General features: G+C 33.0%; 1 long non-coding RNA gene across 1 annotated transcript; it reads right to left on the bottom strand.

The window, feature by feature from the left end:
• Positions 1-50111: 50111 nt before the first annotated feature.
• LOC143399319 (uncharacterized) lies at positions 50112-66832 on the bottom strand. Its single transcript, XR_013155460.1, has 4 exons — positions 66759-66832; positions 58710-58788; positions 50366-50422; positions 50112-50214 (listed from the first exon to the last, which is right to left on the bottom strand). It is a non-coding gene; the product is annotated as an uncharacterized LOC143399319 (long non-coding RNA).
• Positions 66833-72089: the final 5257 nt, after the last annotated feature.

Below are 72089 nucleotides of genomic sequence, written 5' to 3'. Positions count from 1 at the left end.
TTCTCAACCTTCTGACAATGAAAACACCCTGGAATGGGGAAAATTAGTGTCCAAGAAACAGTGGATGTAAACATTTTTCTTACAAGAGAACAAAGGCAATCTGAATCCTACTTCCTAGGTATAGACTCAGGAAGACACATATATCTCACAGAACTAGATGGATAATATGTGAAGCAAACAAGATACTAGCCTCAGAGTTTCCCAGGCCCCACCCAGCCATGGGAAGGCTTGAACAAATGGCAGTCTCAGGGTATTCTCCACATTTCAGTTTAGTTTGGAAAGCACATAAAAATTGCAATATAATCAATAGTATGGAGTTTGCAAAAAGAATTGCTTTGCCATATTAAATCTCGTGAACTGGAATAAAAGAAGTCATAGCCAACTGTGATGATCAGTCAAGTACAGAAATGAAATGAAGGATGACTATTTCTATAGATGCCTCCACTGTGAAAAGATGAAGATGACTAACAGGACTTATCACCTCCACCCAAGATTTAGCAGAGCACCAGGAAAAAGTGAGGCCCCAAACTGACAAAAATTCAGCCACCTGGGCAGAAATATAGACTCAAAATAGAAACAGAGATTTAAAATAATAACAATAATAAAAATTAAGAACATTCTTTAAACATCTGACATTATAGACTACAGTCTGCTGGATTACCCTCAAAGCAAGGAGATTATCAAGGGAAGAAGACAGCAGTTACTTTTTAGATAAACTATGCTAAATAAATACTGGATTTTAAATATGTTCTACAGATAGGCCATAAGAACATGAAACTTAAGTTACTCAATGGTCTACAGAAATAGATTCTACAGATGACCTCTGACATTTTACTAGACAAATTGAATTATCAAACACATTTCTTAAGTTTCCAAAACACATTTGCAGGTAATAAATTATCTTATGACAAATCTAGATGATTGGCAACATTGGACAAAATACAGCACTCTCATTCTGCCACTACTTAAATAAATATAATGACAATACCATCAGAAGCACCTAGTTTACATTGATCTGAGCAATAATAGGAAGAAAAGAAAGAGTATCACAAAATATATATGTAGGTGTATGTGTGTGTGAGTGTGTGAACACACACACATGTACATGTAAAATCCTGTATTTTCAAATTTTTCTAAAATAACCATAGAGATTATCAATTATGAGAAAATGATTTAAAAGTATGTGTTCTAAACTAAGAGACAAGTCTTTTATTTAATATAATCTTAGAAATTTAACAGCACTTTGTCTGATTAAACATGATTCATACCCAGATCTACACTGTTGCAGTTACCCAAGTAATTCAGGCAAAGAACTTGCTTTAATTCGAATATTTGGGTCATTAACCAAGTACTTAAAGCAACTGTGGCACAATAGGACCCTTAACTCCAAGTTTTTTTCTCTGTAAAATGGAGACACATTTCTACACAAACTCATCTAGCAGAGTGCCTGATACATAATAACCCCACAAAAATACGTTTCTCAAACTGATCACCATTGACCACTTCTACTGGTCTCTGAAAGAACTAACCAATGAGCTATTTCTAGGAAAAAAGACATTGATTCTCTGGTTCTGCAGCAGTCTTCCAGAGGTAAAACAGACCTTCATAAGTGTCATCCAGCATAAGCTGTCCCTGAAAAACCACCTCCCATTCCCAGTGCAATGTTTATATTAATAAATGCAACTGTGTTAGTGTCTAAGAATTCTCCTGATACCTTGCAGCTTTGCTTTTATCTGTGAAAACATTCCTAGAATGAAGTGAGATCACATTCCTTTCCTGCTCTCAACTCCCTAAGTGTGATAACTTGCCATCACATGTAGAATAAAATCCAAGGACTTTACTGTGGCATAGCAAGCTTTTGTGATCTACCTCTGCCTAACTCAACTTCATTTCCTACCACCTTCCCCTCCATCTACCAGGCTTCTTGTTAATCCTTGAACACGAGAAACGTGTCTTTGCACTTAACTGATCCTGCCACAAGGTACATGCTGTCCCGAAACTCATATCTTATTCCCTCACTTCATCCAGATTTCTGCTTAAAGTTTCATACTGTTTTCTCTATCCTCTTAATCTGCTTTTCTACAATAAATCAAATATACATATTTGCTCATTATAAGGGAAATCCCATGAGTGCATACATCTCCAAAGCCTACAGCACTTCTGGTATACAGGGATGCTGGAAAAAAATAGCTGCTGAATTAATTACGTGGGAAGCTTTGATTATTCAAGGGATTACTATTTACAGAGAATGAGGAGTAGGAAGATCAGCAATGGTGATGGTGGCCATGTGAACCTAGAAAACAGAGGTAAAAAGCTAATGATCTGGATCAACCCCAGAATCAGACTTTTACAACTGGAAGATGACTGGAGAAAGAGAAGCAAAAGAAAGAAGGCCAAGTCTCACCTGAGGCCTGAGTAGAAGAAGGAAAAATGATCTTTTTCATCCCACCTGCTTTGTCATCTTCCTCTCTCCCACGTTTCCTCTCCTAATACCTACCTACTTTTGCCATCTCTTTTCCTACTCCTCTTTTGCTTTCACTTCCATAAATTACTTTTTACTTGTGTATTTCCCTCAAAAGAATTTTTTTTCCTTTGAATCAGAAGCTTCAACAGAAGAAAAATTCTCAATTGAGAAACTGCTAAGAATAGACTTGATATTCCTCTAACACCAAGGAGAAAAGCAGCAGCAGCAACAACAGTATCAAGTCCCCATGGTGAAGGCAAGGGACTAAAACAAGAGTCATAAAGCCATTCCTTGTACCTCCTGTGTCAGAAATTATGAGTGTTTTGGGATTTCACCAGCTTAATTTCCTTCTCTTCCTTCCCAAGAATGTATCTTTAAAACATGATCAACATCTTTGACTTTAATCTTCACCTTCCATTTTTAAAAGTCATAACATATCCACTAAAGTATATTTGCTAAAATACTGAGCCTGACATTACCTTTTCTATTATTACTAAGTTGATTCTGGTACTTCACTGATCTTAGCTAAAAGGCTGAGAAACCATCCTGGTGCTTATTCAAGTTAATAAATATAAATTGGAAAGAAATCTCATCAAGTTTATAAATGATTATGTATATATGACTCCCTCACCCCCCACCAAAGGACACTGGACTTGGCATTCAAATAGGCTCTTTGAAGAACAATCTCTGAGACATTAAGCAGCAGCAAACATACTATCTATTAATTTCAGTCAAGTTCCTCCCCAAATTTCCTCCCTCAAGGTCAAATTACTCATTTCTAAATCCCTCCATATGAGATACAGATAGAACATGATGTCTATAATTCAAAATGAGTCCTGGGAACATAAACTATAGAACAAAATTTTAGTAGAATTCATAATGAAGTTTGTGGCTTTCCCATTAGGCTTATAGACCAAAGAAAATAGAAGCAAGAAAATGTAGATTTAATGTTTAAAAATAGCTGCGATATTTATAAGCGACAAGGCAGTAAGACATTAAACTTAATAACCTGTAAGCTATCCAATCTTAAATACTCTTAAATAATTTATTCCATATTTATTAAATTTATTACATTATTTTAGTAACTGTGCTTAAATTAGTTTCAATTTCACACATAAATTCAAGACAGAAGAAACAGGTAAGTTAATTCTACATATTAAAAATCAAAAACCTTGGGCAGATGATCAAATGCATCTCAAGAATGATCCCTTGGACTGCGATTGTGGCTCAGCAGTGGAGCACTTGCCTAGCATGTGTGAGGCACAGGATTCGACACTCAGCACTACATAAAAATAAATGAATAAAATAAAGGTATTGTGTCCATTTACAATTAAAAAAAAATTTTTAAAGAATATTCCCTCATTTGGATCATGCAACTCATATAACTCAAGGATCTGCCTCACCAATCTTTCCAGATCTTATAAACATTCCCAGCCCAGAGAGACTTAGTTGAACTCTGCCATCCACATTTCATTCTACCAAGGCCCCCTCTCCTCTTTTTCAGCATCCATTTCCCAGGGCATTGTCTTCTACCAAGCTCCCCAGGGACCATCCCAGGCCTAAACTCACCTGTCTGAGGCTGGTCTTCATTAGCCAGTGCTCCATTCCATTGACCTACCTCTAAGCTCCATTCACCTGCCACCAAAATAGTATGTTTTATATTCTACTCTTTTGATTTTCTCATCAAATATAACTATTTCTGATAAACAAATTTGATATTTTGGCACAGTATTTTGTTATACCGCCTAGATGATAATTTTTATTATTTATTTATTTATTTTTAGTTGTATGTGGGCACAATACCTTTATTTTATTTATTTTTATGTAGTGCTGAGGATCAAACCCAGTGCCTCACACATGCAAAGCAAGTGCTCTACAACTGAGCCACACCCCCACCCCAGTAATTTGTGTTTTACTACCCAATGGAACATTTTTAACCAAGACATTTTGGCTCATTGGTGGAAATATTTGTGGGAAACCTCATTTTTTGTACTCCCTAAACTATATCATGGAAGAAAATTATTCTCTATATAGACATACAGCCCAGTCATAGGTTAAAGAACTGGATCTCAATAAATAACCACAGTACTCAAGACTCTCAGTGTAGGAAAACGTCTTGGAGTTGATCTAGTTTGTAAGTTCTCTTAGAGCAGAACCCATAACTCATTCATCTTCCATGGAAACTAGCACAATGGCTTGAGTGCAGTAAATACTCAAGAAATAGGTGTAGAATCCATGAATATTTGAACCTCTATCTGATGCATTAATCTCCTTCCAATCTTTCCCTACTGCATCTTTCCAACTCCCCACATTCATACATCCTGTTTCTGTTATTGCATGTAGAGTTAGTAGTAGTGGTTCTAAGAATGAAGGCTGCTAATTCAATGCAAAGGGGTGACTATATGTATTTATCTCTTTTATCTCTTGCCAACCAAAAGCCCTGCCTTCCCTAACAAACATTTAATAGAAAATGTGACAAGTCTACAATATACAGCAATGGTTTATATTCATCTTTTTTAGTATCACAGCGCATTTACCAACAGATAAGTCCAAATTTTACTTAACAGCCTAATCTGGCTTAAAACAAACTGTGTCTCCCTAAAGCATTTCTATTCTGAAAGAACTCATAGCCATTAAAGTTAAATATTTTCAAAACAAAAATCAAGAACAATAGTAAGAGCAGCAAAGCATTCTACTTTATATATGTACTAAATTGGTGTTAACATAATAAAATGCAAAATCACTATGTAATACAATAAACATGGAAAGGTACCCAAGATATGAAGAAAAATGAAAATGATGAACAAATGATGAATATATATACATAACTATATATATATATATATATATATATATATATATAATTTCTCTTTTCCTTTCATGTGCCCTTTGTGTTCAAGCTTGAAACCATGACCTTATTATCTACATACTATAATAAAAATAAAACTGTTTGCCAGTGTGCCTAGATGGAGGCTTAAAAAATAACTAAATAAAATTCTATTTCTCTGTGACTCATAAAAGACCCATTACACAGGACCCAGTTCTTATTTCTCTAAGTTAGAAACTGAACTAAATTCAGCTAACCAAGAGAAAAATATCTAAATAACTCTCAAAAGTAGCATACACAAATATTACATCTTTGTTGAAATCTCAAATCTTACATTATCTAAAGATTTAAATCACCTTTAAAACAGAATTTGTTAAAATTCTAAACTCATATTATGTTTATCTTTTCTGTAAGTGGATATATTATTCCTAGTAACATGTTTGTATCTGATATTACTCATATAAATAAAAGCATACAGCCATTTTAGGGATTAATAGAAAAACAGACATCTGCATGGAACATTTCCCTCATTAGATATTATCATGTTAGCATATTTTTCCTATTTCTGATTTTACTACAAAATAAAATGAGCTGATTTTTACCCCTAAGTTTTTCTAGAATGTATATCGCCAATAACACAAATACTTTAATTGCACATTAGAAGAATCTCATATTCCTCTAAAAATTGTCATAGAAATTAGCCCCAGAGACCTCATCACACAAACAAAAATCAAGATAAGACTGTCAAACTGACATACAAGTTAACACCTATACCAAATATTACTTTAAATATTAATTTAAAATTAAAAGCTTTTTGAAATTCCCAGGTGAGATCACATGGGTCATTAGAACCTTATTTTGACCTTTTCATAAATTAATGTGAAAATGAATTAGACAAAAATAAATTAAAAAATAAAAAGTACACTAATCAGGACTAGGGCTGGGGCTCAGTGGCAGAGTGTTTGCCTAGTATGTGCGAGGCACTGGGTTCAATCCTTCAATGCCTTTATTTCAATAAAATAAAGGCATTCTGTCCATCTACAACTACAAAAAAAATTTAATTTAAAAAAAAGTACACTAATTAACTGACTTAACTAACCAAACTATATACATAAAACAATTCATTTTTTAATTATATTTGGGGCTGGTTAAAGTATAAATTGGCTCTTTTCTAGAAGTGTGCAGTACAACAAGTATCATTGTTGTTGACCAGTAATTCCACTCTTAATAATTATCCTATGAAATAATCAGAAATACAAACAAAATGTTTTAATATGTAAAGATGTATGTTCCAAAAATTTTATTATGACAGAAACTGGGAAAATACAAACATCAAAAAAACTTAGTTTTTTTTAAATAAAGTATATATAGTCTGTGGTACATACACACAATGGATTATTATTCAGCATTAAAAGAGAATAAAATTATGGTATTTGCAGGTAAATGGATGGAGTTATAGAATATCATGCTAAGTGAAGTAAGTCAATCCCAAAAAACAAAAGGTCAAATGTTCTCTCCCTAGGTACATGTATGTCTGCACATGTGATATAACTCTACATCATGTACAACCAGAGAAATGAAAAGTTGTGCTCCATTTGTGTACAATGAATAGAAACACATTCTGCTATCATGTATAACTAATTAGAACAAATTTAAAATTTTTCATTATTTCAAAAAAAACAAATATATGAAGTCATTTAAATCAATAAAAATAGAATATAATGACCTAATAAAATTCTCAGCATGTATCATGTAAAATACACAGCAGCTGGGAAGTAGAAGTAGAATGTTTGCCTAGCTTGCACAAGACTCTGGGTTCAATCCCCAGTACTGCAAAATAAAATATTTTTTTAAAAACCACATAAATATTTAGTGATTATACTTGCCTACAGGTGATATTTATATATTTTCCATATTTTAAGGAGTTAATAGTGCTGTTCAAGAATCTTCCACATCAAACCATTACAATCAAAGTTTTTTGTTAGAGGCCTTTCATTAATGATAGTCATATAATTCAACCCACACATAGTGAAGAAGGGACTGCTCGTTATGAATAGATGACTGCCATCTATTCATGAAGGACCATAGACAGTGTACAGTTCTCCTGCTAATATCCATCAAATTGGTAAAGCATTTATATCAACAATTTGTATTTCCATCTAAGGATGAATTTACTTAACAAAAGCTGAATATCTAATTGGGGACAGTTAGTACAACAAAACTACTTGAAAAAGTAATTTGAACCAAGACTTATTTTAGTATGTGACAGGCATGATTCTAAACCCTTTTCATTTAATCCTTGCAACACTGTAAGGTAGGCATTATTATCCCCATTTTTCAGAGAAAGGAACTGAATGGCAGAGAGTTTTAAGTAACTTATCTAAGTTCACAAAGCTAGTAATTAGTAAAGCTGGAATTTGAGCATAGTATTTCCATATTCAGAACCCCAAATTATATCAATGAAGAAAATTAATAACTCTAACAAGATTGTTCAGGTTACATAAAATAAAATAAAGGATTTGCAAATATTCATCTATAAAACACTAAATAAGTAATTTCTTAAAGGCAATTACTAATCCTTTGATAATTATTTAACAGGTTCCTCATGATGAAGTCAAGAGAAAGGCAGATAAACATTTTAACTATTACTTAACAAGATAATGCCTATATTAACTGTGCTTAGAAATAATAGGTGTTCAGTGAATGACTATGTTATTGAACCAAATTAATCTGATGCTGACTGATGAAAATAAAAATAGAAACAAATGTCTCCCTATCATTTCTCCAAAAGTTATGTAACATACTCCCATTCAAGATATAAAAAAATAAATTTACTAAATGATAATAAAACATATAATAAACATTTTAAACAACTGTTTATCATTAAGTAGAAAATGTGTGGTTTGGGGAGTGATAATTACATATATACAGAGCAAACAAAAATTACAGGGCAATAAATTTAGTCCCTAAGCAAATAAAGACTATATTGATTAGAAATCTAAATAATCAAGAAACTTTCCACTTTAACTTAAAATCCAACAATTAAAAAGAATTGTGTATTGTGCCTGGAACTAAACCCAGAGCTTTAAGAATATTAGGTAAGTGCTCCACCATTGAACTACACCTCCAGCCACAACAATTAAAGATTTTTATTGAATATTACTTCCTTTTAAATGAAGCATTCCAATTATCAAGAATACAAGTAACAATAAATGTTGGTGAGGATGTGGGGGGAAAAGGTACACTCCTACATTGTTGGTGGGGCTGCAAATTGATATAGAAAGCAGTATGGAGATTCCTCAGAAAACATGGAATAGAACCACCATTTGACCTAGTTATCCCACTCCTCAGTCTGTACCCAAAGGACTTAAAATCAGCATACTACAATGATGCAGCCACATCAATGTTTATAGCAGCTCAATTCATAATAGCCAAGCTATATAATCAACTTAGGTGTCCTTCAACAGATGAATGGGTAAATAAACTGTGATTATATATATTACTCAACCATAAAGAAGAATGAAATGATGGCATTTACTGGTAAATGGATGGATCTGAAGACTTCATCCTAAGTGAAATATGCCAAACCCAAAATACCAAAGGACAAATGTTCTCTCTGATATGCAGATGCTAACACACAATAAGTGGAGAGGAAAGAATAGAAGTTTATTGGATTAGACAGAGGGGAATGAAGGGAAGGGAGGGGAGATGGGAAAAAGAAAAGACAGTAGAATAAATTGGACATAGCTTTCCTATGTTCATATATGAATACACAACCAGTTTACCTTCACATCATGTACAGCCAGAAGAATGGGATCTTAATTAGAATAAGTTATACTCCATGTATGCATATCAAAATACACTCTGTCATGTATATCTATAAAGAACAAATAAGTTCTTTAAATGCCCTTTGAAATAAATAAATAAAGCATTCCAGTTGTTTCTAGAAATTTCCTGTTTCAGATCACTTGAATAGCTCTAATTATTTAAGTAATCTATTAAAATGCTGCTGAAATTCCTATGGTTTTGATCCACAAATATATATGAATAATTTTTGTTTAATTTTACCAACATGTAAAACCTACATCACCTGTACCATAAAGAAAATTAAACCAAGTCTCATGAATCTTGTATATTTCCAAAGGTAAAAAGATTTTTGTTGCTAACAAATGCACCAGGGGGTCAACTTTTCATAAATTAATATAGACAAGAGAATTTAAACTGCTATAGATAATTAAGAAGCAAACTGGGGCAAAAAAAATAATACATTTTTGACCTACCAACCAAAATGCAGAAATACTGTATTATCAGAAAAATGCTATAAAATTTGCCATATGTAAAGTAAACCAAAGCTTCTTTCTCAGTATATATATATATATAACTTATTATTTTCTGCCAACATACTGTCAATCTATTTGAGAATAAATTCTCAAAATTTATTTTGAGAATAAATTCTCAAAATATTTATCTAAAAATTCTTACAGCTCAATCTTACCTATATTATAGGTAGTGCCTACCCAAATAAAAATATTAATATATGAGGTTTTGGGGGGAAGCTTCTATTACTATTACCCAGTATTTCTTTAATTATGTATCCACACATATTTTCCTATTCCAAGTTATAAAACCTGGTTTCAACTATTACTAATAATTAAGATAATTTAAGGTACCCTTTTCTATCACTGAACTGAGATTTTAAGGTTTATGGCATACTGTTAAACACACACATACTCACATGCATATATATATGCATATATATACATACACATATATAAACTCAGTATATATGTATGCTTAAATAAATATTTAACATTGCTACAGCATATTCTTAAAGACCAAAACAAAATATATACAAGAACTTAAAAAAAAATACTTTGAGATACAAAGGTGAGAATATCAGGTGGAATAGCAGACATTAGAAATTAACATATCTAATGTCAATATTGCTAGAAAGTAGACCTTATTTAGCCATTTATTCAAATTTAAAACCTAGCACTGCTTGGATAACATAGTCACAAATAATTGAAAAATCAATTAGAACCACTCTGAAGATTATTTGCACATTTCTTTGAGTTTAAATAAGACAATTTTGTACAAATTATTTCAGTATCCCGTATGTATTTTTATAAATAATTATAAATTATAGAACTAAAATTTAAAAAAACATAAGAATACATGAAATTTATATTAATGTTACCTGAGATTATTAACCAAAATAAAATTATAAATAAGATGGAAAAGATTGATAAAATATGGTGAGTTAAACTTCTAACACAAATTTATCTCCTCTAATTTTTCCATAATTATATTTTCAACTTTTATGCAAAACTGTTGACCTTATCACATTTATAACTTTAGATGATTTATTAAAAAAATACATCAAGTTTTAACCAATTCAGTAAGTTGAAAAAATTGCTTTTAAAAAAAGAAAAAGAGGGACTGGGGATATAGCTCAGTTGGTAGAGTGCTTGCCTCACAAGCACAAGGCCCTGGGTTCAGTCCCCAGCACCAAAAAAAAAAAAAAAAAGAAAAAGAGACTCACAGTAGTTCTGAAAATATGTCAATAACTTGGTACAATTACTTGCTCAGGTTCCTCACCTTACTCATTGTTATATTCAGAAAGAAGTATAATGCCTGGAACACCAAAAGACCTGAATAATATCAAACTGAAGTTATATACTGCAGCAGGCTATACCCAAATTACTTTCAAAGACTGTCTTAGTCCATTCTGGCCATTATAACAAAATAACCTTCACTGGAAGGCTTATAAATTGAAGGTGCCAGCAGCGATTTTGTGGCTGGTGATGACCTCCTTCCTGATTTCACCATGGCCATCTTCTCACTGTGTCCTCACCTGGCAGAAGGGCAGAGCAGCTCTCCAGGGTCTCTTTTATAAGGGCACCATGCTCATTACCTAATCATATCCTAAACGCCAAATACCAATACACTGTGGATTAAGTCTCAGCATATAAATTTTAGAGACACACAAATATTCACTCTATAGCAAAGATGATTCCCATCTCGAAAACTTTAGTGGGTGTAAGCCTAGGTGGATTTTTCAGGGATGAATATTAGTATCTTTTCATGTCACAAACCTCAATTATACACAATAAAATTTCTTTTAACAAAATATATACAAAGTTTTGAAAAATACAAAAATTGTGTTTACATACACACAAAAATATATATATACAAATGGACTCAAGGGACTATATGACACCAGTAAAGTTAAAAGTCACATATCTAGATGAAATAAGGATGTGCTAAATGTAGGCCATGTCTTTTAAACACAGACAGCTTAGGTTTCACTAGAAATAGTTCAAAAGAAGGAGGGGTCAACCCTGAAAAACCAAAAAGGGAGATTTTTTGTAATTCTTTTTCATCTGTTTGTTGCCTTTATTGTTTTATCTATGTTAACCAAAATTAGCAGAGTACTAAACTTCTTTAATTTGAATGACACAAATGCAGTCACTGATAGAATGACAGTACAGCATACTTCCTAAAGGAACACTACTGCTATCATTAAGTTAAATATACTGATAGCAGAATGAACAAGTATCTTACTAGATAATTCCCTTTGGAATCCAAAGTTTAGCCTATTAAATATTCCTGTCATTAATATCTGTAATCCTTACTTGTGGTAACTCAGTAAAATAGTTGCTAAACCTCACATGATAAAGAAAAGTAGATTTTACATTAATTCCCCCCTTTCAGTATTACTTAATTCACCTCTTTTAATTTTGAGCACATTTATTTTGTAGGTGAACACCATACAGCCCTGTCCATCAAGCTCACTGGATGTGCCTCATGCCAACTGTAACAAAATGCTATAATTCCACATCATTACATTATGCAATAGCCAAGTTTTAGATTTTACACTGTCTGATTACTACGATCACATTATCTCACCACTCGTGGTTTAGTTACTGTATCAACTATTGGTATTAAATCTTTGGATGCAATGAAAGTTAACAATGCTATTTTTATGTTGTGCCAAAAAATATCATTCAATCTGTTTTCCCTTTTTGATTACAGTTCATTTAAGGGAAAAATGTTGCTGCATGGTTTGACAATGTTTTATGTGTCTTTGGCTGATAGAACACACAAAACGTTTGAATAGGCCCATTTATTTGAGCAGACGTATTAAATAATACTTTAAATGTGAACATGCATGTCATAAATTTTGTAGTCTCTTTAAAGTAGGATAAATCTGGTATTTAAAGTAGTCTTTGTTCAAAGCCATTTTTTTTCTAACAGTCATAAAGGGACTCTGATTTGTGCTGCATGAACAATGCCAGCATCATCATTTTAATGTTATCCATATGGGCTTCTAATAATAGATAAGAGTCTACATTTGTATTATATGTCTTAGAGACATTTTAAATCTAGATAAGGAAAGGCTGATTTCATTGGCCCCATAGTTAAAGGAAAGCAGACCCTAATTAAAAGAATTCTGTTCTGAATTAACTAGTTTGACATGTGCTAATTGACAGTTCCTGTGAAATGGTTCTAATTAAAGTCAATATGTCTTTTTCAATTAAAAGGAAATTAAGAATATACTAATATACATTAACAACTTAATCTGCCTTCAATATCCCATACATCAGCTGCTTTCCTCCTAACGTTATTGGAGAACCATCTGACATGAATCATCTACTGTTTGCTTATGGTATCTCATTATTACTTCACACGAGCACAGCAGTAGTAGATATCCCCTTGAGGAAGAAGATAACCTGCACATGCTTTGATTTTCAGAGCTCTTTCTCTTAGTTCATTAAATATAAACCCACCTTTTTGAATTTAAAAAATGGACATTTCTTAATAAGAATCTTTGCTAACTGAAAACAAAGACAAGTGTTTTCAATTAGTTGGTCTTTTTACTGTAGGCCTTAGAGGTAATTGCATTCTGCTGGAAAAAAGGCTGGACTATGTTTTCATCATTTGACTTGATTCAAAGCAAAGCTTGACTTGAGCAACATATAACACAAACATCACTCAAATAATGTTCCGTTTCCCAAGTGAAACTTTGGGGAAATCCCAGGTGGGAATACTTTGCATTGTATATACAACAGGAAAACAGAAAATAAGATTGCATAAATGTCAGCACTAACAGAAGGCCCATCATATTCAATGAAAACATAGCATTAGTGCTATTTATAGCAACATAATTAAATATTGAAATGTGCATTACCAAAGCTATGGTGTTAGCAATTTTAGTACTAGAGAAAGTAATATTAAACTGAAGCATCAATACTAATGTATGCAGAATTAACGTCACACGGAGAACTGCAAAAAAGATTAAAACTATTTGTTTGTTAGGGGATGCTTATAATTTAGATATTTTAATTATAATAAGATTTTTAAAGAAAGTTTTTATAAGATACTATATGTGGTCTTTTTATCTGATATAGCTAATATTTTGATAGGCACTTTATCATGATCTTTTTCCAGAGTTTAAAATTCAACCATAAAATATAATTAGTTGTATAAATAGGAAATTATTTTACTTTCACCACCAAAACAGGTATCATGCATGTTTAATAGAGATCAAGATAAAAGGCAAACAAGCCACTTTCACTATTCCACTTTTATTCGTTTATATTTTTAAAAAATGAAATTTGCTATCACCTGTAGCTTCTTGTGTGTGGGAGAGAGAAGGCAGCCTCCCAACCAACCAACCCAACATCTCATTGAAAGCAATTTTTTCTCAAATGAACTTTATTGTTCTTTTCTGAGTACGTACAAAAACTTGAATGAAAATCATCTTAAGTGGAACTCTAAAAGTAGCTGAAGTCTAGCAAATTTCCAGAATGAGTAAAAACATATTAATTCATTTTCAATAAAGTACCTCCTTAAAATTACAAATATAATCAGACTCAGTAGTCAAAATGTAATGTTATTTACCAACATTTGGAGCCCCTAGTTTGATTTTCAACCCTAGGATCTTGCTCCTCGAGCTGGCATACACTGGAAATGCTGCAGTAACAGCATGTACTCAGCTTTTTGAGTTGGGAAAGAAGCCAGTGCCGCAACTTTTCTGCCCAATTAAAGAGCATTGTCTATAGCAGGCCTACACAACATAAGGCCTGCAGACTGCACACAGCCATGAAGCAATTGTTCATGACCCACCCACAGATTTGGGAAGAAGAAACAAGTAGAAAGACAGATAATATGGCACCCATGTCAGCAACAAGAGAGGAGGCTGTTCCACAGACTACACCTCTGAGTCTACATGTTAATAATGACAATACCACATATCTAAAAGCAGGATGGCAATCAAAATGAGCTATCAATCCTTCTAACAAAAATATTCACTACTACAGTGCTGCACTAGGATAAAAATGTCCTAAAGAGCAGGAATATTATTGAACTGAAACTAGATGAACCCTGTAGCATTTGCCTGAGCTCTTTTACTCTTTAAGCAAGCAGTTAATAAATATTTATTAATTATTCTCATAGCTTATATTTTCTAATAAAAATTTGTTTTCATCACATTTTCTTGCTCCTGTCATTCAATTACTAGTACGTGATTAAATAACTTATTGTTCAAACTGGGACAGTTTTAAGAATGAACATGGAGGAGAATGATATCATGAAAGATGGTGAAGTAGGAAGCTCCAGGATTAGTCTCTCCAACAAACAACAATTGAGTTGGCAAGAACTGTCAGAATCAACTATTTCATAACCCTGGCTTTTAGCTGAACATAGTGTCCAAGGGGGTACCTGATCTTTATCAAGAAAGAGACTGTAAATTGTGTAGAATTTCAATGTTACACATAGCAACTACTATCCTTAAGCCCTGTTGAATGCAGCCGTGGAACAACACCCTGTAGTCCAAGTATGGCTTGTTTGTGCCAGGGAGAACTACAGAGGCTTTATCCTCCAAAATATGTAGTTCTGTATTTTGATCTATCTGGCAGTTGGCTGAAGGAATGAAACAGAGGCTGGCCATTGATTCAACATTGATGGGCAAAAGCAGATCCCCTGGCATCAGTTAAAAGAAGTTAAAGAAACAGAACATAATTTATTTTTCTTCTCTCATTAGATCCAGACATTTAAGGAAATCCCTGTTGGTTCACTGACTAACTATAGAAATAATGGAATATATATTTCAGCAATCAAACATGAAAAGGAATACACTCTTTGCAAAACGATTAGGAATAGTTACTAAACAAATGAACAACTACAATCTTTATCAAGCACTAACAGCAACTTCGGGTAAGAGGTGAAAACTGATTTCCAGCACTAGTACATTACAATGTTCAAAATTTCCAATTTTCAACAAAACATTACAAAGTACACCAAAAAGTCGGAAAGTGTGACCCATTCCTGGGGAGTGGGGGTAAGAAACTTACACCATTCCCAAGGAAGCCTAGATATTAAACTTACTAGACAAAGACTTTAAATCAAATGCCTTCATCAAATTCAAAAAGTTGAAAGAAATGGTAAATAACTATGAACAAATAAGAATCAGTTCCAAAGGAATAGAAATTTTAAAAAGCAAATTATAAGAGCTGAAAATTATAAGGTCTGACAAAACCTTCACAAGGTATAGTCAACAGCCAATTTGAACAGGCAAAAGAATCTTCAAACTTGTAAACAGAGGGAACAGAGAGAAAATTAGTAAAGAAAAATGAACAGTCTATGAGACCTATGGGTCACCATCAAGCACATCAATATTCACATTATGGAAGTTACAGAAGAAGAAAATCAGAAATGAGCAGAAAAAAATATTTGAAGAAACATTATCCAAACACTTTTCCGAATATGATGGAAGACATAAATCTATACATCAACAAACTCCAAACTTAAATAGAGAGCCACATCAAGATACATTGTTATTAAACTGCCAGAGAAAATCTTGAAAGCTACAAGAGAGAAGGGATTCATCATATTCAAGTCAGCCTCAATAAGATCAACAGACTACTTCTCATCAGAAACTATGGAAGCCAAAAGAAAATAGGATAAAATATTTAAATTATGAAATGAAAAAAGATGCCAACCAGGAATTTGTGTCTTTAAAAAAACCCTCAAAAATGAAAAACCTGAGACATTCCCAGATAAACAAACTTAAGAGAGTTCATTGCTAGTAGACCTGCTCTATAAACCCAAATATATATATATAAAATATATATATTTATATATATATATACTAAAATATATATATATAATTTTAGTGCACTAGTTAAAATAATAATAAAAATAGAAGAGAGATCAGTAGAGTAGGGCAAGAATATTAGAGAGAGGGAGGAAGTATGGAAAGGAAGGTACTGAGAAATGGGATTGATAAAATTACCTTATGTGCATGTTTGAATATGGCATAATGAATTCCACAATTATGTATAATTATAATACACTAATGGAAAAAACGAATGAACATTCTATGTTGCAGTGCAAAGGCTTTTATGGTACATTTATTAATATACTTATATCCTTACCAATTTTTTAAAATATTTTTTTAGTTGTTGATGGACACATACCTTTTTATTTACTTATTTATATGTGATGCTGAGAATTGAACCCAGTGCCTCACAAATGCTAGGCAAGTACTCTACCACTGAGCAACAACCCCAGCTCCCTTACCATTTTTTTTAAACTTATAAAAAGTACACTTTGATGGTGAACATCTACTACTTATAGTTATTTTATTTTTATTTTACATAGATTAAGATATATACTCTATTTATTTAGAGTCATTATATATAGTTGGCTAATTGTTTATACCATTGCATGAGATTTTCTTTATCCCTATCAATATTTTCCCCTTGAAACCTAATTTGTCTAACACAAACTGTCCAATTCAGCTTTTAGTTGTTACTGCTGTTAGCAACTTCCAGAAACAGTTAATTCAATTGTTTTACCTTTGCTTATAGGTTCTCAGTTTTGAGCTATCTCTGACAAATAGAATACACTTACAATTTCTTGTAATCTGTAGTAATTTATTAGTTATTTAAATGACATATCTATTCATTTATACTTAATGTAATTACCAACATATTTTTACCATTGTACTTTCTCTTGGTCTCTTTAAAAATATAACAGTATTTTTATAATTGTTTATCCATTCACATCCAAAGTGAAAACAAACTAAGACTATAAATTTTTAAAAATACTAAACAGAGTCCTTTAGGCTAAAATGAAAGGACGCTAAACAGAAACTTAAAATCATACAAAGGAATAAAAAACACTGTTAAAGGTTATGATATAGGTAAGTATAAAACCAAGTACTAATGTATTTTCAACATATAACTCCTCTTTTTAGTTTCTGTATGATTTAAGATATGAACACAAAAAACAATAAATACAAACCTCTGAAAATGGACACATAAAGCATAAAGATTTAATTTGCGAAAACAACAACATGAAGGGGAGGATGGAGTTAGGAGTAAAATCAATGTACCTTACTGGAGTTCAGCTGGTATCACTTCAAACTAGATTGCTATAAATTTAGTTAATTTTAATCCCTACGGTAAGCTCTAACTAAATAACTATTTATAAGGTTTGGTGGGTTTTCTTTGATCCTTTCAACATCATGTATTTTGCAAATAGTGATATTGGACTTACATGGATTTAATCTACACTCCCCACTGGATTTACAGGTTGTAGCTCTTCCTTTCAATACATTATTCTCTATTATTTCAGTCTCTTCTCTGATGATTGATTTCTATCTGTCCTCATTAAAAAAAAAAAGAAAAAGAAAGAAAGAAAATTGGATGTCTAACTTTAACATTAGCTTACAATTCTCTCAAAGTGAGAAAATAAGATGAAGTACATGAGCAAAATACAAATATAGATCCTCTCCAAAATTCTCATCAAACTGTAAGTCATCAAAGTGCACATTTTTCATAATTAAATTTAAATGTTTACAGAGTTTTCATCAAAAGACAGAAGATCAACATTTATCTTGACCATATAATGCAAGTAAGAATCTGAGATAGGGCTGAGGGTTTAGCTCAGTAGTACAGTATTTGCTAACAGGTGAAAGTTTGATACTCAGCACCAAAAAAAAAAAAAAAAAAAGATAAACAATACAAAGATAATACTTATTGTTTTATTTGGGGGAAAAGTTTTTCCTCAAGTTTTTATCTTTAACCAATAAATGTATATATTCTATACAATTTTGTAGGAAGGTACCATTTATATATACAAATAAGGTTATTAGTGAATATCTAATATTTAAGAAAAAAATTCATTTCTCTTAAAAATGAGAAGTCCACTAAAAACATCACTAGTTATGGCTAAGTTTTGGAAATGAACTCCTTAAATAAATCTTCTGAATTTATTTTAAAACCAGGAAAAGAATGTTTTATGTATACTATAAAGTAAATATAGAATTATTTCTCAAATTTTTGTACAAGATAGATGGCACATAGAAGATACTGCCATCCATCATGAAACTATGTTCGTTTCATGAAGAACATGGAATTCAGAAGAAACTGAATTCCACCATGATGAAAGATTAGAAGGGAAAAAAATGAGTAGATTGCCTCTCCAACACTAAATATCCAACTGTTTCAAATATTATTGCTAGCTATCCCTTGAAGTAAATAAAATCAAAATGAAACAAGAAGAAACTCTCAATTCCTTTATTCATTCATGGGCTATATTTGTCTATTAAATAATAAACAATGCATTTTGTTTAGGTCTTACTTTGCTCAAGCAGACTTGTCTATGAAAAAAAGAAAATGCTGTGTTAATATTAGCAAAGCACATCTTATAAATTCTAGAGTCCAGAGAAAATAGACTTGGCAAGAAGTCTATTGAAGAAATCAGCATATGGCCTAAGGCAAAGCTTAGCCCTGTGGGAGGACCACCCTCCCCACTTTGTCAGAATTGCTTTCATTAAGGACTTCTGTTATTATTCCTTTTCTCTCTACTATATCTCCTTACCTTGAACATTATGAAATAGTTAGACATCCTCTTTGGTATATGCATTATGGAAACTTTATTTTTACTGTTCAATAGATAAACACATTATCTACATTTATTGGTTCATGAGTTGAACACAAAGAAATACAGGTGTTTGTAATCTCTTTCTGGCTTTGCCATACAAAGAATTTCTACCAAACTATTCTTAATTCACCTACTATCACTTTTGTGATATTTTTCTTTTGTTCTTGCTAATTGAATATCATATTTGGTATCTCAAAGTATGACAACTTTTCTCCTAAAACTTATCTCTTTAGAGAATTCAAAGATCCTTGTGTGTATAATAAAAAGAGACAATCACAATATGTAGCTACATGGGTCACTTTCTAAGTGTTTAGTTAGCCTCCTCTTTACTGTGAATACAGAAAACATCTGCATCAAATGGTGACAATTTTCAATAAGAAAATGACTACATACAGAGAAAACAGCATGAGAAGAAAGCCAATGACTGTGAAATATTCTGTTCAAATGAGTATAATGTGGCCCTTTTAAAATTTTTTATAATATATTTGGTAAAGACTCATTTTTTAAAAAATATAATTCTTCCAAATCTTTCAGTAGTAGCTTTATTTTGTCATTCCCATACACTGATGATAGAAACAAAGTTAAGTAAAAGCCTAGCTTTCTGGTTGAGTTTTTATTTAAGAAATGTGAAGGATGTGCATGAAGAATGCTGAAGCAGGAAGTGACTTGGATAGCAATGGAGATATTGTGCTGCATTTGTTTAACTTGCTGTGTGGAAGGCAAAACCTCCCAGTCTCCTCCTTACCATCACAGCTGTGAATAAAACTCTTGCTTGTCTGAAACCAAATATAAGGTTGTGTACTCTTCAACCAGCTGTCAATCTTTCAACTGGCTGGTTTATAGGTTCTGAGAAGACATGCTCCTGTTTAATATGTGACTCAAAACTCCAACTTTGGAAAAAATTCCTCCTCACTGTAGAACAGTGACAACTATAGGACCTGGGAGCATTATCTTGAAGAACCCTGGTTTTGCTTATTAATTGATTATATTGTATTGTCTTTACATAAAAATTCATATTTAAATGTATATACTATACTCAGAGTATATTTAAAGTAATATATGCATAACTCCAGGTTGATGTAACTTTGCTACAGATAACATAATGAATGTGTGAGGAAAAATGATGTAAAATGTCATATCCTGAAATATCAGGAAAAGTCAGTTAAGATTCTCCCTAGCTTTCTCACATTCCCCACATTTCTCATGTTTTCCTTAAACATGTCAGTAAATGCCTTCAATGTGTGGTTTCTTATAATTTGAATCAAGGGTCAATTACAGAACATCTTCCTTTGAAATTTGCTAATCAATACACAGCTTTAAATAGCATGGATGCTATTTTTTGCACTGAATTTTCTAAAGGCTCCTTTTTAAAATATAACTGAAGTAGTGTTGCTATAGTTTGGATCTTAACTGTCCCCCAAAGGCTTATATGTTAAAGATTTGATCTCTCACCCCTGGCATTACTGGGAGGTGGTAGAACCTTTAGGAAATGGGGCAAAGTAGAAAGAATTTAAATCACTGAGGGAGTTCCCTTGAAGAGAATGTAGGAACTGTAGCCTCTTCCTATCTCTCTTTGCTCCCCTGCTGCCATATGCTAAACAGGCTTTATCTGCCTTGTGACTTTGCCAGGATGTACTGCCTTAGTGAAAGTCAGAAAACAAGAGGCCCAAGTGAGCATGGACTGAAAGCTCTGAAACCATGAGCCAGAATAAAACTTTCTTCCTTGTTGGTCTCGAATTTTTTTTTTTTTTTTTTTTTTTTTTTTTTTGTACTGGGTATTGAACCCAGGGGTTCTTAACCACTAAGCGACATCCCAGTCCTTTTTATATTTCATTCTGAGACAGGGCCTCAATAAGTTACTTAGGGCCTTGCTAAGTTGCTGAGGCTAACTTTGAAATTGAGATCCTCCTGCCTCAAACTCCAGAGCCACTGGGATTACAGATGTACAGCACCACACCTGGCAATCTCAAGTATTTTTCACAGGGATAGAAAGATAACCCAAGTATTATGCTTCAAATATTCTTAAAGAGAAAGTCTTATTACCAAAAAATACATGTTTATAAATATATATTTTTATATATAGGACATCAGAATGCATGAATGAGTGTGTGTGTGTGTGCGCACGTGCACGCTCTCGCATGCATGTGCGTGTATGCTAATGTGTGTTAATAATAATATCTTTTGAGAAATCCTGAATTTTCTTGGAACCAATTAACATAGTCTAAATAAAAATTTAATAGCCTTTCCTCTATTGTTTTTCCTCTGGATAAAACATTTTATATAATATGAATGCTAATAAAAGCAAGTAGAAATGAAATTACTATTAGGTTTATAACTTAACCTCAAAAGTAGTTGAAACAATTTCCTCTCACTTTTGCAAAATTCTTGCCTCTGTTCAAAGTTCCAAGTAAATGTTGCATGTCTAAAGGAGAATTTTCTTGAAAGCTGCAGATCTCTTAAAGAAATCTAACGATTTAAATATGACTTGTATACTTCCAAGCTATTTTATTCTATATCAATATGGCCCCTATATTTAAAATTACACAGAGAAAAAGATCTAGTTGAAATTTATTAAATACAAAAGCTCCTCTAAGTGTCATGCCAATATCAGATGCAGTTGTAATGAAACACCTACAGTACAAATAAAAGACAAGTTGGAAGAGGGTACAAGTGAAACAAAGACATAAAACCAATCAGAAATAAATGTAATTGAATAAAGGCTCTTCAAAGATTCAAAAATACTCTGAACTAAGAATCTTCACTAGTATCCACAAATTATACTTAGGTAATTTTTTCTATTTTATTAAAAAGAATGTACATTTTCTATAATGTTGTCTAAAGGGCTTGTGACTTAATTTATTGCCCTTTTAAAAGAAGCAGTGATGAGCTAAGAATGTAGTTCAGTGGTAATTTGTCTAGTCTCTGTGAAACCCTGAGTTTGCAGGGCCCTAGTTCAATCCCCACTACCACAATAAAATGAAAAAGAAAGGAAAGATAGAAGCACTAAGATTGGTTGGCCTAAGTCCCTTGCATAAATTTTTCTTTGATTGAGAGACAAAAGAGGAATATAAGCAACATAGGAGAAAAAAGATGAGAATAGGCTAGAAAACACCTTAAAATAATTACTACAGGATATTAATAATCTGTTCAAATGAATAAAAAGGGAGGAAGATTTGGTAGAAAAATCATAATTTTAGCTTTAAGATGCATCTTGTAAAATTATTTAATAGATGTGATTTGTGTGTGTCTTCCTTCAGCTAATTAATTACAGAAAAGAAAAGACAAATGGGTGACAGAAGTAAATACAGTTGATCTACTTCTGGTAGCATGACAAAGCAAATTGCTCCTGCTCCAAATACACAGACATTCTGGATAAAATACAACCAAAAAAAAAAAAAAAAAATTCATATGTAGTTTTAAAGTACCCAAGCTCCAGAAACAGAGAGAACTCAAGCCAGCACTGCAAGTGTGTAAGCTGACAGTCTGACAACTTAGGGAAGGAAAAAGAAGAAACTGAGCACACAGGTCAGTAACTAAGGGTTTAAGGTCCATATATAGGGACATGATTTGTGTTTGGGGCCTACACAAGCAGAAAATTAGAATGAAATAACTGAGATACCCGAATACAAAGTTCAAATGATCAAAAGAGGCTTATTCCATAAAGTCGTGGGGAGGGAGGTAGTTACAAACAAACACAGTATCTCTGCTCACCAGTCCCAGAGAGCATCAAAGAAGATGGTTCACTGCCAAAGCTCTGGATAGGAAAGTTTCCTGTGAAAGAGCAAAACCTGAAAATAACTTTGGGGTCCAAATTTATATTACCTGTATGGTATGATAATTCCATGCTCCATAAAAAAATAGATCCTGGTAAGGAGTTTTTATTGACTGTGATGGTAGGATCTCCAGGAATTTTTACCAAAAACCAGGTGCCAAACGTGTGAATGGTGTGCTTGCATATACCTAAAGAAAAAAAAAATACAAATTTGGTTCCATAAAAAAAAAGAAAAGAAAAGAAAAATAAATTAAAAACTAATTAAATTATTTACCAAGGGAAATGAGAGACGGAGATAAAAAATAAAGACTACACCTCTCCAAATTTAGCTTAATGTCTACTTTTGACTTTGAAACTATATAAATTTCTGGGCTGGGGGTGCTCAGTGATAGAGTGCTGGCCTAGCATGTGTGAGGCACAGGGTTTGATTCTCAGCACCACATATAAATAAATAAAATAAAGGTATTGTGTCCATCTACAATAAAAAATTTTTTAAAAAAAGAAACTATGGGCTAGGGATGTGGCTCAAGCGGTAACACGCTTGCCTGGCATGCGCAGGACTCTGTGTTCGATCTCAGCACCACATAAAAATAAAATAAAGATGTTGTGTCCACAGAAAAACTAAAAAATAAATATTAAAAAATTCTCTCTCTCTCTCTGTTCTCTCTCTCTTTAAAAAAAAGAAGTTATGTAAATTTCTAACAAAATTATAAAACAAAATTGAATAAATAACTTCCAAAGCTATCCCCAAAATTTGAAAATAAAATGAAATAAAGTGACCTATGTATCAAGTTACTAAGCTTAAACTCAGCAATTATTACAAATGACTGCAGAGTTAGTTTGATTATAAATTCTTAGCAAGGACCAAAACAACTGCAAAGATATTTTGAACTGTTTCCAGTTAATTAGTAATGGCATTGTTAGTAATGGCACTGGTATTGTTACACTGATATCAATATAGAAAGCTTAAATTACTTATTAAGTTTACTAGGAACCAACATTTTCAACATAAGAACACACACACACACACACACACACACACACATCAAGTGAAACATCTATGATCCCACATTGAAATTAGACACTTTTTTAAAAAAATTTATTTGCAAGCCTACTCTGTGAATTTGGATTTCAGGAGGGTTCCCACCATTCCCAGAACTGCAGTATTCACTGTGCCTAAACTGTTCGCACAATGTGGTTTAAGCTGAACACCTACTTTCCTGAGAATCTGGAATTACCTATATGACCAGCCTCCAATAAACATCATGAGCAACGAACCTTGTAGTGAACACTCCTGACAGACATTTCACATGTATTCCTGAGGAAATAAAGTTTGTCCTGTGTGACTCCATGAGAAGCTTCTTAGAGGCTCTGAATGGTTTCCTCCAGACATAGTTCTGTTTGGCTTTTCTAACTGCTACTGCTTTATATCCTTTGCTATAATAAGTCTTGGCTGTGAGTATGACTATATGTGAGTCCATTTAGTGAATTACTACTCAATCTAAGGGTGGTCTTAGGAACTTCAAACATAGTAGGAAACTTTATAGACTAGAAGCTAGTTTCCTTGACAAATTTTTAAAAAAGGAAAATCTACAAAGAAAGTCAGTAAATAAATGTCTGATATTTTCAATCTAATTTTTTAATTTAAATTAAATGTTAATTTTTGTCTCCTCTGAATACAGATGAAATACACTGAAATAAAAATAAAAATTGTTATTTCAAAACCATAAAGCTAAAAATATATTAATTAATAATTAAACTTTCAAATCATTGTATAAGTCTGTACATTTAAATTTTTTAAATCATTTAAACTTAAACTTAAAATAACACTAATACTGTGGGGACATCTTGTATAAACGTAACTTGACTCAAGAAGAACACAGAAAACCTGAATACACTCATGACCATCAAAGAAATTAAATCAACAGTCAAAAATCTATCCACAAGAAAACTGTGGTTGTTTTGTTTGTTTATGTGGTTGTTTATAGACAAGTATTACCTACTCAAAGAAATAGATAACTCCTATTTTGATAACCTCAGGCACTTATCTCTTAAAAAAGAAATAACCCCTATTTTAAGGAAGACATTCCAGATAATAAAACATTGGGAAAGCTATCCAACTCATTTTTTAAGGCTAGTATAATGTTAATATTCAAAATGACCAGCAATTATATAAAATGATAGACCAGTCTTGTTTACAAACATACATGACGGAAAAAATTCTACATGAAATATGAGCAAATTTAATGAGTCAAAGTATGGGTCTATAACATCTACTTGTCTATATATTTGCACATATTTAAATGTATCTATTTAACCACATCATGATCCAGTAAGGTTTCTCCCAGGAACTCAATGATAGATTAACATTTTAAAATCTACTAATGTTCTTAGGGAAATGGCTCAGTAGAAGAGCACTCGCCTAGCATGCATAAGGCCCACAAGGCCCAATAAAAAAAAATCTACAACTGTATACACAATGTATACATGTATTAATTACATGGTACCCTACTAATAGGTATAACTTTAATAATGTACCAGTTAAAAAGAAAATAAAATCTATTAATATAATTTGCCACAATAACATATAAGGGAGAAAAACCTTAAGATCTTTTCACGGGTACAGAAAAAAATTCAACATTCATATATTATCTGTTATAAAGAACCTCACAGCAAGTAAAGAATATAAGAAAACTTCCTTAATTTGATATTTAATGGTAAAACTTTAAAGCATTCTTTTTAAAGTCAGAAACAAAGTAAGAACATTTGTTATTACTGCTTCTATTCAACCCACTAAAGGAAATCTTAACCAATTATAAAAAGTATTATAAGGATTGAAAAAAAATGTCATTTTTTATAGATAATGTAATCACACAGAAGATCCAGAATAATCTACAAGTTGTCAAAATGACAACTCAACAATACTATTGGATATGAGAATGATATGCAAACTGGGTGTAGTGATGTATGCCTATAATCCCAGCAACTCAGGAAGCTAAATCAGGAAGATTGTGAATTCGAGGCCAACCTTAGCAACTTAGTGAGGTCCTAAGCAAATTAGTGAGACCCTGTCTCAAAATAAAAAATAAAAAAGGGCTGGAGATGTAGTTTGGTAGTAAAATGCTTCTGTATTCAATCCCCAGTACCAATAATATAATAATAATATACAAGAAAAATCAATAGCATTATTATTCATAAGCAACATCCAAATAGAAATGTAATAAAATATCTCATTCACAATTTAAAAAAATCATAATGTACCTAAGAATATATTTCACAAAATCTGAATAACACCAATATGGAAGAAATTATAAAAGTTTACCATTAGGCATAAACAGAAACTTAAATGAATAGGAAGATATACCATGTTGGTGGATGAGAAGACTGTTTCATAAAATTGTATATTCTCAACCAGCCTAGGTGTCCATCAGTGGATTAATGGGTAAAATTAATGTGGCATATATATGCAATGGAGTTTTATTCAGCCATAAAGAAAAAGGAAATTATGTCATTTGCAGGAAAATATATGAAACTGGAGACAATTACATTAAGCAAAATAAGCCAAATTCATAAAAGTCAAGTATCATATGTTTTCTCTCATATGTGGAAGATAGAGAGGAAAAAGGAAAAGAAAGGTGGAGGATGGGATCTCATGAAAATAAAAGGGAGAACAGCACAAGAAAGGGACCAAGGGCTAGGAGGAGGGGAAGAAGGGAAAAGTGCTAGGGACTGACACTGGCCAAATTACATTGTTACATTGTGTGCATGTACAAATACGTAACAGCAAATCCCATCATCATGGACCCAATAAAAAATGTGGAAAGAAGAAAATGAACAATGTAGGAAGACTTATCCTAATATCCATCATCTCATTATGAGTGTTGATAATTTAGATGATATAATATGGGCACAAAAATGAACAAATCAGCCATGCAGAATACCAAAACATACCCATGTATGTATGGCAATTTGGTATATGAGAAAGTTGATAATACAAACTGCTGGGAGCCATCAACCAAGTAGGTATGACAATTTCCTTGCCAGCATACCCCCATGTTTCTTTAGTGGAAGGACTCATGGAAATAGGACATTTTGCAGCGACATTGCATGTAAAGTGACCTTGCTCAAGGACCAGGGCGGATCCGTGTTTAGGGTGTTCCCGGTTTAGCATAATCTGAGATTAGGGCGTTCCCCGTTTAGAATAGGGCGTATCCTGCTGCCTGAGTTCCCCTTGAGTTCTCATGGGATTCAGAATATATTTGGGAGACAGAAGCCCGTGAGGTGGTGGATTTGGGCAGAGAACGTGAATTTCCCCAGAATGTGTTTGTAGACTGCCGGTGTGAGTTCGGGAATAAAGAATTGCTGTTTGAATCTACAAGCTGTGTGGTGGCTTGTGATTTTGTGCCCAGCCAGAGACTGCAGCAACAAACCATTGAGGAAAAGATGAGTTATTTAAAAATGAAATGGAGAAAATAAGGTAGACATAAAGGAAAAAAAAGACCATTAAATTATCTTAAATAAAAGACAATTTTAAACAAACAAGAAAAAAAAAACTCACTCAATGTAAGTAGCCAAGTCACAGAAAAGGAAATCCAAATGTCCAATAAACGCATGCAAGGTTGCTCTGCTCATTCTCACTAAATAATAGTAAAATGCAAATTGAAACAAAATAACATTTTTACACTATAGTCTAATAATATTAAGAACCAGCAAATATATAAGGAAGGAAATGTATGACTACTAACTAAAGCATTTGTTTCAGTTAATTAAATTGGCATTGTTACTTTGGGAATGATTTGGCTTTGTCCTTCAAGGTTGATAATGATCATAACCAACAAACACATACCTAAATAAACTTTTGGTACAAAGGAACAACATAAAAATGCATTAAAAATACAGCATTATTTTAACATTTAAAAACTTTATTAATTAATAAATAATAAATAAATACATTTATTCGTTGATTTATGGAAAGAAACTAAATGTCCATAAATCAATGAATAAATAAATTACAGTATATGAGGAAAGGATACTACACATGTCATTGTAAATAAATCTCACAAGTATAATGCTGAGTGAAAAAACAAACTCCAGAATACATTCAGTTTGATAGAATATATATGAAGTTGAAGAAACTACAAACAACTTTCTACAATGATAAAAATGTTCAGTATCTGCATTGTCCATTACAGTAGCCTCTAGCTCTGTGGGGTGTTGAACACTTGCAGTGTAGCTAGTGTACCTAAGAAACTGAATTGTTTTATTTTAATTAATTTAAATATAAATAGCTATATTTGGCTAGCAGATATCATATTGGCAAAGCAGGAGACAACTGTAAGTCTATCTTGTAGATAAAAATCAAAATAATCAAATAAAAATACTGAAAGTAGGGGGTTGGGGAGATAGTTCAGTGATAGAGCACTTGCCTAGCATGCACAAGGCCCTGGGTTCAATCCTCAGGACTGCCCACCCCCCCCCCAAAAAAAAAAAAAAACCCTGAAAATAGCACTGGACAAGTCAGAGAAGTTTTTACTAACTTTATAGTACCAGTTTATATTAACTTTCTGTGTTCTATTTATCTAAGTTTCCTTGTATGTATAGGCTAAACTAGAGAATCTCTGAGTTCACTGACAATTTAAGTTCAGAACTTTCAATCAAGTTTCATTTCTTCCTTCAAATATATACTTAATAATTTATTTATAATAATCATTCCTTTGCATAAAATCTTCACACTGGAAATCCAAATTCCCTTACTGCTGTCTGGAGTCTCTAGTTGTCCACAGACAAAACAGGAAAAGAAAGAAGAGAGTAAATTATATGATCAGTCAGTAAATGATCCATGGCTCTCAGAGAAGCTCATTTTTCAAAGAGAGAGGCTTTTTTACTAGGTAGCTGTGACTTTTAGTGGGTCTTATCATCAACATTTAAAATCCTAAAGCTATTTTCTTGTGAATATCCCCAGACCCTCAATAGAAAATTGATTATATAAATTGCATACTTGTTCATATGAATGTTTTTGACTCACAAAAACCCAAAGCTTATGCATAGTTCCGATGTATATTTATGAATTTTATAAAATATTGAAGATCTTAATAAGAAAGAAAGACAAACTCAACTGTTCCAAATTATAACACTTGCCAGATAGCTCAGTTCATTCAGTGTTCTGTCCAAGTTATTATGTAGCCAAAGAATGCAAAAGAATTGGGTCTCTGTGTGCTACTCAATCACACAACTTTTAATTACATCACTTAGTGTGTGACAGAAATATCCAGATCAGAGTAGAGAAGACTGATTATTTATGATCTTTTCTGACTGACCTGCATACTGTTACTAAATGGGGAAACTTTAGGGTTATTTTGAATGATGGTAAATGGCAGGAAATGACAAATAATTATCTCTTACTCTTTAATGTATGGCAAAATTATTGAGACATTCCTGACCTTTATCACCTTTCATAAAGTATACATAGAATTTAAATTAGCAATAATTTTCTGTGTCACCTTGAGTGGGCCACAGGGTGCTTAGAATAAACATTGTTTTTAAGTGTATCCTGAGGGTGTGTCTAGATGAGATAAGCATTTGAATCAGTAGACTCAGTAAAGTACATGGTCCTCCCCAGTGATTGGGCATCATTCAATCCACTGAGGGCCTGAATAGATCAAGAGGGAAAAGAAGAAGGAATTTGTCACATTTGCTTCCTCCCTGACTATCTGACCTCCTAGGACACATATTTTGTGCCATTTGACTGGGATTTATACCTTCACCACCATATTTCTCAAGCCTTCTGACTAGGAGTAGAATTACACCACCAGCTTTCCTAGTTCCCCATGTTGCAGGCAGCAGATCATGGAACTTCTCAGTCAAATCCTCAGAATAAATATCTTCATAGATAAATAGATATTAAGTACATGGATGCATAGGTAGATGACAGAAGGACAAACAGACAGATCCTGTGTTTCTCTGGAGAATGCTGACAAATACAGTGAACAAATGTTTCCTGTCGTTAGCTAATTTCCCAATTTAAATGGGGAACTATTCTCCTTGAACATCCGTATAAAAATATGGGAGGAAATTCAGCTTGGAAAGTACAAGGAAATAGAATACCCTTTATTCAAAAGGGAGGAAAATTTTTATGCTTCCTATTTACAAGAGTTGACCCTCGTGGAAACCTAATGGAGACCATCATTAGGAATTGATAGATAGTTGTTCACTGTATTTGTCAGCATTCTCCAGAGAAAAAGAACCAATAGGATCTGTCTGTCTGTCCTTCTATCTGTCATCTACGTATACATCTATGTACTTAATATCTATTTATCTATGAAGACATTTATTGTGAGGATTTGACTGAGAAGTTCCACAATTTGCTGCCTGCAACATGGGGAACTAGGAAAGTTGGTGGTGTAATTCTACTCCTAGTCAGAAGGCTTGAGAAATATGGTGGTGAAGTTATAAATCCCAGTTAATGGATAGGATTACAGTGTATTTCAGAATATAATTACAATGTAGTTTAAAAAATACTCAAAGTCAGCATAACAAGATCAGATGTGAAATGCAGGGCTACTTAAAGGAACACTTGTTTTAAGTCCAGTGATTGAAAGGGGAAAGAGAAAAAACATAGATGTTAAATATAGAAGTTAAGTTTCCCTAATCTAAAAACCCAAAATCTAAAATATTCCCAAATCCCAAACATTTTTAGTACAAATAAGATGCCACAAGTGGAAAATTCCACACCTGGCCTCATGTGACAGGTTAATAAAAAACACAGGCACACCAAAAATGTATGAAATTGCTTCACACTATCTGCATAAAGTAAATAAAAACATACATGAATTTCAGGTTTAGACTTGAGTCCCATTATCAAGATATTTCATTAGGTATATGTAAATATTCCAAATATTTTTTTAAAAATGAAAATCCCAAACATTTCTTGTTCCAAGCATTTTATTCAAGGAATACTCAATGTGTATTTCAGCTAGTATTTCTAGTAACACCCAGCACTGAATATTCTGCACCAAATACTAACCAGGCAATAAAATGTTACTCTTTGACAAATCTAAATTGAAAACACCTAAGCAGAAAGGAGGGCTACACCATCCTAGTTACTAGTTAGTTATAAAATTTCAGAATATCATTTAAAATTTTCTAAAATTTTTAAAGGGAAAAAAAGGGCACATACCAAGTATCAAGATTTAGAATAGCCTTAATAGAAACAATGAAATACAAATAAATTAGAGTAGAATGCCTCCAAAATCGTATTTAAAATTTTAAAATTCATGTTTTCCATACAAAAATAAATTACAAATCAAGTTGAATTTGAAAAAATAAAAATATATAACTCAACAACTTACATTTTTCTTCCTCCAGTTTCCAATGCACAAAGGATTTTTACCTCCAGCATCCATTTAAAATTGAAATTAATTTAGGGAGATCTACAGTGATAAAGTCAGTCTGACAAGCTTCCTCTGTAAGCCTAGAAAAAGCTGAATGTGTATAACCTTTGACATTATTTGTAATTTACTTGTCTTTCAGAAATCAATAAGAACTTTATAAAGTAATCAAAATATATTTTGGGGGAGATACAAGGGAATTGAACTCATAGGTGCTTAATCACTGAGCCACATTCCCAGCCCTTTTTAAAAATATTTTATTTAAAGACAGGGTCTTGCTGAGATGCTTAGGGCCTCACTAAATTGCTGAGGCTGGCTTTGAATTCACAATCCTCCTGCCTTAGCCTCCCAATCTGCTTGGATCACAGGCATGCACCAGCATACCCAGCTAAAATATCGTTTTTGTTTAGTTGTCAAGGGACTTCTATTTTATTTATTTTGGTTATATGTGGTGCTGATGCTGAGAATTAAACTCAGTGCCTTATACATGCTAACCAAATGCTCCACCCCAGCCCTAAAATATCATTTTGATTCCACTTAAGATAAACATTTTAGTTGTGGCAATTCTTGCTGATGTATTGAATTAAATACTCTGGAAAGCAGATATAATATGCAACAGAGTAATTAGGAATAAAAAATGCCAAGCAATTAATGTTGAAGAACTTTAAGGTTAGATTTGGGCTTTGCTTATGAAAAATAAAAAAGGAAATATGGTTATGTCATGACACTAAAAATTCTTGTTTTGAAATTTTTGTTTTGTTTTGTTTTTCATTTCTTGGCAGGGTATGGTGGTACACACTTATAATCCCAGAAACTTGGGAGGCTGAGGCAGAAGGATCAAAGATTTGAAGCCAGCTTCAGCAATGTAGTGAGGCCCTAAGCAAACTAGCGAGACCCTGTCTCAAAATAAAAACTAAAAGGGGCTAGGGAGGTGGATCAGTGGGAAAGTGTCCCTGGATTCAATCCCTAGTACCAAACAAAAGGAAGATTATTTTTTTCATTTCTTACAATCTATGCAGTTCAAACAACTATTATGAATGGTCCATGTAACAAAGTAAAACTGATAAATTTAAAGTGAAACTAGTGGATGCCCTTCAGAGCTTAGTTCAAAAAATGAGCAGCTTTCTCCAGTTGATAAGACTTTCCCTGAAAGAAAACTACAACCAAGTAAAAAACACACCTGTGATATTTTATGCTAGCCCTTCATGATTCTAACAAAAACTTGTTTTAATTTATTTGATTAGATACTTCACTTTCACACTTTCTCTGGTGTTGGTTTAATTTTTGTATGTTTCTTTGCTTGTTTCAGGTTTGATTGTGCAAATCCCAATATTTCAATGTACATTCATATTAGATATTTAAGAGCAAAAAATTAACTATATAATTGCAGAATCTTCTTAAAGATCTCATCAGAAGGAGAAACAAATTTGAAAAAGATGGAATAAGTATTTTCTTACAGATTTAGAATGTTACTGATAATAATAATCAGAAACTGATCAGCCATACGCTCAAGCCATAAAATTTAAATGTCATGACTAATCAAGTTTATTTAGATTCTTCTTTTCAGAAGAAATGAGTGAAATAAGAAAACCCATCTTAACAAGCCTTTTATTCCATATTCTGGGGGGAAATCCAAGGTAAAGCAGGAAGAATGAGACTGTGAGTCAACTCATAATTTAAAATCTTGAGGGAATTTCAGTGGGTGGAGGTGGGTAGGAAACACTCATAATATGGTATTTTTTAAATTATTATCAAAGGACTTCCACAATATATCACAGACATAAAATAAGCTTTGATATTTGAGCTTGTTTTACTCAGCTTTTTCACTACTGTGACCAAAAAGATGTGACAAGAACAATCTTAAGGAGGAAAAGTTTTTTTGGGGGGCTCATGGTTTCAGAGGTCTCAGTTCACAGAGAGCCAGCTCCATTCCTCAAGGCTCCAGGAGAGGCAGAACACATGGCAGAAGTGTGTGGCAGAGGAAAGCAGCTGGTAACATGCCACCAAGATGCAGAGATAGAGCTCTGTTTAACAAGGACAAAATAAAAACCTCAAATACATGCCCCAAGGGATCCTCCTCCTCCAGTCACATTCTACCTGTGTACAGTTACCACCAATCAGGTTAAGGCTTTCATAATCCAACCATTCATGAACCTTCTTGCATTGTCTCACATGTGAGAATACCTCCCATCTGAACCATAGAAGGGCTCATGAGAACAAGACTTTTAAAAAACTGCTTTTATGATAAAGATTAGACCCAGTGGTAAGTGAACCTAGTATATCTAAATCTGAGGTTGTATGTAAACAGCAACCAACAGCACTAAACTGTTCTTACCCAATGTCGTTAAATTGATAGTCTTAAATTGGATAGTGTATTGGAATACTATGATCCCAGTTTTATATTTGTAAGTACCCTTATAGTTTCAAAGCATTTTCACATTGATGATTTCATTAAATCCTGTCAATAACTCTTAGAGAATAAGATTCCTATTTTAATTATGAAAAAGCAGAATCTTAAGGAAATTAAGGGATTTTCCAAAGATCATGTAACTTCAAATATGGAATAAGAACCCAGATTTTCTAGCTCTAAGACAATATATTTGTCTTCATCCATACTTGGTTATCTTTAGAATGAGAAGAATTATGTCTATGTGAAATCTTTGTTCACTCTTCAAATATTTAATGAGTACCAATTACATGATAGACAAGATTAAATGACATGCATTTGGAAAGTACTTTGGACAGTATAAAGAAACAAAATTATTGTTCACAAATAGAGGGTGAGAGCAGTAAATAAACTTGAGTTTAAAGAAGATTGCTTCAAATTTGATGGTTTTACCCTCAGGATTATGCTTCTTCAAACTCTATAAAATATATATCTGAGAGGTCATTATGGTACAAACTGATGTTGAAATCTACTAGCATAGATTTCACATAGATTAACATAGTCTGTCAGACTATTAAAAATGTTTATTTAAACAAAAAGTCACTAAAGATAAATGACTTTTATTCCAGGAATTAAGATCTAAAGTTAGCACAATGGGACTGAGGATGTAGCTCAGTAGTAAAGGGTTTATCTACCTTGTAGATAAATTTGATCCCAGCACTCCAAAAAATAAAAGTAAAAATTAAAGTCTATACATAAGATATATTTGCATAGAGTCAAAAAAATCTTGAGGCAATGGTATACTAAAGAAGGACACACTCTCATAAACAGTTATTCTTTGATTGAGAACCAGATTAACTTATTGGCTTATACTTCATATTGTATTTTAAAAAGCTACATATCTTTAAGCACTAGAAACACACTCAGCAGAGGACCCAAAAAGGACCTGAGACTGATAGGAATCCCAGATTCATATCTCACAATCATTCCAGAGCACACACTCATTGAGTAGAATATTTTAATTTCTCTTTATTTCTTTTTGGCCATATATATATATATTTAAAGAAATGTATGATGATGATGTGACTCCATTCTGTTTATCATGCAAATAGAAAATATGAAATATATATCCCCAATAATATTCACACATGCAAGGAAATAAAGATATACTCAAAAAACTGCCCAAACCTTCCTAATGCTAAGAAGCCCCTTAATACTAATTATGCACTGTACACTTAGGTAATAACTTGTAGATATATATATTCCATTAAAAAGTACTGCATGGTTTCGATGTGATATGTCCCCCAAAAGCTCACTTTTAAGACAATTCAAGAAGGTTCAGAGGAGAAATGATTGGGTTATAAGAGTCTTAATCCCCTGCTAGCGATTCACTGAATGGTAACTGAAGTGACAGGGTGTGGCTGGAGGAGGTGGGACTTGGGTTGTGGCTTTGAGATATATATTTGTATCTGGCAAGCAGAGACTTCTCTCTGCTTTCTGATTGTCATGTGAGCTGCCTCCCTCCACCACACTCTTCCACCATGGTGTTCTGCCTCACCTCCAGCCCTGAGGAATGAAGCAGGCCTTCTATGGACTAAGACCACTAAAAAACGTGAGCCCTCAAATAAACTTTTCCTCCTCTACAATTGTTCTGGTTAGGTCTTTAAGTCACAGCAGTGAAAAAGCTAACTAAAACAGGTTCTTTAGAGGAAGTACCTCAAAAACAATGCTATCTATTTGGAATACATATGAAAAGCCTCATCTCTGTTGCTATTGCCCAGTATTTCTTAGTCTTTAACATGAAGCAAAGTGTGCAATACATATACAATATCCATTTCCTAATTGTCATGAATGTGTGATCTTTTATAGGAAGGGACTCTGCAACAACTGCTACTATACATTTTGTTCATTATAACACTTAAAACATAATATGCTGTGTTTGAAAAATTAGACAAAATAACACTTAAGTCTAAACTACTAGGAAGAATTTCTGGACTATTATTCATCTATGATGGCTCAGTATAAACTGAAATTTCTCCTAGTAAAGGTTTTTTAAAATCCTTTCTATTTGTGGAAAGACAAATTGAGCATTACTCTATCTAGAGTCTCAACGTTAAGTATCATAGATTTTTTTTTTTTTAGAGAGAATTTTTTAGTATTTATTTTTTAGTTTTCAGCGGACACAACATCTTTGTTTGTATGTACGTGGTGCTGAGGATGGAACCCGGGCCGCACGCATGCGAGGCGAGCGCGCTACCACTTGAGCCACATCCCCAGCCCAGTATCATAGATTTTTAAAGAAACAATTATATCTTCACTATTATTAATTATCTCAAATATACATAACCTGGTAAATATCATATAAATAATAAAAATTAGATAGAAAATATAGTCTACCCATTAAAAGAGGAAAAAAATATATATATCATTATAGTTTCCACATGCTCAAAACTTACTAAGGATTGTTTAATATTTTAGCTTTTAATAGTCAAGAAGAATTGCTTACTTTTGTATCTTTTAAGCTTGGAAATAGAATTATTTTGGTTACTTTCCACTTTTCTGTTCATGAACACTTCGATCTTTGCCTCTTTCTAAATATCAAACTCTGGAAAATGCTAAGAATTCCACAGTCCCATTTCACATACTGATAGCACCACTCAATTATTCAAAGAAATGTTCTGTAAAAGTACACTAATTGTTGATATTTTAATAAGATTCAAACAGAAGAAATTTTTTGTATTGATTTTATTGGATTAATATTCTCCTTATTCATTCAATAAGAAATATATAGGTTATACTGAATGAAGAGTGCCTTAACCTAGATTAGAAAGTATTTAATCTAGCACCAGATTCTCAGACTATAAACTTCAAGGAAATTTCAAGAATGATAACAGATGTGATGAAAATTCTAACAAATTCAAATGAATTATCATCTCCTGCCCAAAACAAAGAAAATGGCTCATTAGAGAAAATGGTGAATGATGGTCATAGTTGAAACACCAGAATAACATAGTACTTCACTCTGTAGCAATATAAAATAAAGCTTCTACGTATTCCAAAGTGGGGCGGGGGGAGCTGTGATTTTCACATTTATTTGACCAAAAGAAATTAAGCATTTGTAAATATTTTTCAAGTTTTTCTTTAAGAACTTTTAAATGGGAAAAAGAAGTAAATATCTGCCCAAATGTTTTAAATACATTACTCAAAAGTCACCATCTTCAAATTGTCTAACATAGCTTAAAAGGAAGTCAGTAAATAAAGGAAATGGAACTTACTCTGTTTAATGAAAAAACAAACAGAAAAGAACTCTATTTTGCCAACAGGTATAATACCTCATATTGCAGCAGTATTCACGATATCAAGAAATTCAAGAAAAAGAAATTAAGGCAAATGCCCAAATTTCAAGGAATTTTTGTCTTTTAGGGTTTACTGGAGAAAGTAAATAAATACCACCTGTGAAGTAAGATATTCTCAGAAATTTTTGTTTGCAATACAAAGTGAGTTTGATTGTTCTAGAAGGAAGAGAGAAATCAGACTTCATGAAGCACATTGGAAAGTCCCATCCTTCCCATATACTACCCTCATTAGTATAGACAAAATAATGAAAGCCAAGATCTCACTGGTAGTAATCCAAACTGCATGCCTTGGTTCCACTTCTAGGAAGTAAACAAAATTTCCTAATGTAATATTTTTATGTTTCTATTTAACTGGGTGCTTTCTTTTTTTTTTTTTTTTTGAGAATTTTAATATTTATTTTTTAGTTTTAGGCGGACACAACATCTTTGTTTGTATGTGGTGCTGAGGATCGAACCTGGTCTGCATGCATGCCAGGCAAGCACGCTACTGCTTGAGCCACATCCCCAGCCCCTAACTGGGTGCTTTCTTTGTAATTTCTACCATCCCAAAGAAGTGTATTTATAGGTAAAGGGCTAATGACTTCTACTTTGTATTTGGGAATAATTCTTTTTCCATCTTTCATCATCCCTCACCTCACCTTTTTCTATTCTAAAAATTTCTTGTACCTATATCTTTACTAAAAATATATTACAAATCCAGAGAGGAAAAATATACCAAACTTGACCAAAATAGAAGTTGCAACTGTAATTGTACACCACAAAAAAGAGAAAACAAACTAGTAAGCTGATGAATTTAACAGTCAAGTAACTAAAGCGGGCCCTTCAAGCCAAGTTTTAATGTAGAGAAGGTAAATATATCATTTACTTTGTTTTTTCGCCTCCTAAAACGAATTCCTACTGTAGGCAAGAATAACAGCAGTAAGTCTAAAGAAAGATAAGAAATCTTGAATAAACTGTGTGCAGTGGCACATGCCTGTAATCCCAGAAACTCCAGAGGCTGAGGCAGAAGGATTGCAAGTTCAAAGTCAGTCTCAGCAACTTAGTGAACCCCTAAGCAACTTAGCAAGACTCTATCTCAAAATAAAAAATAAAAAGGGCTGTGAATATTGCTCAGTGGTTAAGTATCCCAGGGTTCAATCCCCAGGACTGCCCCCCCTCCAAAAAAAGAAAGAAATCTTCAACAAACCTAATTTTACCTTTTTTCTCCATAATGCACTGCAAATCTTAACAGACAATACCATAACAAATCCTACTAAATAAGCTCCTTAATGAAAATACCTCAGGAGACCGTTTAAAGACTATCTCTGGTGACTTAGGTAGAACAAGGACATGTTGCTTCTTTAGAAAGCTAACATTGGATACAAAACTTTGCCAATTTTTAATCTTCTTTGTTATTTTAACATTCTTATTCTTTTTCTAAAAATGTATTTTGCAATCAATTTTGCAAGAATTTATTATAACAAATTTAATTTTGGGACCTCTGTCCCTAAAAAGAAAAGTTGTTCTATATTCATTGTATATACATGAATTTATTTGATTCTTTCCCTTACATCCTTAGTTTTTATATAAAAATCCTTGCATTTTTATAAGTTTCAGACACCAACACAGAGAGAAAGAGAAGAAGAGGATTTTGTAACAGAACTCTGCCTGAGCCAATTCTCAGTAGTCTGTTGGCAGAAGGCCTTTGTATGAACTATTTCCAAGACCTTGGTCTGAAAGGCAGCCAAAAGCTCCACCAAAGAACAGGCCCAGAATGGCTTATTACCTTTCACCTTTGACCCTTGCCCAGCTGTCTCATACTTTGTGAACTCGAAATCTTGAGAGAGAATGCTTAGCCATCCTGTTTGCCAACAGTCTATTTAATCCACAGGAACAGCTTGGCAAGACATATCCAGGTCACCTGACCTTGAGTTGTCACAGAAACCAAGAGCTTCAGACTCTTCTTGTGGTTCAGCCAGAACTGTAACATTTTGACTGGTTGAAATCAATGTTGGATTATACAGCAAGCATCAGTCATTTAATTCACTTTCACATTGTGCACTTCACCAAAGCATTAATACACAAATGTGAAAGCAATTATGCTTAAACTAGAAGTGGTCTAAGTCAAGGCTTGCATATAACCACGCCCCCCAATAAAAGCATTAGTTTTGACCTGAATATTAAAAGTTAATTTAAATTGTCATAATGCTTTATATCTTGCTAAGTATATCAGTATACAAAAGAAAGCCCAGGAATCTTTTAGTTATTCATATGTTTTTAAAACTGTAATCTTTGGTTTAGTCAGACTTTACGTTAAGCATTTATCTGAAGAAATTACTTTATTAAATCCATTATCATGTTTCAACTAATCCTTCAAGGCTGCTGCTTTGATCATTTTGGTGAATCTTTTAAAATAGATTAATTAATTGATTTTCACACATTAGTAATGAGAACAAATATAGACAGGTTTCTTTTTTAAATGGTGAAAATTTACCTTAAGAGTAAATAAAATAATGTCATTTATTATTTAAAGGATTTGTTTTCAGGAGTTATTTTCTGAATTTCTTTACAGTACCCAAAACATAACAATATTTACCAAAATTATGTATGCAGACAATCTATCAAGAATGTCTATTTTTTGAAACAAGTATTACATAAATGAGTTTTAAGTAAAAAAAAAAAACTGTATCACTGTGTTTATATACACATTCACCACTAAGAAAAAATTAATTACCTTGAAACTTCATAGCCAGGAAACCATTTGATAAATGATAAATACAAATTTTAAGTTGGGAAAAGAGTTTCCTTTTTAATCTAAGAATAAAAATAGTCATTATGGATAGTGATGATGATAGGTAACATCTGTTGAATATGCTAGACACTATTGGAAGTGCTTCCCATGGATTAGCAGATTTAATCTTCACAATCACCTGAAGAGGCATAGTCTCATTTTACAGAAGAGGGAAGTGAGGCTAAAAGAGTTTAAGTCACACCTCTAATAAGACAAAAATGGAGTCTGACTTTAAGTATTGTATCTTTATTGGCTCTCAAAACATACCCTAAGAAAACAACTTACCAAGTATACAAGTGAAATATACAAGGATATCACTTAGAATAATGCACCCTTTATAGTTTATAAAGCACCCTTAAAAACACTAACTTAAGTTTTACAGTTAACTCTGTGAGATAATTTTGTCATGCCTCTTATACAGACAAAAAAGCTAAATTTAAGTAAAGGTTACCTGACTTATCCAAGGTCACTTGGCTAATAAGTAATACTACAAAGATGCCCATTCAGATCTTCTAACATAATGCCTTCTGTTTTTCCTACTATAATGAGTCTCTTTATTTTATACTCAGATCTTTCTTGAGATGAAATATTACTCACTCAACAATTTGAATGAAGAATTTCAAATAAGATTGATAAATAACAAAATAAAGACTTCTTTTAATTTAACATTAAAAGAAGACAATATAATAGGGAATTAATTTAGTGAAAATAAATCCCATATTCCATATTTTAAAATCATGTAATTCTTAGTATCAATATTTCCATTTTTGAGGAAAAAGGAGAAGGAATAGTATAAGGGAAGAACAATGAAATGAATCTAACCAAAGTTTCCTTTATACATATATGAATATACCACAGTGAATCTTACCATCATGTATATCTGCAAGACATTAACCAAAAATAAGTAAATAAAATAGCAGAAAGATCAGTAGAGTAGAAGTAAGGGAAGGGAACAGAGGGAGGAAGTGGGGAGAGAAAAGGAAAATAGTATGGACTGAACTTGAGCAAATTATATTCTATGTTTTTTCTTCTCTTTTTTTTTACTTCTAAATGGACTTTTATTTTATTTATTTATGTGGTTCTGAGAATGGAACCTAGTGCTTCATGCGTGCTAGGCAAGTGCTCTACGACTACAACCTCAGCCCCTCTATGTTTTTTGACTATGTAAAAATAAATCCTAATGTTATATATAACTAAAAAGAAACAAAAATTAAAATAAAACTTACTGATTAAAAAACTTCCATTTTCAGGAGGAAGGATAGCATCTTCAACAAATGGTGCTGGGAAAATTGGAAATCCATATGCAACAAAATGAAACTGAATCCCTTTCTCTCGCCATGCACAAAAGTTAACTCAAAATGGATCAAGGAGCTTGATATCAAATCAGAGACCCTGCACCTGATAGAAGAAAAAGTTGGCTCCGATCTACATATTGTGGGGTCAGGCTCCAAATTCCTTAATAGGACGCCCATAGCCCAAGAGTTAATAACAAGAATAAACAAATGGGACTTACTTAAACTAAAAAGTTTTTTCTCAGCAAGAGAAACAATAAGAGAAGTAAATAGGGAGCCTACATCCTGGGAACAAATCTTTACTCCCCACACTTCAGATAGAGCCCTAATTTCCAGAATATACAAAGAACTCAAAAAATTAAACAATAAGATAACAAATAACCCAATCAACAAATGGGCCAAGGACCTGAACAGACACTTCTCAGAAGAGGACATACAATCAATCAATAAATACATGAAAAAATGCTCACCATCTCTAGCAGTCAGAGAAATGCAAATCAAAACCACCCTAAGATACCATCTCACTCCAGTAAGACTGGCAGCCATTAGGAAGTCAAACAACAATAAGTGCTGGCGAGGTTGTGGGGAAAAGGGTACACTTGTACATTGCTGGTGGGACTGCAAATTGGTGCGGCCAGTATGGAAAGCAGTATGGAGATTCCTGGGAAAGCTGGGAATGGAACCACCATTTGACCCAGCTATCACCCTCCTCGGACTATTCCCTGAGGACCTTAAAAGAGCATACTATAGGGATACTGCCACATCAATGATCATAGCAGCACAATTCACAATAGCTAGACTGTGGAACCAACCTAGATGCCCTTCAATAGATGAATGGATAAAAAAAATGTGGCATCTATACACAATGGAGTATTATGCAGCACTAAAAAATGACAAAATCATGGAATTTGCAGGGAAATGGATGGCATTAGAGCAGATTATGCTAAGTGAAGCTAGCCAATCCTTAAAAAACAAATGCCAAATGTCTTCTTTGATTTAAGGAGAGCAACTAAGAACTGAACAGGGGGAAAGAGCATGAGGAAAAGATTAACATTAAACTGAGACGAATGAAGGGAGGGAAAGGGAGAGGGAAGGGAAATTGCATGGAAATGGAAGGAAAACCACATCGTTATACGAAATCACATATATGAGGTTGTGAGGGGAAAGGGGGGGAGGGAGAGAACGGAACAACAACAGATGAGGTAGAGAGGGAAGATGGGAGGGGAGAGGAGTGGGGATAGTAGGGGATAGGAAAGACAGCAGAATACAACAGTCACTAATATGGCATTATGTAAACATTATGAATGTATAACTGATGTGATTCTGCAATTTGTATTTGGGGTAAAAATGGAAAGGCATAACTCACATGAATCAAATGTATGAAAGATGAAAAAAAAATTTCCATTTTCAGAGAGATTCTTAGAGAAAAGAGACCAGGGAGAGGGGAAAAAAGAGGGATAAGAAAGAATAATGGGAGGATGGATATGTTCAAAATATGTTATATGCATTTCCCACTATGCCACAATGAAACCTATTATTCTGCATAATTAATATGCACTAATAGAAAGAAACTTTTATTTTCCTTAGTGTTCATAAATACATTCTTAATTCCAATAATGAAAAAAAAAAAAAAAAAGAGAGCTGAGGACCTTACACCCAAAGGATTCTCCTATGGCCCTGTAAGGCTGAGAAGTGGATTATCTAGGAAATAATAGGATCCAACTGGTATAAAAGTTATATCAAGACTGACTTAAAAACTTTTCTATTGGCCTACCTCCTCTGAGCATTTTTTTAATAAACAGAGAGTGAGAGAGAGAGAGAGAGAGATTTTTTTTTAATATTTATTTTTTAGTTCTCGGCGGACACAACATCTTTTATTTTGTAAGTGGTGCTGAGGATGGAACCCAGGCTGCACGCATGCCAGGCGAGCGCGCTACCGCTTGAGCCACATCCCCAGCCCTCTGAGCATTTTTTTAATAATTATTTTTTAGTTGTAGTTGGACACAATACTTTTATTTATTTATTTTTTTTGTGGTGCTGAGGATCGAACCCAGGACCTCTCACGTGCTAGGCAAGCCCTCTACTGCTGACCCACAACCCCTACCCCTCCTCTGAGCACTTTTAAGGTGGCTTCATCACCACTTTGATTATCAGCAAGATGAAGCTAGGCATCTTACATGAAAGATCATCTCCCAAGTGGGATTCTCCAAATTCTTGGTTCTCTGTTTTCACTACTCATCCAAAACCCAATAACTGTCTGTTTCAGAAAACACAGATTTTAAAACAGACATCTATAGGAGTTGGATGGTATACAATTTCAGGAAGCAATATCTTTTCCAAAAGGCTGAATATGACATCTGCAGAGCAAAACATATGTTAAGGAAAGTTAACTCATGTGTTCCTAGAGCAAGAGATTTTAGAAAGCCATCCTGAAACTGAGAGACCCAATAGAAAGAGAATGAAGGAATAAGTTCTTATATTTGTTCATCTGTAAGAGAGAGTCTCTCTTTGGCCATTTCTGTGGTATGACCTTAGCCATTATAAAAGCATAACTAAAGAAAAATACCAAAGAGAAGAGGAGGGGAAAATCAAATTAAAAATGTGAAAATAGGGTTGGGGAATTTAGCTCAGCTGAAAAAGTACTTGCCTGGCATGCATAAGGCCATGGGTTCAATTCCCAGCACCATCAAAAAAAAAAAAAAAAAAAAAAAAAGGAAAGAAAATAAATGATAGGAAAAATTTTAATGCTTATTCTTTAAAAATAATTTAAAATAAAAATTAAAAAATAAACAGAATTCCTAAATGAATTTCCCATAATAAATTAAGGGAGAAATTTAAACAATTACCATACAACATGACAACATGAAACTCTAAAATGGTGTTAAAACACATTGCATAAATGTTTTGTTGTTGTTGTTATTTATTCTAATTTGTTATATATGATAGCAGAATGCATTACAATTCATATTATACATATAGAGCACAATTTTTCATATCTCTAGTTGCACACAAAAGAGAGTTACAACATTTGTGTCTTCATACATGTACTTAGGGTAGTGATGTCTATCTCATTCCACTGTCTTTCCTACCCTTGTGCCCTTCCCCCCATCTTCTTTGCCTTTTCTAGAGTTCATCTATTCCTCTCATGCTGGCCCCAACAACCTCATTATGAATCAACATCTTTATTAGAGAAAACATTCAGTATTTGGTTTTTGGGGATTAACTAACTTCACTTATTAGCATTGTATTCCCCAACTCCATCCATTTACCTACAAATGCCATCATTTTATTCTCTTTTAATGCTGAATAGTATTCCATTGTGTATATATATCACATTTTCTTTATGCATTCATCTACTAAGGGCATCTAGTTGGTTCCACAGTTTAACTATTGTGAATTGTGCTGCTATAAACATTGATGTGGCTGTGTCCCTGTAGTATGCTGTTTTTAAGTGCTTTGGGTATAGGCCAAGGAGTGGGACAGCTGGGTCAAATGGTGGTTCCATTCCCAGTTTTCCAAGAAATCTTCATACTGCTTTCCATATTGGCTGTATCAATTTGCAGTCCCACCAGCAATCTATGAGTATGCCTTTTCCCCACACACTTGCCAACACTTATTGTTGTTTGTATTCTTAATAGCCATCATTCTGACTGGAGTGAGATTAAATGATTTGCATTTCTCTAATTGCTAGAGAAGTTGAACATTTTTCATACATTTATTGATTGATTGTATATCATTTTCAAGAAGTGTCTATTCAGTTCCTTGGGCCATTTATTGATTGGGTAATTTGCTTTTTTGGTGTTAAGATTTTTGAGTTCTTTGTATTTCCTAGAGATTAGTGCTCTGATGTGCGTGTGGTAAAAACTTGCTCCCAAAATGTAGGTTCTCTATTCACCTGATTGTTTCTTTTGCTGAGGTTTGAATCCATCCCATTTATTGATTCTTGATTTTAATTCTTGCACTATAAGAGTCTTATTAAGGAAGTCAAGGCCTAATCTGACACGATGAAGATTTGGACCTTTTTCTTCTATTAGGCATAGGGTATCTGGTTTAGTTCCTAGGTCCTGGATCCACTTTGAGTTTTGTGCATGGTGAGACACAGGAGTTCAATTTCATTTTGTTATATATGAATTTCTAGTTTTCCCAGCACCATTTGTTGAAGAGGCTATCCTTTCTCCAATATATGTTTTTGGTGCCTTCATCCAATATGAGATAACTATCTATGTGGGTTTGTCTCTGTGTCTTCTTTCTGTACCACTGGTCTATCAGTCTATTTTGGTGTCAATACCATGCTGTTTTTGTTACTATTGCTCTGTAGTATAGTTTAAGCTCTGGTATAATGATACAACCTGCTCCACTCCTCTTGCTAAGGATTGTTTTAGCTATTCTGGGTCTCTATTTTTCCAGATGAATTTTATGACTGCTTTTTCTATATCTATGAGGACTGTCATTGGGATTTTTATTGGAATTGCATCAAATCTGTATAGTGCTTTTGGTAGAGACAGAGGAAAAATAAAGCAACTTCTTTACAGGCAGGTCAGTAGTATATTATTCCCAATAGACCTATGGGAATTAGCTCATGAGTTTTTTTTTATACACCTGCGATGTGTAATTAAAAAGCAGATCTGGTGGTGCATGCCTGTAATCTCAGCTACTTCAGAGGCTGAGGTGGGAGAATCACAAGTTCAAGGCTAGCCTGGACAAAAAGACAAGACCCTCAAAAAAATTTTTAAATCCAATCTCTAAGTTCCTAGGATATATTTGACTATAAATACTTTCAGGAATGTCAATTACTTAATAAATTTCTAAGCCATCAGTTTATTCTGAATGTTTTAAAATTATCACTGATATCATTCCAATAATTATATATTAAAGTTGTCACTGTATTATAAATATACAACAATGTCTGTTTGGTGATCAGAGGGTATATGTGTCATAGAGAAAATGAAGAATTATCATTGTTGGATACCCTCTTGGAACAAAAAAAATGGTAAGATCTTGCAAAAGAGTGCTAAGGTCAATTCTCCATAAAGATATTTCTGGATTCTTTTTTTTTCCTTTGTATTTCAAGGTCTGTAGCTCATCCTGAAAATACTACTTGGAAAGCCCATCATTCTTAGGTTTAAATAAACAGGCTCAAGAGGCTGTCGTGAAATCTTGATTGCCAGAATCTATTTACTTTTCTGACATTCCAACACTAAAATTGCTTTGAATTCTTCAGTGTTTCCTCCATGATGCAAATAGATAGAGGTAGTTTTAACATTACTCTTGACACTTAACTCAAAAGTGACCTTTTATGGTTTTAGTAGAGTTGTGCTAAAATGTAAAACAAGAACATATTCTAGAAATGTGCATGCTGAGATAAAGAAGTACTTTTGCTTTCAAAAGAATTTAGATACACACACAAAACAGACATTTTTTGCCCTCTGGAAAATACAATAAAATTGTTGTAATACAATTGGAATTGAGAGATTTAGGGATAAAAAGCTTGGGAATACCAAGAAGACAGTCACTCTTTTATTGTGCAAGTTCGAGAGTGCTTACGATGACACGCATATTGCAGGCTTAATAGAAGAAAATGGATTTTCACTTTAACAGCTTACAAATGAATGCTTCAAAACACTTGCTAATATTAGCTCTCACTGCCTTTCTTCAGCTTGTTTCCCCAGCCCCTGATATAGTGTCCACCAATGTCCCCACCCTCCACCTGCAGGATCTGTCCCACCTTTGTATCTGAGTTCATTTTGACTGAGGTAAGAAATACCTAAACTACTTCAGTGCACACTGGTGCTCTTACTATTTAGTCAATCACCACACTGAGGTTGGGGAGCATGGGAGCTGAGATGATAAATGCTGATCAGCTGGATTCTAAACTGCTTTCTGAGCCTTACTCCTCTCGTGTGCTAAACAGGGCTACCATAAAGCTTCTAAGGTTTCCTTACCTGTTATATATCTCAATCAGGATAAATAAGGTCTCATTACCTTTTTTCCCCTTATGAATAACCACGTTAACCCATGATCTTTTAGTCTCCTTCAATATAAATTATTACTCTAATCCTAATAATTCTGGCTTTAAACCTGGTAGTTATGCCTCCTCTTTAAAGACATTAATTGACTGCTTCCTATATGACTGCTCTCTTAAACTGGAATCACCAACTCAGTTTTTTATTGCTATGACTAGTACACCTATAGGATCCTTGCTACTTTAACTTATGCTATGATTTGGATACAAAATATCTCTCAGAATCTCCTGTGCAGGAATATTCAGAGGTAAATGATTAGATTATAAGAGCCATGACCTGTTTGGTCCATCCTAGTTTGAATGGACTGACTGGTTGGTAACTATACGAAGATGGGCCATAGCTGGAGGAGGTGGGTCATTAGGAGTGTGCCCCAGAAGGGTATATCTTCTCTATGGTACCTTCCCCCCAAGATGTGCTATCTCACCTTGACCAGCAATGGACAGGTAATACATAGATGAAGAACTCTGAACCATGAGCAAATTTGAGCATCAAATAAACTTTTTCTCTTCTAGGTATTCTCACCAGGCATTTTTATCATAGTGATTCAAAGCAGACTAAAACATCTTGAATCCACTGTACAAGAATTTTTACTGTAAGTATAATTAAAGACAATTAAAAACATGAACAACAACATTTTCCTTCAAACCTTCCTCTACTCTTATATTTAAACAGCAAGGCAAACATCTGTACCCTAGAAATAAAATCCCTGTGTCATCCTTGTGTGAGCTACCTAGTCAGAAAGCCTCACCACAAGCAAGGCCAAGACTATGACAGGGAGGGCAAGATACTCCTTCTGTGCACATTTAAAAGGGTCCCCCCCCAAAAAAACAGATATTACAATAAATATTTTAATGCACAACTGTGAACAATCAAAATTAATGCAGAAAAATCTAAGATGAATAAAACATTAAAATTTGAAGTAGTCAGTATTACTAATTATTCCTTTTGCTTCAGGTTCCAACAAGGCAAAGCAATGTTAGTGATTCTTTCTTTACATAAAATTTTGGTATTTTGTTTATTGTGGCTTTTGTGCCTGAAGCCATCACTTTGCTCACCTCACCCTAGTTTTTTCCCTGCTAACAATTATGAGGAAAAAACATACTATATAGTAATGCTCATGAACACAAAAAAGCGATTTAAGAAAATTTCTGCAGTTGGAACATAAAATTCAGTATAAATTAGTTAGTATAAAATAAAATTTGTGAAAGTATGTTATTATTTGTTAGTACTTCCAAATTTTGAAATTGTAAACTATTTTCTTGGGTTTCTATTTTCTGTAATGGAAGTTTAGGTTATTTAGACTTTGACTTTATTAACATTTGGGTCTAGATAATTCTTTGGGGAGCAGACCTATACATCTACCCACTAGATACTAGTATATCCCGATCTAACAATGAAAAATGCCTCTAGAAATTACCAATGTCTCCTGGTAGGAAAATTTACCCCACCCCACCCCCCAGTGATTAAAGTCATCCCTTTTACTAAAAACTGAAAATTCAGGCATTTTTCAAAAATTTATTTTAATTTAGTCATTGATAGACCTTTATTTTATTATTTTTTTTATTTATATGTGGTGCTGAGAATAAAACCCAGTGCCACATGCTAGCCAAGTACACTACCACAAAGCCCCAGCCCCAGCCCCAATGCAGGCATTTTTAAATATAATTACTAAAAGTGGTGAGCTCACAAGATAATGAGGAACTGTTAGTCAAATTCTGGGTATGGGCTGGAGATATAGCTCAATTGGCAGAGTGCTTTCTTTGCATGTACAATGCCTTGGGTTCAATCCCCAGCACCACTAAATAAATAGATCAATCCATCAATCAATCGATCGGTTGTTAGATCGATCTGGGCAAAGTTAAAAAAATAAAAATAAAAACAGTGTTTACCTCTCTGATGAGCATAACATTAGACATCTGAGCCAATTTTGCTTTCAGGACATTTTCCAGTAAGCATATATAAACTTTAATTCTGAAACACGAAGGCAAGGGATTTAGAAATTGAGGCTCACCTAACATGAGGTGTCTAATAAAAAAGGCCCTCTCCACATTAAGTTAGACCCCAAAATGGAACTAAAATGAAACATATCCTCCCTGTTCCTCACCACACCCCCGGGACGTTAGCAAAGATTGCTTAGACACTAAGAGAAACAGGAGAGGAAAGGAAAAGAAAAAAAGAAGGGAAAAATCTTCTGTCTTGAAAAATCTTCAGCTACAGGCTGGCCTTCCTGGGATTTGCTCTCATCACTTTGATTGATAAGGGACTTAAAGCTATGATTTTGATAAATGATCCTAGGTTCCTTAGCAAAAGCAAATTCAAATTCTTACAAAAAGAAAGTATCTTCATTCTAAGTCTCCAAGACTCTTCAATAAGTTTTCAAGAGGAATGAGAAAGATAACCATGCAGACAAGGAAACAAAGCACCATGGGCAAAAACCTGCAAAAAAATAGGACAACTGACAGCAACCTAATAAGACTTCAGATATTAGAATTACAAGATACAGAATATAAAACTATGCTTACTATACTTTTAAAAGGCATGCTTGAATATCTGCAGGGATAGAAAACTATAAAAATTATAAAAGTAATTTGAAAAAAAAGCCTAATTAAATTTCTAAAATTGAAAAATTCAGTTACTGAAATTTAAAATTCAATGCATTGTTTTAGCAGCATATCAAAGCCAGAAAAGTAGAGGATTCATGGATTGGAAGATAGATAAGAAGAATTATTCAGAAACTATCTAGGAATTAGTATGCAGAGAAGGCTGAGAAAATCTCATATGTGTTTACTCTCAGTTCCAGAATGACCAAAGAAAAAATATAGGCAGAAGCAATCCCGTATTCATTAATGGCAACTTACAAACTTTAAATATCTTGAAAATCAAGATACATCTCAAAATTGGTGTTTGTTTTAGGACTAATATTCTCCAGGCAGCAATAATCATGTGTTGTGCTATTCATGTTGTCCTGACTTCACCTTTGTGCACTGTGAACAATAAAAAATTTTTAATTACTAATTAAATATCATTAAAAATTCTACATTAGCATTGAGAAGCTATAGTTTTAGTCCATTTAGTGTTGGTACAACAGAATACCACAGATTTGGTCATTTATAAAGAAGGAAATTTATTTCTTACAGTTCTGGAGACTGGGAAGTCCAAGGTCAGGAGCCTGCATCTGGTTAGGACTTCTTGCTATGTCACCCCATGGCAAAAGTGGAAGGGGAAGAGAGGCAGGAGAGAAAGCAAGAAGGGGTTAAACTTGATTTTTATAATAAGTCTTAGTTTCTCAATAACTAACCTACTCCAAGGTAACAACATTAATACTTTCATGAGTGCAGAACTGTGATGCCCTACCATCTCTTATGAACCAACATGAACTTTGGGTGCACACTCAAACCACAGTAGTTTTTGGGATATGTATTGTACTTCAGAAAAGTTTTTTAAAGGTGTATATAAAAGGGCACACAGTCTGATATTCGTGAGGCAAATGCTCACAACTGAAAGTATAGCAATAATTGAGTGGTTATTAGATTCTTGTAAAACAACTAAATATTTACAGGAAAAGAGAAAACTATAAGCATGTGATATTGTGCATTATTTCTTATAGAGATAAAAAATATAAAAGATTATGTTCAAGCAATGCCATTGAGAAAACATTTACCATTTCCTTTGGGAAAATGACAAATATCAAAGCAACCAAAGTCAGTGTGATCATTTCATATATCACATAGTACTATTATTGTGCTGGGATAGCTTAAGGTCGTGAGTTTGATTCCCAGCACTGGAAGGGAAAAAAATAACACAATACTATTAATAAGACTTTTATGCTATTTTTAGTGGTATATAACAGTGCATCTTACAATTCAAATTTGAAAAAAAAATGGTATTTAAAGAGAAAATTTCCAGAACTGATTAAAGACACCAATACACACATTCAAGAAGCTCCAAACTCCCAAGCACTATAAATTAAAGAAAATCCCTGCCCAACTACCATTATGAGCCTATTTTAAAACAAAAATAAAATTGTTAAAAGCAAGCAGAGGAGTCTGGGATTGTGGCTTAGTGGCAGCGGTACTGGATTTGATCCTCAGCACCACATAAAAAATAAATAAATTTAAGTTATTTGCAATTAAAAATCAACAATTAAAATTAAAAATCTACAAGGCTGAAATTAATTTTTTTAAGCAAATGGGGCTGGGGTTGTAGCTCAGTAGTAGACAGCTCACCTGGCTTGTATGAGGGCACTGGGTTCAATCCTCAGCACCACATAAAAATAAATAAATTAAATAAAGTTATTGTGCCCATCTATGACTAAAAGAAAAAAAAATTTTAAAGCAAACAGCACACACACAAAAAAAAAGCAAGTAGAGAGGTTATATTTTTTAAAAAAAGACAAATTATGTTCAAAAGAATGGAGTAGAAACTTCTTTGTGTGTGTGTATGTGTGGCGGGGAGCGGGTGGAATGGGGTGAGGGTGGGGTGCCGGGGATTGAACCCAGTGCCTTATGCATGCAAGGCAAGCACTCTCCCAACTGAACTATATCCCCAACACCAAAAGTTCAATTATTGCTGAGATGGGTATTCTCCCATGATTGGCTCATATTCAACATAATCCTTATCAAAATTTAGAAGGTTTTGGCAGAAATTGACAAGATGATACTAAAATCTATATAGCATTGTGAAATACCTATAATGCCAAAACAATTTTGAAAAAAAAAATAACAAAGCTGAAAACTTACATTTTCCAGTTTCAAAACTTTACATAAAGCAATAGTTATCAAAACAATGTACTAGATAAAAAAAAAGATAAAAGATAAAAGATAAACAGATCATTGAAATAAAACTGAGAGCCCAGAAATATTCCTTGCATTAAGAAATAAATGCTTATATGAAAGGTCAACAAAGGTGCCAAAGAAATTCAATGGGGAAGGGACAGGCATTTATATTATATATAAAATTTATATATACACGCACACACACACACACACACACACACATACACACACACATATATGTGTGTGTACATATATATATATATTTTTAGTTGTAGATAAAAATAAATAAAGATATTATGTGTCTATGTTTTGCTACAATCAAACCCAGTGCCTCACACATGCAAGTCAAGCACTTTACCACTGAGCTACAGCCCCAGCCCAGGATGGTTTTTTAACAAATTATTCAAGGAAAATTGGATATCAACATGCCAGAAGATGAATTGAGATCTTTATCTCACACAACAGACAAAAATTAACATAGAATGAATCACAGACTTAAGTGTATGAAGCAATTAAAATTCTAAAACAAAACAAAGTTGAAAAAAATTTCTTAAATGTGACACTGAAAACATGATTCATTTATGTGTGTGTGTATGAATATGTGGGTAGTATTGGATATTTGAACCCAGTATTTCACACATGCTAGGCAAGAGCCTTGCCACTGAGGTACATCTTCCATATTAGAAATTTTTTGATAAATTAAAGACTGTACATTCATTTTACTTTCAATTGCTTGAATAGACAGAATTAAAGAAAATGTAATTGTTCTAAAGGAATTTTTCTGCCATTCAGTTACATGAAGAATTCCTATTAAGACAAAACAGAACAGGACACATTTGAAAGTAGAGTTGACCCCTTGATTCGGTTTTACAACCGAAAAGATTCAAGATTCTGGTTACTATGGATCCTTTTCTCTACTCAAAAAGAGATTCACCCTATTAATTGTTAGAATGTCCCACATTTTTAAGTTTGCATCATCATGGCCTCATAACAAATTAGGCATTTAAGGAAAACTACATTTTTTTCCTTTAGAGAAAACATTTTTAAATGTGCAGTTTCTCAATAATGGCTTTTTAAATACTAAAAAAAGAAAACAACTGTTTTTACAGCCTAGACTCAGGCAACTGCTAAAGCAGTATCAATAGAAGTTTTATGCCCGTTGGAAAATCATTCTAAAGATTTTTTAATCTGAAAAATGACACCATCACTGTGGATTCCATTCTGAATTTCAAAGGCAGGCATCACAAAGTGTTGTTAAAACATTAGCAACATTTTGTTTTTTGAAAAGACATTTTTGTTTGCCTGAAAGACAGAGTTGATTGTATCTTATTACTGTTCAAGAATCTGATACTCACAAAATGTAAGAGTTACAGCAATGTGCCAAATATCAACCAGGAAAAATGAACCTGATTCATAATTCTCATCGATAAAGTCTAGTCAGTCAAAAAAGTGATTCGTAACCATAAATGTTGCCAGGAATTGAATGAAGAATGGGCCACAGTAAAATCCTTAGCTTATTTATTTTGATATTCTTATTTCATTATTTGACTTTTATTGCCATTTTTGATCACTGTTTCTGAGCAGCACAAATTAAATCACATATATTTATTTAAAAGTTTTCAACTATTAAATAGGCTAAAGAATGTATACATTGGATGACCAGCATATGTAATGTCTTCCTACAAAATTAAGTCTTAAGTATTTTTAGCTTGAAAAAAATGAAAATGTCATTCCTTCTAATCCCAAAACTCTCTCCCTATTTTACTTATTTAGTGAATATTCTGTTCAGCATAGTTCATTCTATTTCAGTATGTTGTATGAAGTTCTTTCTATATCTCCTAAAACAAGACATTTAATAGAAACCAATTGATATCAGAAAACTTAAGCTTCCTTTAAATATCTTCATTGTATAGTATTTCCTAAATTAAAATTATAATCTGATAGTGAAAGAACATACAACCTCTAATTAATATAAATTATTTATAAAAATTAAATAATAAACAGACAAATTATAACACCAACTTAAATCTTAGCATATTACTAAAGGGGTAATATGAGTGTTTTTCAAATGTTAAACTACTGAACCATGTCAGAATTTATCATTATAGTAATACTAGTCATAATATAATACTTTGACTGGGATTACAGAGCATACAAATTACAAATTTAGATAAATGAAACTTTAAATGTGATAACAAAAGGACCCTCTTTAGTTTTCCTCTGCATAATTTTTAAACAGAAATATTCGTTTCCAACTTTAGACTGATTATAACACCAGAGCACATATGGATCTCCTTAAGGAAAATAACAGAGTTAAAATTTATTGGACTCATTATTGAAATCTAATATTTGTTTTAAAAAATCAGCTTTCTAAATTTTATAAGTAAATTTCCAATAACAAATTTTTGATGGTTCACGATAACAAAATTCTGGATATACACTACACATTTTGAGAAACTAATATGATTATGGTGAAACTTTGAGAAAGATCCCCTTTTATACACTGAATGCTCCCTGCAAAGCACAGTAGCACTCCACCTTGGAATTCACTTTACCACCATTATCACATTAATAACCAGTATCACCTTTTCCTTTCTGGAAAGACTAACCATTTATTCAACAAGTTCTTATCAAGCATCAACTCTACACCATGCATTATGTTAAAAATTTGGAATATAAATATGCATTATATATGGAGCATTTGTACTTGCCCTTAAGAAGTCCACAATCTAGTAAGAAAGATGCACACAAATAAGAGCAATAAAATACAGGTTCTAGAGTAGAATCATAGACTGGAAAGGCTCAGACACAAAGTATGATCACTAAGAAAGATTTCAAGGAGCTAAAAAAGCTGAATCTAGAATAAAAAGTTGGTACTTGCCAATGAAGCAAAAAAGAAAGTCCATAATGGTCAGAAAGAAAATATGCTGAGGACAAAATACCAAAAAAAAAAAGCTTACCATGATAACATGACTACAAGCTGATTCCATTTAATTGAGATTTTAACATGTAAGGAGTACCTATGATGTCTGGGTGGGTAACAGGAAAAGTTGTTGGAGCTGCCTGAAGCAGTCTTCAATTATCCAATAACAGGAGACCTTGTATATACATTAAAAATAATAATACTTATATTTTAAAAACAAAGAAACCACTGAAGGATTTTAAATATAAAAATCACAGAACCATAAGTTTCCATAATGTCTAAACAATTTATGGATTTGATTTTCCTCAACAATGTCAAACTATCATTTCGCATTTCATAATGTATCCATTAGACAACTAATACCACCATTTTAGAAGACCTGTTTTATATTTATATGTAAATAATGTTCCAGAACCAAGGTCTCGACTTCTAGCAAACGTATGAATTAAACAGTAATTCCACTACCTGAAAAGTAGAGCCAACACTCAAGATGCACTACCTGAAAAGTAAAGCCGACACTCAAGATGTACCACATAAATTCTTCAAGGAATACCACCAATATTCTACTTAAAGAATACATGTGACATATGTATATATATATATATATATAGATATATATATATATATATACACACACACATAACAATAAGTTTAGTACCTAATATACTAAAAGATTGTCAAAAGTTATATCTATGTAAAATCACAAAAGCAAATGTATTGGCCAGATACATTTTGATGTACCACAATCAAAACTTTTATACACTATCATTATGAACTAGCCAGACTAGACTTTGAGAATGAAGCAGCCCCATCTATAGTTTTATACATGAAAGCTTTGTGCAGTTTAGTGGACTGTAGGTATAGCAAAATGGTAGAGAACTTGCTGAGCATGGACAAGGCCCTGAGTTTGAACCCCTGCACAGGGAGGAAAAGATTCTTGAAGCATTATACAGCACTTGAAATTTAAAGTAGAAGTTCAGAGGTTAGTATCCAGAATCCTGGGTTAGCCACTGACCTTATGTAATCAAACTCTTAAGTTTCCTCATATAGAATCCTGGGATTATTATTTCTCCCTAATATGACTACTATGAAGACAGAATGAGATATGGAAAGTATAAACATGAAGCTGAGCAAATTTTATTCAATAATAGCATTTTATTGTCATAACTACAAAAGAATTATTCTATTTATGAACTTAAACTTATACATTAATTTTTTATTTGCTTGCATTGTAATACTAAAGACATTTCCAAAGCCTAGCTCTACTGAAAAGGTTTGGAGTAGACACTGTGAAAATAATAATAACAGTACTGAGAAATATCATCTGAAACTAATGTTTTCAAGGAGTAAGATTATGAAAAATGCATCAAGTTATATTTAATAGTTATCTGTAAAGCACAGAAAAGGAGAGTTCTATTTTACTACAGAGATACTGGGAGTCTTTTTGAGGAAAAGAAAGTTGTACAATAACAACCTTTTCTCCAAATTAAAAAAAAATTCAAATCTCTTCTCCATGCTACTCTTTTTTCACTTCATGGCCTATTCATAACATTTCATATAGAAGCTTGGGCTGGCCATATTCATGTAAGCTTATGTATGGTTACAATAAAGCAGGAATGGGAGAATAGAAGTCCATATCTAGTATTTTTTTACTTTAGTGAGCATCTGTTTTACCAGTCTTTAACCTTGATATTTATTTATACTCTTAAAGAAAAAAAGTTAAAGGATAATAACAATAAAAAAGAAGAAACAATCATTAGGGAAAATAGCACAGAGGTTCCTAAAGAACTACTGTAAACTCAGAAATCCCTCTTCTGGGTATATTCACAAAGAATATGAAATCACCACCTTATGAATATATCTTCACTCCCCATTCCCATATGCATTATATTGACAAGATCCAGAAATAAGGGTCCATCAACAGACAAATGGACAAAGAAAATGTGTGATATATAAAGATATAGATACACATATACACACACATAAATATATACACACATGTGTATACTTATATATGTACACACATTTACATATGGCTATACATGTGTGTGCATAGGCACATGTATGTATGTGTGTATATGTACATATATGTATATATGTGCACATATATATACATGTATATATGTATATACACACACACACACACACACACACACATAAAGAGAGACTATCATTCAGCCTTAAAAAGGAGATTCTGCCATTTGTCACAAAATGAATGAATGGATCTGAAACATATTATACTAATAAAATAAGTCAGACATAGGAAAACAATAATGCATGATCTCACGTATATGTAGAATCTTTTATAGAAAGCTCAAATATACAGAGAATAAAACTATGGTTATAGGGAGGAATTGGAAGATGTAAGTCAAAGGATACAATGTAGCAGGATGAAAAATTCCAGATATCTAATACACAACATGAGACTACAGTTAATAAAAGTACATTGTATTTAGGATTTTTAAATAAGGAGATTTTAGCTGCTCTTACAACAAAAAGTAATTATGTGAGATGATAAATATACTAATTTGCCTCCCTGTAGAAACTATTTTGCTACCTGTATGATATTCCTTAATAATATTCCTTAAAATCATGGTGTTAATCTTAAATATACACAATAAAATTTATTCTCTGAAAAAAACAAAAGAACACTAGTAAAGCAAGACTATTAAAAAAAAACTTATTTTGATGATCTGACAATGAAGATGAATCAAGTGAAAAAAGGTAGAATAAAAAGGGCCAAAGCAACATTAATACCTGTATCAAGTTAGTTAAATATACTTATATACATAATTATATACATACATTCACATTCACATATATACATATTTCATGGTTAGGTAAGATTGTGTCAAATCACAAATGTGATTAGTAGAGCAAAATGAAATTATAATTATTAAATATGCATTAAATTATATTGGCCTAAACTGAAGATTGCTATGTAAATATACTACTGATTCTTGTAATAATAGTAAACATATGTGGTCATTCACTATACCTCTGGCAAAGCAGTCTGAGACAAGCATAAACAATGACTGCCAGTTGAAAGACCAAATAATCTACTTGAAAATGGAAGAGGGTTGGGGTTATGGCTCAGCAGTAGAGCACTTGCCTAGCATGTGTGAGGCCCTGGGTTCAATCCTCAGCACCATATAATTATAAATAAAATAAAGGTATTGTGTCCAACTGAAACAAAAAAATATTTTTTAAAAAAGAAAATAGAAGAACTTTTACATTGATATTGCACTTATCCAGGAATTTCAGAAATAAATAATACATTTTAAAATAAATATACCATATATGTATTTTAATGTATGTATTAAACATTCATTCAAATAAGAGTTTTGGATTATTAGTTAGCTAGCATGCCATATGGAAGTAAAAACAGATGTGAGAGGAACTAATCAAACTGCTCTTAGCTTGGTGTGGTGGCACATGCCTATAGTCCCAGCTACCTGGGAGGCTGAAGCAGGAAGATAGTTGGAGCCCAGGAGTTTGAAGCCAGCCTGGACAACACAGCAAGATCCAGGATCAGGGGGAAAAAAAAAAAAAAAAAAACTGCTTTTAAGTACATTCAGAAACAACAATGATTACTTCCAATCTTTTTCTGTGTCTGGGTTATTTCTGTGCTATTTTAGATTCAAGTAATGAAGCATCATAGTACAACATTCCGATAATATCTCATAAAACAAAGTTTAACTTAAATTATTGTTTTATAACACTACAAACACAAAATAACATTAATCTGGATCTTTCATATATGAAGATGATACTGACTCACCATAAATAGGGATGAGCTTCAAGTTGTTTCTCCTTAGTGAAGACAGACTTGCTCATCTAGCCAATTTTGCCAAAGCTCCCTGGTGAACAATAGCTTATATCAGCAAGATGAGTATTCACAACGGTCACAGAAAATTACAAAATAAAATAATCAATATAAAAATAAAACTGTCTTCCTTGAACAACCACTATATTCTGATAGAGCAAAAAAAACTGACAAATGTATAAATACTTTTAAATACTTATATGAAATTATATATGTATTTACTCTGACACGTTTATTTTATTCTATATATCACTACTATACAAATAATAAGAGCCTAACCTCTACCCCTAACTAAAAATATTCTCAGCAGTCTTAACAAAAATATTGCTTCTGACATGTAAAATCAGAAGTGTGTAATGATAATGCTCAAAACATGAAAGCATGCCAACTTTACATCCCTCATCACCAGTAGCAATATCTGAGGAAATTACAGAATATTTTTGTTAATGCTAGCAATATTCTCAATAGCATTAAATGCAGCATGACTAGAGCCAAAATTACTTTGACATTTCCCAGAATTCTGAAAAATACTCCCACTTTTTATGAAGAAAAAATGCTTTGGTTACTAACTACAGTGTTCATTCTTATTAATACAGAAGTTTTATAATATAATATTTCTACTGCTTCTTGATGTGGAATTTTATCAATTTCTAGTTGAATTTCTTCCTTAAGAGTGAGGAGCTTATTGCATATTACTGGAGCACATTTTAAATAAGTGAAATTAATGTTATGTGCCTTTTTATTATTTAAGAGAATAAGAAATTAGACTAAAAACTTAAGAATCAATAAGAAGCCATTAACAACTAGATACAACTAAACAACATCACAATGCTAAATGCCCAAAATGAGTAAAGCATTCTTTAAGGATTCTATAAACCAATATAAAAATAATAAGGCATAATACAAAAAGTATTGATATTATTAAAACATTTTTTCTTTCAGTTCTCTGTGGCTATTTACAAAACAAACAACTAAATTCTCACCCATCTCCCCTATTAGAGCAGAAAAGATGAAGTGGGAAAGTAACGGCCTCATATCAGGGCAAGGCTGCACCCACAGAGCTGAAGCTCTGGGGCTCCTCTTGCAGGTAGATTTCAGGAAATTTCAACACAACTACTGAAAACATATGCTACAGGGCCTGGGGTTGTGGCTCCATGGTAGAGTGCTTGCCTAGCACATGTGAGGCACTGGGTTCGATCCTCAGCACCCATAAAACCAAATAAACAAAATAAAGGCATTGTGATCATCTACAACCTAAAAAAAAATTTTTTTTAAAAAAGAAAACATATGCTACAACCTGCAATGCAGATTCACTGCCACCTGTAACAATAAACTCTGTTAACTTTAAAGCACTGTACACAATGCCCTTTTGAGGGGCCATTCAGGTATATTTTCTTTAACAGTTCTCCATTATATTCCTTACCACTATCCCGCACAAACTCACTAAAACTGGGAATCCTCCACTAGGCCACAAACTCCAAAAGTTCCTCTTCATTTTGGTTTCCAATTTCTACAATATCTAGCACAGCATTTAAAAAATAGTTTGGTGTCCAGCGTAATGGTGCCTGCCTGTAAAATTAAAACAAGAATGGGGGCTGAGGATGAAGCTCAGTGGGAGAACACTCCCAGGTTCAATCCCAAGTACCACATATAATAATAACAACAAAAACACCAAGAGTTTAGTAAGAGAGGAAAAGGTAAAAACTGACCACAATAAAACCCTGTTATCAATTCTATGACAAGTTTTATAGAAAGTGCTACGACTAAGAAGAAGGAAAACTAGGCTTAGAATAAAACTTCAGAGAGGAAATATCATTTGCAATGAGTACTAAAGAATGAATAGCTGCTAGAAAGAGGGACACAAAGATAAAGGACATTCTTAATGGAGAGAAGGGGTGAAAATTATGGAGGTGCAAAAAGGTATACAATATTCTGAGATTGTCAAGTAGCTTTGGGAACACTAAAGATGAGAAGAAAAAGGCATGAGGAAGATCACAGAAATGATAAAAAGCTGGACTTCTACCCTTACTAAAGGAGTTAAGCCAAGAGAGTGATATAATTATTTAAAAGACCTTGGCAGCAGTACAAAAGGAGGTGGGTAGGGGACAAGGCAAAGGACTCAATCATATAAGACAAAGCTGGCTTGACTAGATGGTATAGGGAAATATGGTGATTCAACTCATCACTAGACTCTCAGGTGTGTTATCCATTGAGTCTTGAACTCAGATATAGACTCAGAGAACAATACAGAATTTAACTTATTTTAGAAAACTATATGACATAATATGATTGAAAAAGATGGCAGGAACTTGACTGGGATTTTATCAAATGCCAAAATGTTAATAATAACTAACTCTGAGTATTAGAGTTATGGGTCATGTTTTTCTTGTTATTGATATATTCCAAATATTCTACAGAATAAAATTAAAATAAACCCTTCTTGAAGTTTAATAGCTAAAATCAGCACTAAATATTTAAAATGGTCTAACAACACTTTCTCCCTTCATAACCACAACTCACCATACATAAAATAACTATTCCTGAATCAAGACTTTAACTCATATTGCCTTCCTCTGCAACATTTTCTTGCCCCAAATGTCTATGGAAATCCAAACTTCATCATACCATTAGCTACTGTTAACTTTAAACTCTGTTATCTTATACAGTCCCATATATTTTGATATCTAATCATATTTAATTTATCCAAAACTATCCCCAATAGTTCTACAAATTGTTCTTCCTACAATTTTTTTATAAAAACAAAGCAAGCCCCAAAGCAATCCTATTCCAAAACAAATAGTCACACATGACTCATTTATGGACATATGTTCATACCAATGTTTTGATAAACTTCAAACTTATGTGTATAACCACTACTAAAGAGTTTTCAAATATACTATCTCAGAAAAATTGCCTGTAGGTATGCACTAAATTGTATCCCCCAAAGAGAACGTCCAGTCCTAATCTCTAGTTCCTATGAATGTGACCCTATTTGGAAATAGGGTCTTTGCAAATGATCAAATTAAGATGAAATCATTAGGGTGGGCCTTAATCCAATATTACTGGTGTCCTTATAAACAGGGAAATTTGGACACAAAGACAAACATGCACACAAAAAGGACACCAAGTAAACATGAAGACAGAGATCAGTATGGTACATCTCCAAGCCAAGAAACAAGAAAGAGGGGCTGGAGTTGTAGCTCAGGGGTAGAGAACTTGCCTCACATATGTGAGGCCCTGGGTTCAATCCCCAGCACCACATAAAAATAAATGAGCAAATAAAATAAAGATTTAAAAAAAAAAAAAACAGGAAAGACTTCCAGCAAATATCCAGAAGATAGGAGAGGCATGGAATAGATCCTACCCTACAGCCCTCAAAAGGAAGCAACCAGATGACACCTAAATATTGGACTCCATTCCCCAGAACTTGACAACAAACCATTCTGTTTTTTTAAGCCACCCAGTTTTGTAATACTTTGTTATAGCAGCCCAAGCAAAATAATACACCTACTAAGGGAAACCATGATTTTTACCCCTTGAGAGTAACTAAAATCAAAAATATTCTAAAGGTTACAAATCATAAATTAAAAAATTTCTTGCTATTTATTTTTCAATCTGGTAGCAAATACACTATTTAATAGCCAAGTCAACCTAATGCCAAAATAAATTTACAGTGTAAACATAAGTCTTTCTTCATTCAATGTAGCACAATTGGAACAGATATCATCATTTAAATTAACATTGGAGGGCTGGGGATGTGGCTCAAGCGGTAGCGCGCTCGCCTGGCATGCATGCGGCCCGGGTTTGATCCTCAGCACCACATACAAACAAAGATGTTGTGTACATCAATAACTAAAATAAAAAAAAAAGACCCTGAATTTGATTAACAACAACAAACCCCCCAAACCAACTTCCTGAACTGAATCTCTTTAAAAAAAAAAATTAACATTGGAGAATGTAATCATCCTATTGACTGGTATATAATAATACCAGGAGGGCTGGGATTGTGGCTCAGTGATAGAGCATATGCCTAGCACTCATGAGGCACTGGGTTCAATCCTCACCACCACACAAAAATGAAAAATAAATAAAATAAAACTATTTTTAAAAGAGTTTAGTTTGAAAAACGAATACCAGGAGGTTATTTAATTTTTCCTTTTTGTTTCTTAACAGAGTTGCTTCATGTGTTTTATATACCTGTGAGGATATAATTTGAACCATAATCAAAAGATAGCATAATGAATTACTTGACAAGAAACAATGGCATTGGCATATAACAGGAAAGGGCTATAGAGTAACACATATTTCAATGAAATCCTTGATCTGTCATTTACTAACTATATGACTCTAGCAAATTAAACATGTTTAAGCCTTGAACTCTTTATCAGTAAGATAGGAATTTTACATTTTACATGAATGGATTAAATTAAATAATATATAAAATTTACTTAGCATATAATGATGCTAATAGAATTTTGCTGTTTACAGAACAGAAAATTTTATAACTTAAGGAGCTTTATATACTTCTCTTGGATAGGAAAAATAATTAGGCAAGGTTATATAAGAGCAAAAGTCTTGAACATACATACTATATATAAAAATATTGCCTTCAGCTAATTCCTTATTATAAAATTCAGGACTTTTCAAATTTTAAAATTATTTGTCACAACTTGCTGTGGTTTGAAACTGGAATGTCCCTCAAAAAGCTCATGTGCTTAAATCTTTGTCCCAGGTGCAGAAAGTTCAGAGTTGGGGCTTCCTGAGCTAAGCAGCCTTCCTCCACCATGTCTTTCTGCCGTGATGTTTTTCTACTTTGGAGCCAGCCAATCATGGACTGAAAGCTTTAAAACCATGAGCCAAAATAAACTTTTCCTCCTCTAGGTTATTCCTAGTTATTTTGGTCACAGCAACACAAAGCTGACCAACATACAACTCAAAACACATTTGAACTTAATTTCTGAACTGCAATACAAATAGGATCTTGGTGATTTGGGGCTCTGTCAATAGACATCAGTTGGCTTTCAAAGTTCCACAATATCACTCTCTTCTTCCCTCTGATCACTAAGCATTAACCAGTTCAAAAAACTACCCGGATAACCCTAGTAGTATGGTTAAATCCACTGTAACCATCTTCCAAGTATCACTAAATGTGTGTGCCTCTTTATAAATATAAATCTTTTAAAATATATATCTCCAAAATTAACTAGAACTAGGGGAATAGCTCAATGGTACAGTACACAAGTCCCAGGTTTCTATCCCTTGCACTGCAGATAACAACAACAAGTTGAAAAAGAGCTTATTTTGGAATTCAAATACTTATTTTGAGAAATATGTAAGTAATACAAAACCCAATATATCACTAAAATCCAAAGGACCTGGTACCTCATGCAAACACTCTACACCACATACAAATTTTACTTCTACTGCTAGTTATCATACATACAAACTGAAACGTATATCTATATCTTCATATTTTAAAACAGAAGAGGTTATTGCACAATTAATCCCAGAAAGACCGCAATTATTATAGAGAAAAAAATAGTAATTTTGTCAACCTTTTCATCCAAAACAGTTATCTGCATTGCCAGATAATGAATATCAACAACCCATTTCTTGTGAGACAGCTAAATGGTAATTATTCTTAGCATCATTTAATAAATCATTGGTGAGCTATAAGAATATGTTCAATGCTATAATAAATTCAATAGCAGCATCCAAGCTAATGTGTGATCAAGATCAAATACAGGGGTTTTAAAAAATCTTTATAAAAACATGTTTTACCTTTATATTTAGTGTGGTTGTAACTTGAACTCAGCTAGGCTTTGTTAGTTGAGTTTTAGAAAAAGGAACTTGGTGTGATGGTACAGGCCTATAATCCCAGCTACTTGGGAAGCTAAGGCAGGAAGATCAAAAGGCAGAGGCCAGCCTTGGCAAACTAGTGAAACCCTGTCTCAAGATAAAAAAAAAATAAAATAAAAAGGGCTGGAGATGTAGTGGTAGAGCACCCCTGGATTTAATCCTTACTATGAAAAAAGAAAAAGAAGAAAATGAACTTGCTTCTTAGTAAATTAAGTAAAATAAATGCCTCTTTTCAGAGAATACTGTTATGTAACAATTTTTTATTTGCTGAATAAATAAAAGATCCATTTACAACTAAAAAAATATAAGAAGGTACAGTTAAAAATAAATTAACATATTTAATTTAAACAAAATAGAGTATTGAGAAAAAAATCTTAAGATCTTATTTTAAAGAATTGATCTGAAATTTTAAAATGCCATACTCTATTTATTCAAGATCAATATTAAGAACATTTTAATTTTGGCAACCCCAAACTATAATTCCAAGATTTCTTTCAAAAGGTGAATAGCAAGAGAAAGTAAAATATATTTTCTTTTTCTTTTAAAGTCCCACTATAGTAATATTAATATAAAATCACACGAGGTATTATATTAAGAAAATATAATCTGTTACATTTTTGGTAAAGGATCATATCAATTATTATCTTCCTGAGGGCAAGGACTATATCTTTAACTATGCCACATGCCTGAAGTATTAAAAAAACTCAATAAATATGTGTTGACTATATCTTAAAAACACTAGACAAAATTTACATAACATTCCTAAGAATAAAATACTGGGAAAATCCTAAATATCTGAGAATTCAAGATAGGACACAAAGAAATTTTTACAACATGCAAATTTATAGTTAACTGAAAAAAATTCCACCCTTTTTTGCCCATAGACAACTCTGAAATTAAGCTACAAATTGTGTACTGGCCATGTCAATGGAAAATATACAGCCAATGCTGCTAGCTTTTAAATAATTTCAACTTGTACTAAAATGAAAACACTGAGAACAGTATACGTATTTAAGTTGCTATATGAAAAAAAGCCCATATTATTCAGTTTTATCTACCTAGTAGAGTAGAATAATATGGGGTAATTTAACCAGTATAGAAAATTATTTACATTACAGATGTTCTCCATAAATTACAATTAGACCAAAAACAGTCTTTTAAAATATTCTCATACATGTGCTTCTCCAAAAAGAAAGCCTTCTTAGACAGAAATTAAATAAATCATATTTTGTAAGGGTGACTAAAGTAATACCTAAATAAAAGGGGTACTGAACACTTGTATCTGATTACAGATCTCTCCTTACGCTAATATGATAGTGAAATTTTCCTACTAGAAGATGCTAAACCCATAAGATAATTTGACTTAAAATAGTCAGACAAATGTGCTATCTGGTTTACTTATTAAATACAACTATTTTGGGAAAATTTATAGCATTGTCAAAATTGCTATTAGTAGTTTCATCCACCTAAAGAATATGATTACTGGTGTTATAAGTTTCCAGTATGTATTTACAAAAGAAAGCTAATAATTTCCTCAACCAACTATTTGATTTTGAAGCAACAAATTTGGGGAAAAAATGATTTTACAATAGGATATATAACTCCAACCTCCAGTTTTACAACTATTTTTTCATAGATGCATGGCACTGTGTAAATGTTGATTCAAGCTTAATCATCTCAACTAAGAATGAATTAAATTTGTTAGAGTAAAAACCTGAAAAAGAAAGCACATGCATATAATTCTAAGTTTTAGAATGGGTTTTTTCTCCAAAGGGATTTTTAAAATGTATTTCCACATTATTCTATTTGTGCTATTTTCACTTTAGGACTGGCAAGTTGGTCATGAAACAGAAACAAGAAACAAACTCATTTTCACATAAAAAGCCATTTGTGATGTGAACATAGCATAAACTACACCAAAGAGGAGAAAATAATTCCTTAAAGTCCTGACTGCAAAATATATTGAAAATAGGTACATGTACATGAAAAGAGACAATTATGTTTGTGCCTGTCTCTATTTTCCTGCTCTGATTAGATTGAAGAGGGCAAAAAGTTAACTGTAGGGTAAAGAGCTTAGTGAACGTCTCATTATATCCAAACTATCACTGTTTCCAGGAAAGTCCAAAAAATATAGAAGGGACTCACAGGCTCTAGAAGACACACTGTCTTATCGATGTGTGAGGAGCTTCCAGACTGATGTAGCTTCACTGGTTTTCCCTATAAGGAAAAAAAAAAAAAAAGTCAAAGGGGAAAGTCTCTCTCTCTCTCTCTCTCTCTCTCTCTCTCTCTCTCTCTCTCTCTCTCTCTCCCTCTCTCTCTCTTTCTCTCTCTCTCTCTCTCTCTTTTCTTGCTCTTCTTCCTAACCTCTCTCTCTCTCTCCCTCAGAACAACCCCCCAAAATGATAGGCAAAGTGAAGAGAGGATGCCTGAATCGATGTCAGGAGAACTGGGTTTTATTCCCTGCTCCCTGACTTACTATATGGTCTTTTGACATTATTTAACCTCTCTAGACCTCTCTTTCAGATTATTTTCATTTTTTCACACATGGAAAACAAGACATAATATAATATTTTTTAAATGATGGTTAGAAAGACATCAGAGACCAGTAAGGGACAACAAAGACAGTACAACATAAAACATGCCCAGTTACAGGTAATTAGACTAAAAGGGTTATAACAACAGTTACAGCTCAAACATTTTAAAATTCTCTTATTTAAAAGTAGAGGCCACTTAGGTCAAATTTGTAGATCATGTAAAAAAAAAAAGTACCTAAAAGAATAATTACCATCAAATTTAAGAAGCCATAGGGGAATATATTCCAGAAAGTATATTCAATCACACATTCAATTGCACTGGTAATACTGGTAATACTGTATTTCTCAAACTGGATTTATGATAATGTAAGTGCTTATATTTCTTTATTTATAATTACTTTTCATCTGAAATACTTTTAATCATTTTTTAATATAACCACCAAAACATCTTTAACCAAAAACTAAAATAAATGAAAATATTCCTCTGGAATTTGAAAGGTCAATGGAAAGAGTTTTGTGTGGTTTCAAACATTTTCCTGCTAAACTTTAAAGATAAATATGGGGGCTGAGAATATAACTCAGCAATAAAATATGTGCTTAGAGTATGCAAGACCCTGGGTTCAATCCTCACACCAAATATTTTAAAAGGTAACTATGACTATGTGCCCCAAATATAAGAAGGAAAGTGAAATATGCTGTAGCTATTTTCAATTTTCCAACTTAGTAAAATAAAAACTATACAAATGGCACAAAAAAATGACCTGTATGATTAGTAGCATGATATACCTATCCAAGAGCACTAAGAGAGATACCAAATAATTTGTAGTCTAAACATACGCTTAAGAAAAATATATTGAAGAGTGACATCTGAAAATCCTGTGTACAAACATGAATTTGGTTGGTTGATTTTATTGAGACAATAATAACTGTAATAACTTACCTAAATTAAGCAAAGACCTTTCTCAACCCCTACATGGATCTTACATGTAAAAACAGTGACTCTGGTATCTCTGAAATTTTCCAAAAAGGAAGTATAGGTCATTCAACAAAATATATTTACTGTATACTACCATAATAGCTATTTAATTGTTATCATTATGATGCAGATATATAATGGAAACAGATGTTCCTTTTTCCATTCAGCAAAGCACAGGAAAAGCACAAACTTGCTGATAATGCATGGACTACTACCATAGCACAATAGAGGCAAAAAAAAAAAAAAGACATTAGCACATGACAATATTAGTTTTTACTACACAACTAATTGCACAAAAAGTATAACTTGAGATCATTAAATCAATATAATTTTCAGCACTACAGAAGGGAAACAAATAGATTTGTATAACCAGCCTATTTCACATCTGCAGTTAGGGAAATACTTCTAAAAGACTAAGTACATGCAAAATTCTACCACTGCTTTCAGAACACAAGGAAAAGACTGTTGTTCTGTTTTCTTTGCTTGGGTAACATAAATTAGAAGGCAGCCTCTACAGAAAAAAAATTAAGTATCAGTATAAATTGGTAGACTCTTTCTGGACGATAATTTGGCAATTGTTATAAAGAATCTTCAGAAACAGTCTATTCCGGGGCTGAGGCTGTAGCTCAGCGGTAAAGTGCTTGCTTGTATGTGTGAGGCACTGGGTTCAATCCTCAGCACCACATAAAAATAAATAAAGATACTGCGTGTTCATCTACAACTAAATAATTTTTTTTAAAAAAAATCTATTCCTTCAATCCAAGCAATTCCTTTTCTAGTAACACATTGTAAGGAAATAATCATAGGAATAGGAATGATCGAAGATTTAAAATGTTCTTCATCACAGCTTTATTTATACTAGTGGAAAATTAGAAATCTAATTTCTTCAAAAGTAGAGCAATGATTCATTAAAGTATATATTTTAAAACATTATACAGTTGGGGCTCGAGATATGGCTTAGTGGTAGAGTGCTTGCCAGTGTGCATGAGGTCCTGAGTTTGAGCCCCAGCACTGAAAAAAAAAAAAAAAAAAAGGAAGGAAAGAAAGAAAACACTATACAGACTATATAAATTACTTTAATGATAATTAAAATCATATTACATTAAATGCTCAGAGGGAAGATTTAGGAAAATACTCAAAATGTCATTTGTAATTTTTACAAATTCTCTATTAAGAGCAGATACTCTTTTTTAATTAGAAAAAGTTATTTTTTCAGACAATTATATTTCTATGCTTTGATACTCTTAGTCATTGTCCAAAGTTTCAAAAAATTCAAATAACATTATAAAAACATATAGGTAAACTTACATAAAGTTGTATTGACACATTATTTGATTCTGAAATCTGGCATAGAAAGGAAAAACAGTTTTTTTTTCCTTTGTCAAGCATGATCCTTACAAATTGGGAAACATTTTTATGGACTAAACATTATAAATTCTTACTTATATCTATTGACATGTTTTATTATATGTTATTAATTCCAGAAATTTTTTAAATTAAAAATATTTCTAAAACAAATTGCTCTCCCCAGCATATCAATTAAAAAAGTTTGCCATAGCTTTCCTAGGACTCTTTCTGATTCTATTTTTACAAGAAGGAGCTGATTTGTCTTAGGCTATTACTGTCTATTACTTGTAGAAGTCTTGAGGAAAGGTGGGAAGCAGCAAATTCTGGCAATCTGCCTAAAGAGAAATCAATGAAACAAATTAATCCTTTGCTAGCTGCAATGACACAGTAATCCATCATTCAGGGCTGCTTTTATATACCAAATCAGAGAGCAGAGGAAAGAGCCCTAGGGGACATCACAGACAACAACCTACACCAACACTGGGAAAATACTGAAGAATCAGTTTATTTAAAGAGGATAGATTTCAGTTGATTGCCTATTTCGTCAAATAAAGATTTTTCTTCCACAGTGCAGTGAACCCAAGGGCCAATGACTATATCTTCAGAATTCAGTAGCATACATGCCAGCTGACACAAATAGGGGGTATTTTTAAATAATTAGAATCATTAATTAATACATTAAAATATCTGAATAGAGTAATGTTACTTTTTCCATCTCACTTTCTGGTACTTTAAATGTTCCCTGTTTTCAGTAGCAACTAACTATAAATTTACCCACTAATATCTACAATATAACTAGACAGTTCCTGGCAAACCACAATTCAGGTATTTCTTCATCCACAAAATGTAACACTTGAGATATTTGTAATCCCTAAGTGCTGTGTTAAGTTTTAAGACTTGAAATATTTAATTTCACCTTTTGTAGTGCAAATTTCAACAAGCAAATCAGATTATAAATAACTTGTTTTAAAATTATAAGTAATTATTTAGTTTGTAATATAGTAGACAGTGTTGAAAGATATGTGTGATTTCCTTTTTAAAACACACTGTTGTAACTGGGCACGGTGGTAAATGCCTGTGATCCCAGCAACTCAAAATCAAGGCCAGCCTTATCAACTGAGACTCTGTATCAAAATAAAAAATAAAAAGGGCTGAGCATGTAGCTTAACAGTAAGGCATCCCTAGGTTCAATCCCTAATACCAAAAAGAAAAAAAAGACTGTAATAATCAATGTACAGCAATATATTCACACAAAGTATATTTACTTATACAAAAATATACACATCTAAATTTACTTATGCTTATGTAGAAATTTATTCACCTTGAATGTGTTTTACCAAAATAATGTATTCTGAGTAGAAGTAGATTCCCTAGATGAAAATTAATGACAAGAACTATATACCAGTATATTACTATTGTTAAAAATTCATGTATCATTTTCATGGTGGAATGTAAGGAATTAGTAAAAGGTTTTTCAAGAATATACAAACTCAAAAAAAAATTAAACTACCAAAAATTGTCCCTGGAATGTTTAAAAAAAAAAAAAAAAAAGAACATCTACTCACAGATCCAAATTAGAAAAAGAAACTAAATACATGTTAAACAACCAATTTTTGAGTGGCATCTTCAATCCAAACGTCTGTGGCCATATGATCTCAATTCCTGGCCATACTGATGCATTTTGAATTCAATGCATGGAATCTAGTATTTATTGATTTAATAAGGTTAGGAGAATTACATTGTTACTGTTACTGATGAATTGTCAGCAATTTAATCTACTGAAAATTTACAGAGGAATATATATCTGAGGGAAGAAAGAGAGGGACAATAGCCATGTAAATTTAATCCCTTCACTACCCATGACAAGTGACAAGAACAAAACCTCTTCTTTCCCAGACTACTTTAGGCTCCTGAGATTTTTATTTTACTAAAGATGTTGGCCACCAGCTGATTGAGTTTACAGTGAAAGGACTGTAATACAGTCTTGCAGGTGCACCTTCAAATTAAGAAAAATAATGTATTACCCCATATTCACCCTCTGCCTCTGATTTTGAGACACAGGTGGGTAGGCACATGCATGCATGCATGACCATGGACATGGACATGGACATGGACATGGACATGGACATGGACACACACACACACACACACACACACACACACACACACACAATCCCGAGCTCTTATTACCTAAAAGGGTATTAAGGAGCCCTTCAGCGACTCCTGCTCAATGGACCTTAAGGTTTTCCACATCCATAGCATCATTAGAACACAGGAGGACAGAAGGGAGAAAATTTACTTTCTTAAAAGCAATTCTGCCAAAAATACAACCAAAGGGGAAAGGTTTTCAATGCTATGTCAAAGTAAGGTGGTATAATAGGATCCAGGATCAGAATGGGGCCAAAACAAAACAAAAAACATCAGAGTTACTGAAACAAACATTTGTAGGACTTTAGAAAGCTTTTTGTACTGCTGTGCTGCCCTGCTCGTGGGCTTATTTCCCCAACACGGACACCTGGGAAACATGTTGTGCTCCAGCTTTTCCCTGACTTTGAAGAAATGGATAATCTAAGGATCGGTGTTGCTGCTGGGGTCAGTAAAAGTATGCTAATTGGTGAA

The sequence above is a fragment of the Callospermophilus lateralis genome, chromosome 5, assembly GCF_048772815.1.
Source record: "Callospermophilus lateralis isolate mCalLat2 chromosome 5, mCalLat2.hap1, whole genome shotgun sequence".
Taxonomy (NCBI): domain Eukaryota; kingdom Metazoa; phylum Chordata; class Mammalia; order Rodentia; family Sciuridae; genus Callospermophilus; species Callospermophilus lateralis.
This window is presented reverse-complemented; position numbering and strand designations above follow the sequence as displayed.